This window comes from Ahaetulla prasina, chromosome 4 (genome assembly GCF_028640845.1).
Source record: "Ahaetulla prasina isolate Xishuangbanna chromosome 4, ASM2864084v1, whole genome shotgun sequence".
Classification (NCBI taxonomy): Eukaryota; Metazoa; Chordata; class Lepidosauria; order Squamata; family Colubridae; genus Ahaetulla; species Ahaetulla prasina.
In genome coordinates, this window is record NC_080542.1 from 9,407,346 (window position 1) to 9,479,434 (window position 72,089).

The following is a 72,089-nucleotide window of genomic DNA, read 5'->3' on the forward strand; positions in this document are numbered from 1 at the left end:
AGGAATCTTCTCCAGCACCAGAGTTCAAAGGCCTCAATTCTTTGGTGCTCAGCCTTTCTTATGGTCCAACCTTCACAGCCGTACATTGCAACTGGGAAAACCATAGCCTTGACCTCTTCCTCCTAGAATACCAAATTAATTGGTGGCAGAAGTAGCCACAAACATGATTTGTAAGGATTTGGCTCCCTCTAGGAATCAGAATGAGACAAAACACATTATAGCCAACTCTCTCTGAATAGTCTCAAAAAAGATTTGCCTTCTCAAAAAAAAAAAAAAAAAAAAAAAAAGGAAGGAAACAATCTGTTTACTTTATGTTTCAGAAAGTAAAGTACGGTGTGGTTCAGAATTGGCTGGGTGGAGAGGATTGCAATTTTTTTTGAGAAGTTAAATTCTCTTGGGGCCTTTGCCAATGAATTTTCAAAGGAACAACAAAGAAAATGATCACAATTTCAGAATATTAGAACTACAGAAACCAGTTTTTCCCTGTTTCCCACCACTCAGCCATTGGCATTCTGTGTGACAGTCCTGATTCTTGTGTGAAAGATGAGGATACACAAGTAGTCCTCAACAACCACTGTTTAGTGACGGTTCAAAGTTGCAAGTGATATACAACTGGTCCTCCTACTTACCACCATTGCACGACGCTTACCACCATGCTGCACACGGTGCATCAAAATTACTAACAAGAGGCAAAACTATAGTGACCAGACATCCCGCTTTTGGTGGGACAGTCCTGCTTTTTAATAATTTGTCCCGCGTCCCATGGCATTTCCAAAAAGTCCCGATTTTTCCCCCCACTCCCATTCTGAAAATGGGAGGCGGCAACGCAAGAGGAGGAGGAGGAGGCGGAGAAGGGGGAGTGGCAGAGAAGGGGGTGTGAGATCCCCCGCTGCCTAGGAAGAGTCGAGAGGAGAGCCGAGGAGAGCCGAGCCTGCCTGGAAGAGGCGAGAAGCAGCAGTTGCTCCTCCTCCTTCAGCCACGTGGCGAGACTCAACGCGCATGCGCAGCCCCACCCCATCAATGGTGTCCCGCTTTGCCATTGCTGAAATCTGGTCACTTTAGGCAAAACATCATTGTGGAATTAAGAATTTCTATGTCTTCAATACACATAGAAAATCAACAGTATCAACTTAGAACTAAGCAACTTAGAACTAAGGAGAAATTTCCTGACAGTTAGAACAATTAATAAGTGGAACGACTTGCCTGCAGAAGTTGTGAATGCTCCAACACTGGAAATTTTTAAGAAAATGTTGGATAACCATCTGTCTGAGATGGTGTAGTGTTTTCCTGCCTGGGCAGGTTTTGGACTAGAAGGTCTCCAAGGTCCCTTCCAACTCTGTTGTTATTATTATTATTATCTTACATACCAGCTCGGCAAACAATCTTAGTAGCTGCGAAACTGAAATCTCTTTTCGTTGCAATGTGAGGATACCAATGATGCTGCCGTCTCTCTATAAATACTGGTGGGAAGGTGTGGAGTGCTGGCTTTGTAGCTGTAAGCGGGTTGGTTGGCTGTGTTGTTATATCTTGATTGGTTGATGGAGTTGATGTTTGCTGATTGGTCAGCTGTTTCGTAGCGTCCTGTGTGGGTGTGGTCCTAGCTGTGTGCCCATTAGTCTTAATGACCTGGGTAATGGGCTGTGCTGAAACATCCTGAACTCTAGTGCTGTGACATCTGAGTACAGGATGTTGCAGCACAGCACAATTCCATCAACCAATCAAGATGTAACAACACAGCCAAGCAACCCACTTATAGCAACAAAGCCAGCACTCCACATCTCCCCACCAGTATTTATAGAGATATGGCAGTCTTGTGCTGTAAGACTCAGGAGATCACATTCCCAGAACTCAGGACACTTCCAGGAAGCCCATTACCACTACAGGAGGTCACATTCCCAGAACTCAGGATGTTTCCACACAGCCTATTAACCAGGTCGTTACAACACAAAAGACTAGGACCACACCCACACAGGATGCTACGAAACAGCCAACCAATCTGCAGACACCCACTCCATCTACCAATCAAGATGCAACCACACAGCCAATCAACCCGCTCACAGCAACACTCCCCACCTTTCCACCAGTATTTATAGAGAGATGGCAGCTCCGACCATGCTTCGCTCGCACAAGCACGAAGCCGAAAGCACCAGCCTGAAGATGGTGAGTGAGACCTCGTCGAAACATCGCCAAGATACTCTCAACCTTATTCAAACTTAATTCCACTATCCAGAAATTGAGTTAACCAAATAGATGTTGATACAGACCCATGATGGATTAAACTATGCTAAATAACACTGACTGGGATATTGAGATACAGTTTTTCTAGTGTCCCTAGGAGAGGAAATGAATGGGGTTTAGTTCTGCTCATCTGCACAAAGAGCTAACTTCCGTTGCTTTTAACGGAAGCTGAGTCAACTTGGATCGCAGCCATGAACAATGAGGGATTTTGACAGGCTTCACCACAACTTCTTCTTGCAGTGTGTGTTCCTTTAGCACAGTAATACACAGCGGTGTCCTCAGGTTTCAAGTGGTTCATTTGGAGATAGGCCAGGCTGGAGGCATCATGCCGGGAGACCATGAAACGGCCTTTCACAGAATTGGCATAGAATTGGGTGCTCCCATCTCCTGGATTATCTACCATTGCAAGCCATTCCAGCCCTTTCCCTGGTGCCTGCCTCATCCAGCTGATCTCTGAGCTGCTGAAGGTGAAGCCTGAAACTTGGCAGGAGAGGTGGAGGGACTCCCCAGGCCTTCCCCTCCAGATTCTACCAGCTGGACCTCCATTTGGACATCTGGAAAGAAAATATTGAGAGGTACACTTTAACCTTAGTTTGCTGCAGCCCCATAACCTCAAGCTCATTGGAGTCTTTTAGCTTCCATCTATGGACGGAAGAACAGTTATCTTGAAAGACTGCTAAAATGGAAAAGAGGTGGAGCAAAGATATCATTTTTCTTTCTCTATGGGGAAGTTTCAGGCAAAATGCCTTTGCTCTCCCGCCACAGCTTGAAAAGTCTGGGGGATGATGTCATATAAAGGGGAAGGTTCTCTCTGTATTTACATACACTTCAGGATAAAAGAGGACCCGAATTGGCTGACTATAGCAACAACACTTTTTGAAAAAATCTCAAAGAAGGCATAATGTCACATCCTGGACATAAACTGTTTCGACTCCTACCCTCAAAACGATGCTATAGAGTAATGCGATTGGTTGGAGAAGAGATACAGATAGGATAATATTATAATGAAGAAAGAGGAGAAAAAAGATAGATAAATGTATTAATAGAACAGCAAGTAGAAAAATGTATAAATGTATAAATAGAAAATCAAGAAATGTAGGAGAAATGGTATAATAAAAGAAATGATATTAAGAAATGATAAACAACAACAACAACAACAACAACAACAACAACAACAGCAACAACTTAGTTTGAAGGGACCTTGGAGATCTTCTAGTCCAACACCCTGCCCAGGCAGGAAACCCTACACCATTTCAGACAAATGGTTATCCAACATTTTCTTAAAAATTTCCAGTGTTGGAGCATTTACAATTTCTGCAGGCAAGTCGTTCCACTGATTAATTGTTCTAACTGTCAGAAAATTTCTCCTTAGTTCTAGGTTGCTTCTCTCCTTGATTAGTTTCCACCCATTGCTTCTTGTTCTACCCTCAGGTGCTTTGGAGAATAGTTTGACTCCCTCTTCTTTGTGGCAACCCCTGAGATATTGGAACACTGCTATCATGTCTCCCCTAGTCCTTCTTTTCATTAAACTAGGCATACCGAGTTCTTGCAACCGTTCTTCATATGTTTTAGCCTCCAGTCCCCTAATCATCATTGTGATATTTCACAAGAAGAGTCCTCCACTCCTCTACCCGCAATAAAATACCTTATACCACCAAATTTCAAATATTGGGCTTAGACAACTTAGAACTATGCTGACTTCAGTCTGACCTAAGCATAGTACATAAAATTATCTACCACAATGTCCTACCTGGTGGTGGGGAGGAGGAGGAAGAGGAAGAGGAAGAGGAAGAGGAAGAAGAAGAAGAAGAAGAAGAAGAAGAAGAAGAAGAAGAAGAAGAAGAAGAAGAAGAAGAAGAAGAAGAAGAGGAGGAGGAGGAGGAGGAGGAGGAGGAGGAGGAGGAGGAGGAGGAGGAGGAGGAGGAGGAGGAGGAGGAGGAGGAGGAGGAGGAGGAGGAATGGGAAGGGGAAGGGACAAAGAAGAAAAAGAAGGAGGAGGAAGAGGAGGAGGAAAGAGGAGGTGGTGGGGAGAAAGGAGGAGGAGGAGGTGGTGGAGGAGGAGGGATGGTGGTGGTGGAGGAGGGGACAAAGAAGAAAAAGAAGGAGGAGGAAGAGGAAGAGGAAGAGGAAGAGGAGGAAAGCGGAGGTGGTGGGGAGAAAGGAGGAGGAGGAGGAGGAGGAGAAGGAGAAGGAGAAGGAGGAGAAGAAGAAGAACTACTCAGGAAGATCTACTGTCACTGCAAAATATTCATCAATCTCTTCCTGGGTTCATCTGAGATATAAATATATTTTGCCAAGGACCATAATAAAGAAGGTGATGGACCCACTTTGCTCTTCTCTGATCTCCCCTGTCTTAGTGATCTCTCTCTGTCAACCTAGAAGTATTGTTCAAATCCCAAATCAACTTCTCTCATTGTGTGCTCTCTGGAACAAAAATAGATAGCCGAGTCTGCAACGGACACCAAATTCAGCTGGATGTAGAACTCATTCTTGGAGCTGTCGGACGAAATGGAGGCACGGTCCTTCACGGAGGGAGAATACCATTTGTACCCATCATAGGGATGTGTTCCCGCAATCCATTCTAGAGCTTTTCCGAGAGGCTGGCGGAACCAATGCCAAACATAGTGCTGAATCTGGATGGAGAACCCGGTCACTTTACAAACCAGCTGGAGATTATCTCTAGGCCTTAGCATTCCTGGGCCAGTTGAAACCAGGTGAATCTCTGAGGAGGCCCCTTGAGAAACAAGAGAAGATGGCCGTGAAAATACTCAGAGCTCTGTGGTGACGCCATCTCTAAACATCATCTAGAACTCATACTTACATTTTTGCACCAAAAGAAAGGAGAACAAACACAATGAGATCTTCATTGTAAATCAAAGAAACGTGAGCCTGGATCTAAGAGGAACACCAAAGCCCTTTTATTTGGGTACCGCCTTTTGAAGGCCCGCGATCAAACTCTTGAAGCAATTTGCATGACTTTCTCTTCCCACAAGGCCTTAGAAGATATAAAAGTTCAGCAAAGACAATTGTGACGGAGGTTGGTTACATGGATACACTGCTGTCGTATTCATAAAGGTAAAGGTAAAAGTTCCCCTCACACATACGTGCTAGTCATTCCCGACTCTAAGGGGCAGTGATCATTTTCTGTTTCAAAGCCGAAGAGCCAGTGCTGTCCGAAGACATCTTCGTCATGGCCGGCATGACTCCATGCCAAAGGCACACGGAACGCTGTTACCTTCCCACCAAAGTGGTCCCTATTTTACTGTTTACTGTTTACTATTTTACTGTTTGCATTTTTTATGTGCTTTCGAACTTCTAGGTTGGCAGAAGCTGGGACAAGTAACGGGAGCTCACCCTGTTACATGCCACTAGGGATTTGAACCGCTGAACTGCCAACCTTTCGATCGACAAGCTCAGCATCTTAGCCACTGAGTCACCATGTCCCCTACCTTTTATACTGTTGTATTCATGGTTGGGATCAATTCATAATGATAAAGACTCCATCAATCTTTTAGCCAGCTCAATAGCTTGGAAGAAAGAGGTCAAAATTACATTGTGGCCCTAGTTGGTAACCTTAGCTGGTTAGTAATCTTAGTTGGTTACCTGGTGGGATGCGAAAGGAGAATAAACTTAACTGCATTGTAAACTCAATTCAATTTTCACTACATTTAATTTTAATTTGATTAATTGGGGTTTTAAATTTTTAGTAATTTATAGGGTGTAACTATGTTTTAGTTTTGGCCAATTGAATGAGTTTTTTAAGGGTTGTTTTTAATATTGTCTGTTTTCCTGTATTTTAACTGGCTGTTCACCGCCCTGAGCCCTTCGGGAGAAGGGCGGTCTATAAATTAAATTATTATTATTATTATTATTATTATTATTATTATTATTATTATTATTATTATTATTATTATTATTATTATTATTATTATTATTATTATTATTATTATTATTTAGGAAAGGAATGTCGGATCTTTCTTTGGTTTGCAGAGAGAACTGCACAATTTTTCAATTAAGGAAACAATATTCGGTGGGACTTTGCTGACAAGAGCTGCCCCCTAGTGTAAAAAAAAAAGATGGAGGAGAGAGTCTGCTTTACTATTATTATGATTTTGTTGTTGTTGTTAGTTGCGAAGTCGTGTCCGACCCATCGCGACCCCATAGACAACATTCCTCCAGGCCTTCCTGTCCTCTACCATCCTCTGGAGTCCATTTAAACTCATTCCTACTGCTTCAGTGACTCCATCCAGCCACCTCGTTCTCTGTCGTCCCCTTCTTCTTATGCCCTCAATCGTTCCCAGCATTAGGCTCTTCTCCAGTGAGTCCTTCCTTCTCATTAGGTGGCCAAAGGATTTCAGTTTCATCTTCAGGACCTGGCCTTCTAAAGAGCAGTCAGGGTTGATCTCCTCTAGGACTGACTTGTTTGATCGCCTTGCAGTCCAAGGGACTCGCAGGAGTCTTCTCCAGCACCAGAGTTCAAAGGCCTCAATTCTTTGGCGCTCAGCCTTTCTTATGGTCCAACCTTCACAGCCATACATTAGTTTTCTCATTGTTCCTATCACCCATCTCCTCCCACTTATGACTGCATGACTGTAACTTTGTTGCTTGTATCCTTATGATTTATATTGATATTGATTATTTCCTAGTATGATTTGATTGCTTATTTATTTATTTATTTATTTTATTTATTTGATCATATTTATATACCGCCCTATCTCCCGAAGGACTCAGGGCGGTTTACAGGCACTTAAAAACACATAAATACAATATAAAAGCAATTAAAAAACTTATTCTAAAAGCCCAATAATTAAAAATATAGAAATAAAACCCAATTTAAAACCCATAAATTTAAAATCTAACTCAGTCCTGCGCAATTAAATAAGTATGTTTTAAGCCCGCGGAAGGTCCAAGGTCCGGAAGCTGGCGAAGTCCGGGGTAGTTCGTTCCAGAGGGTGGAGCCCCACAGAGAAGGCCCTTCCCCTGGGCGTCGCCAGACGACATTGCCTCGCTGACGGCACCCTGAGGAGTCCCTCTCTATGAGAGCGCACGGGTCGGTGAGAGGTATTCGGTAGCAGTAGGCGGTCCCGTAAATAATCCGGCCCTATGCCATGGAGCGCTTTAAAGGTGGTCACCAAAACCTTGAAGCGCATCCAGAAGGCCACAGGTAGCCAGTGCAGTCTGCGCAGGATGGGTGTTATGCGGGAGCCACGGGGGGCTCCATCTATCACCCGCGCAGCCGCATTCTGGACTAACTGTAGCCTCCGGATGCCCTTCAAGGGGAGCCCCATGTAGAGAGCATTGCAGTAATCCAGGCGAGATGTCACGAGTGTGTGAGTGACCGTGCATAGGGCATCCCGGTCCAGAAAGGGGCGCAACTGGCGTACCAGGCGAACCTGGTAGAACGCTCTCCTGGAGACGGCCGTCAAATGATCTTCTAGAGACAGCCATTCATCCAGGAGGACGCCTAAGTTGCGGACCCTCTCCATCGGGGCCAATGACTCGCCACCGATGGTCAGCCGCGGATTTAGCTGACTGTACCGGGATGCCGGCATCCACAGCCACTCTGTCTTGGAGGGATTGAGCTTGAGCCTGTTTCTCCCCATCCAGACCCGTACGGCCTCCAGATACCGGGACAGCACTTCGATAGCTTCGTTGGGGTGGTCCGGTGTGGAAAAGTACTGCTGGGTGTCATCCGCATACAGCTGGTACTTCACACCGAAACCACTGATGATCTCACCCAGCGGCTTCACGTAGATGTTAAACAGAAGGGGTGAGAGGATCGACCCCTGCGGCACCCCACAAGTGAGGCGCCTCGGGGCCGACCTCTGCCCCCCTGTCAACACCGACTGCGACCGGTCGGAGAGATAGGAGGAGAACCACCGATAAACGGTGCCTCCCACTCCCAATCCCTCCAACCGGCGCAGCAGGATACCATGGTCGATGGTATCAAAAGCCGATGAGAGATCCAACAGGACCAGGGCAGAGGAACAACCCCTATCCCTGGCCCTCCAGAGGTCATCCACCAACACGACCAAAGCCGTCTCCGTGCTGTAACCGGGCCGGAAACCGGACTGGAACGGGTCTAGATAGTACCTTATGACTATCATTAAGTGTTGTACCTTATGATTCTTAACAAATGTATCTTGTCTTTTTATGTACACTGAGAGCATATGCACCAAAGACAAATTCCTTTTGTGTCCAATCACATTTGACCAATAAAGAATCCTATCCTATCCTATCCTATCCTATCCTATCCTATCCTATCCTAAGCAGTAGAAGTATGTCTGGGAGAGCTGATTAAACTCCAGGGAAGTCTACAGAAGTCTCCTAAGAATAGAATAGAATAGAATAGAATAGAATAGAATAGAATAGAATAGAATAGAATAGAATAGAATAGAATGGAATGGAATGGAATGGAATGGAATGGAATGGAATGGAATGGAATAGAATTCTTTATTGGCCAAAAAAGGACTCGCAGGAGTCTTCTCCAGCACCATAGTTCAAAGGCCTTGATTCTTTGGTGCTCAGCACAGCCCGACATTGCAACTGGGAAAACCATTGCCTTGACTACACCCACTTTTTTTGGCAGGGTGATGTCTCTGCTTTTTACTCCGCTGTCTAGATTTGCCATAGCTTTCCTCCCCAGGGGGAAGCGTCTTTTAATTTCTTGGCTGCAGTCCCCATCTGCAGTGATCTTGGAGCCCAGGAGAACAAAATCTGTGACTGCCTCCATTTCTTCCCCATCTGATTTGCCAGGAATTGAGAGAGCCAGATGCCACGATCCTAGTTTTCTTAATGTTGAGTTTAAACCCAACTTTTGCATTCTCCTCCTTCACCCGCATCAAGAGGCTCTTTAGTTCCTCTTCGCCTTCTGCCATTAGAGTGCTATCATCAGCATATCTGAGGTTGTTGATATTTCTCCCGGCGACTTTAACTCCAACTTTTGACTCATCTGGCCCCGCCTTTCTCATGATGTGATCTGCACATAAGTTAAATAAGCAGTTAAATGAACAGTTATAGAAGTACAAAAAAGGTTTATTTTTTAAGAGGAGAGAGAGAGGGGCTTCTATTTCTGGGTTTTTGCTGGGCTCCAGATTCACTTCCTCTCGCTGTGTAACTCGCACAATAATAGATTCCTGTGTCCTCTTCTCTGAAGTTATTCATTTGCAGATACACCAGGTTGTTGCCATTGTCTCGGGAGGTGGCGAAGCGCCCCTTTACTTTGTCTGAGTACTTGATGCTAGATGAAGTTGGATTGATATGGGAAATCCATTCCAGGCCTTTCCCTGGAGCCTGTCTCACCCAGCCCATGGCATGGTCACTCAAACTGATGCCAAAGGATTTGCAGGTGAGACGGAGTGTCTCTCCAGGCCTTTTGACATCCCCTCCAGACTCCACCAACCGGATCTGAGATTGGGCTCCTGGAAAGAAGAATATATATATATCTTTCCTGAATTCCATTACATAGAAAAAGAGAGAAATGGAAGACTCTGGTATACGAATGGGGGGGGGGGAAGAATTACCTTTGAGAACTGCTACCAAACATGTCAAATATAGCCAAAGAATCATTTTTTGTTCACTTGGATTGTATGAAGAGCATTCGGACAAAAAGCCGCCCTCCTTGCAGTCTGGGGGAAAAAAGGGAGTTTTGGCTTATTTAAATAGGAATGCCCTATAAATGTCCTATAATTTACATATCCCTCAAAATAAAAGGGCATCTTCTCACTCATTTTTTCCATTCTTCTCCGTTCTCTGAACAATCGCTGAAGAGATATTTTGGTGAGGGTTAGCATGTGGTTAGAGTGTGTATTTATTTTTTTATCCTGCCTTTATTATCAGCTTGACTTTGGAAGTTGTGGGAGCTTCATCCCTGAAGGCTTTCAAGAAGAGATTGGGTTGCCATTTGTCAGAAACGGTGTAGGGTCCCCCGCTTAGGTGGGGGGTTCGACTAGATGACCTATAAGGTCCCTTCCAACTCTGTGAATCTGTAATTATATATATATATTATATAAATAACTCAAGGCAGCGAACACATCCAGCACTCCTTCTTCCTCCTGCTGTTGGATAACCATTTTTCTGAAGTGGGGTAGGGTTTCCTGCCTAAGAAGAGGGTTGGACTAGAAGACCTCCAAGGTCCCCTTTCAACTCTGTGAATCTGTAATTATATATATATATTTATATAAATAACTCAAGGCAGCGAACACATCCAGCACTCCTTCTTCCTCCTGGTGTTGGATAACCATTTGTCTGAAGTGGGGTAGGGTTTGCTGCCTAAGAAGAGGGTTGGACTAGAAGATCTCCTAGGACCCCTTCCAACTCTGTTATTCTAGTCTATTCCTTTTCTCCCCCACAACAAAAACCTTGTCCCCTTCAAACCAGGGGTGGGTTTCAATTTTTTTTTACTACCGGATCTGTGGGCGTGGCTTGGTGGGCATGGCAGGGGAAAGATACTGTAAAATCTCCATTCCCACCCCACTGCAGGGAAAGATGACTGCAAAATCCCCATTTCCACAGAGAATAGATGGGGGCGGGGCCAGTTCGAATTTTTACACCCGGTTCTTCAAACTACTCAAATTGCTGCTACCGGTTCTCCAGAACTGGTCAGAACCTCATGAAACCCATCCCTGGTCCAAACCTGAGTGTTATTGAGATTGCCATCAATTTCAATCAGAAATGAGCTGGAACGGATCTTAGAGGTCTTCTAGTCCAACCCCTTGCTCAAACAGGTGACCTTATACCATTTTTTGACAAATGGATCATTTGACAGCCGTCGCCAGGGGAGCATTTTATCAGGTCCACCTGATCCACCAGTTGCGCCCCTTCCTTGACCAGGACGCCTTACGCACGGTCACTCATGCGCTCGTCACTTCCCGCCTAGACTATTGCAATGCTCTCTACATGGGGCTCCCCTTGAAGAGCACCCGGAGGCGCCAGTTAATCCAGAATGCGGCCGTGCGGGTGATAGAGGGAGCACCGCGCTGCTCCCATATAACACCCATCCTGTGCGGCCTACACTGGCTACCGGTAGTCTTCTGGGTGCAATTCAAGGTTTTGGTTACCACCTTTAAAGCACTCCATGGCTTAGGACTGGGATACCTTCGAGACCGCCTTCTGCCGCCGATTGCCTCCCAACGACCTGTGCGCTCCCACAGAGTAGGCCTCCTCAGGGTGCCGTCGACCAAACAATGTAGGTTGGCGACCCCCAGGGGGAGGGCCTTCTCTGTGGCGGCACCAGCCCTGTGGAACGAGCTTCCTCCGGGATTACGACAACTCCCCAACCTCTGGACCTTCAGACGTGAACTGAAGACTCTATTATTTCAGCGCGCTGGACTAACCTAAGAATAAAATGTTTTAGCAAAATTTTAATGCGGTTTTTACTGGTTTTTACTGTTTTAGTGACAGGCCATGATAATATTTAGTCTTAACTGGGTTTTAATGCTTATTTATTATATTGTTTTAGTATGCCTGTGAACCGCCCTGAGTCCTACGGGAGATGGTGTGGTATATAAGTATGATTAATAAATAAATAAAATAAATAAGTTGCTATCCAGTCTCCTCTTAATTTTATTTATTTATTTATTTATTTATTAAACTTTTATACCGCCCTTCTCCCGAAGGACTCAGGGTGGTTTACAGCCAATAAAAACATACAGAGAACAAAAGTTAAAAACATAATTAAAAAACTGATTATAAATGGCCTAATAAAGTTAAAACTAATAAAAAACCACTATAAAACTCCCACTTAAAATTTTTCATCAGGCTAGCCCCGCATGGTGAAATAAAAAAGAAATAATAACCTCCAGTGATGAAGCACCTACAGCTTCTGAAGGCAAGCTGTTCCACTGGTCAATTGTCCGTTAGGAAGGTTCTCCTTAATTCCAGATTGCTTCTCTCCTTGATTAGTTTCCATTCGTTGCTTCTTATCCTGCCCTCAGGTGGTTTGGAAAATAAGTTGATCCCCCTCTTCTTTGTGGCAGTCCCTCAAATACTGAAATATCGTTATCATGTCATGCCCTAACTCCTTTTTTGTCTCTAGGCTGGCCATACCCATTCTTCACGTGTTTTAGTGTCCAGGACCTTAATCATCCTAGTTAGAATAGAATAGAATAGAATAGAATAGAATAGAATAGAATAGAATAGAATAACAGAGTTGGAAGGGACCTTGGAGGTCTTCTAGTCCAACCCCTGCTTAGGCAGGAAACCCTACACCACTTCAGACAAATGGTTTTCTAACATCTTCTTCCAGTGTTGGAGCCTTCACAACTTCTGCAGGCAAGTTGTTCCACTGATTAATTGTTCTAACTGTCAGGAAATTTCTCCTTAGTTCTACGTTGCATCTCTCCTTGATTAGTTTCCCTCCATTGCTTCTTCTCCTGCCTTCAAGTGCTTTGGAGAAAAGCCCGACTCCCTCTTCTTTGTGGCAGCCCCTGAGATATTGGAAGACTGCTATCATGTCTCCCCTCGTCCTTCTTTTCATTAAACTGAATGGGGAACATGCAGCCAAAGCTAATTTAGGCTTGTTTACAGGAAATTGTGTTGATGGGTAATTCTGTTATAATTTTTTTTAGGGAGAAGGAAAGGAGGAACATTTTGTTATCCCTCCTAAATTTTAGAGAATTATGGAGTGTATGATTTGAAAAGAACATTTTAAATCCTGAAACCAAACCTTCACAGGTTAGAGTACTTACATCGTGGAATTTTTGCATCTGAATTCTATATAGGAAAAATTAATGAAACGCCATAAAAAATATTAAATTTGACCTGAGGATTGTGGTTGTATCTGAATTACTTTACGATTAAACATATATTCTTGTGGGCTGTCTTCTTTACAACAATATTACCCAATAGCTTAATAGATGACAACATTTCCAGAGTAGGTTTTGTGTTTGATAAAAGGATAGTCCTTTAAGTCAAAATAAATATAGGCTGATCAAGAATAAAATGTGCCTTAGTAGACAAAAAGTCAGTCATGTACAGTACTGGCCAAAATTGTGGGAACCTTTTGGAAAAAGTGTATTTTCTAAAACTAGCTAATAACCATCAAATTTTTTTGGAGCAGTACCATAAAATGATATATCCATGGAAAAATAATTTAATGAAAAATGAAATGCAATAACTTTTATAAAGGATTTGCTATTAGAATAGCAGTCACAGTATAAAGAAGAAAAGTGAAAAAAGTAGAAAGTAGAAAAAACGAGATATACAAAAATGATCATTGGGAGGGGAGGGAGGGCTTCCTAATTCTGGGTTTTTGCTGGGCTCCAGATTCACTTCCTCTCGCTGTGTAACTCGCACAATAATAGACTCCTGTGTCCTCTTCTCTGAAGTTATTCATTTGCAGATACAGCAGGTTGTTGCCATTGTCTCGGGAGGTGGCGAAGCGCCCCTTTACTTTGTCTGAGTACGTGATGCTAGATGAAGTTGGATTGATATGGGAAATCCATTCCAGGCCTTTCCCTGGAGCCTGTCTCACCCAGCCCATGGCATGGTCACTCAAACTGATGCCAGAGGATTTGCAGATGAGACGGAGTGTCTCTCCAGGCCTTTTGACATCCCCTCCAGACTCCACCAACCGGATCTGAGATTGGGCCCCTGGAAAGAAGAATATATATATATATCTTTCCTGAATTCCATTACATAGAAAGAGAGAGAAATGGAAGACTCTGGTATACGAATGGGGGGGGGGGGAAGAATTACCTTTGAGAACTGCTACCAAACATGTCAAATATAGCCAAAGAATCATTTTTTGTTCACTTGGATTGTATGAAGAGCATTCGGACAAAAAGCCGCCCTCCTTGCAGTCTGGGGGAAAAAAGGGAGTTTTGGCTTATTTAAATAGGAATGCCCTATAAATGTCCTATAATTTACATATCCCTCAAAATAAAAGGGCATCTTCTCACTCATTTTTTCCATTCTTCTCCGTTCTCTGAACAATCGCTGAAGAGATATTTTGGTGAGGGTTAGCATGTGGTTAGAGTGTGTATTTATTTTTTTATCCTGCCTTTATTATCAGCTTGACTTTGGAAGTTGTGGGAGCTTCATCCCTGAAGGCTTTCAAGAAGAGATTGGGTTGCCATTTGTCAGAAACGGTGTAGGGTCCCCTGCTTAGGTGGGGGGTTCGACTAGATGACCTATAAGGTCCCTTCCAACTCTGTGAATCTGTAATTATATATATATATTATATAAATAACTCAAGGCAGCGAACACATCCAGCACTCCTTCTTCCTCCTGGTGTTGGATAACCATTTTTTTGAAGTGGGGTAGGGTTTGCTGCCTAAGAAGAGGGTTGGACTAGAAGACCTCCAAGGTCCCCTTCCAAATCCGTTATTCTAGTCTATTCCTTTTCTCCCCCACAACAAAAACTTTGTCCCCTTCAAACCAGGGGTGGGTTTCAAATTTATTTTACTACCGGATCTGTGGGCGTGGCTTGGTGGGCATGGCAGGGGAAGGATACTGTAAAATCTCCATTCCCACCCCACTGCAGGGAAAGATGACTGCAAAATCCCCATTTCCGCAGAGAATAGATGGGGGCGGGGCCAGTTCGAATTTTTACTCCCGGTTCTCCAAACTACTCAAATTGCTGCTACCGGTTCTCCAGAACTGGTCAGAACCTCATGAAACCCATCCCTGGTCCAAACCTGAGTGTTATTGAGATTTCCATCAATTTCAATCAGAAATGAGCTGGAACGGATCTTAGAGATCTTCTAGTCCAACCCCCTTCCCAAACAGGTGACCTTATACCATTTTTTGGACAAGTCGCTATCCAGTCTCCTCTTAATTTATTTTATTTTATTTATTTATTTATTAAACTTTTATACCGCCCTTCTCTCGAAAGACTCAGGGCGGTTTACAGCCAATAAAAACATACACAGGGGCAGGGGCAGGTGGAGCACAGGGGGGGGGTCTCACGCGCATGCACGTGGGGGGGTGGCAGGTTGCACACTCATTGCATTATAGGCGCAGGCGATTTTAGCACGCAACGACAAAAAGGTTACCCATCACTGCCTTATCTCATTCTGGCTGTCAAATCTCTTTTTAAAAACTTCCAGTGATGGTGTGCCCACAACTTCTGGAGGCAAGCTATTAGTTGTTCTCACTGTTAAGAAATTTCTCATTGGCTGGTTCTCTCCTTGATTAGTTTCCACCCATTGCTTCCTGTCCTGCCTTCAGGTGCTTTAGAGAATAATTTGACTCCCTCTTCTTTGTGGCAACCCCTGAGATATTGGAACACTGCTATCATGTCACCCCTAGTCCTTTTCACTAGGCTAGACATACCCAGTTCCTGCCAACATTCTTTATATGTTCATGTTGAATTCATACAGGTCATGGTTGTCCCAAAGGCAGGGTTTGTTTTGTTTTTTCCCCAAAAGGCAACTGGGCTTTCTTGAAGGAGAAGCAAAATATCCCCCCTCAAAAAAAAAAAAAAAACTCTCAAGAAGTTGCCTTTTGAAGAAAAAAAAACACATTTGAACATCATAGTAATAGCACTTAGACTTATATACCACTTTACACTGCTTTACAGCCCTCTCTAAGTGGCTTACAGAGTCAGCCTATGGCCCCCAGCAATCTGGGTCCTCATTTTACCCACCTCAGAAGGATGGAAGGCTGAGTCAACCTTGAGCCTGGTGTGACTTGAACTGCCAAATTGCCGGCAGTCAGCAGAAGGAGCCTGCAATACAGCACTCTAACCACTGCCCCACTGTGGCTCATATATTTTTTTTTAAGTTTAAAGGCTGCCTATCTCAACTGAGGGGCAGGATCCTCAAAGGCTTTTTTTTACTTTTAAAGGCCTGTTTCAGCTGAAGCAAAACCTTCTTTTAAAAGTAAAAAAAACCCCAACCTCTGCAGATGGTGCGGCTCAGCAGAGGCAGGGGGGCGGGGCCAGGGATTTTTGCTACCGGTCCTCCGAACCAGCAGCCGCCATCGCTACCGGATTGCGCGATCCCATCCGATCCGGGAGCATTTTACCCCTGCTTTATACATAACATAACACATGAAATAAATATACAATACCAACAGCAGATTTACCAATGTGATAGAGAGGAGAGATTGGTTTCAGTTTCAGTTCAGCAGACAGACTCAGAGCTCAGCACAGCTGAGCCACGCCCAGACTCCCTGCTTAAGTTTCTGTTTCCAAACAGCCCTTATTGGCTGATCCAGTTGCTATGCCTATTCGTTGGCTGACCTTGTTACCATCTCTCTGCCAGTCATGAATTCTCTGACAACGTGGGATGGTTTTTGATGGGCTTCCTCTCGTGGTGTTCCTTAGTGCAGTAATAGACTGCCGTGTCCTCTGGTTTGAGGCTGTTCAGTTGCAGATACAGCTGGCTTCTGGCATTGTCTCTGGAGGTGGTGAAGCGTCCCTTCACTTTGTCCAAGTAGTAAACGCTAGATGAACTTGGATTTATATATGAAACCCATTTCAGACCTGCTCCAGAAGCTTGTCTCACCCATCCCATGTAGGTGTTACTGAAGGCGAATCCGGAGGCTTGGCAGGAGAGACGGAGGGACTCCCCAGGTCTTCTCACATCCCCTCCAGACTCTACCAACTGGACCTCAGATTGGACACCTGGGAAAAAAGGCATTTAACTCACACCTATTGCATCTCTCTCTCTTACACACAACTATTATTAAAATGGAGAATACATCTGAATGGAAGGAAAAAGTACCTCTCAGGACTATTAGTAAGGTTACCAAAGTTTGCCACATTTCTGCTGACTGCAATGACGAGAGAGAAATGGAATGGAAAACATTCAGGGAGGAACCCAATCTTTGCCAATCTTGATTTTCGCCTCAGAAGATGGGTCATATTTAAAGAAAAAAAGCCCTCCCTGAATTTACATATCACTCAACATAAGTAAATCTCTCTCTCCATCGCCTTAAGAGTTTTTTTTTTTCAAGGGATGTTGTAAGCTTTAAGACAGGGGTCTCCAACCTTAGTCCGTTTAAGACTTGTGGACTTCAACTCCCAGAGTCCCTCAGCCAGCAAAGCTGTGGGCCAGTCTGATGATCATTCAAAGCAATTGTCATCGTTCTCCCCCTCCCCCTCCCCTCTCCCCTCTTCCTCCTCCTTTTCCTCCTGCAGGAAAAGAAGAGATCCGCATTAAAACAAACAAAATAATATATTGTGATGTCTACGGAGATTCTCGTTCCATAGTAGCTCGTTCCATAGGGCTGTGCCGCCACAGAGAAGGCGCTCCACCTGGGGGCCGCCACAGAGAAGGCCCTCCACCTGGGGGCCGCCAACCTACATTGTTTGGTCGATGGCACCCTGAGAAGGCTCGCTCTGTGGGAGCGCACAGGTCATTGGGAGGCAATCGGTGGCAGAAGGCGGTCTCGCAAATACCCCGGTCCTAAGCCATGGAGCGCTTTAAAGGTGGTAACCAGCACCTTGAATTGCACCCGGAAGGCTACCGGCAGCCAGTGCAGGCCACACAGGATGAGTGTTATGTGGGAGCAACGCAGTGCCCCCTCTATCACCCGCGCGGCTGCATTCTGGACTAACTGGAGCCTCCTGGTGCTCTTCAAGGGGAGCCCCATGTAGAGAGCATTGCAATAGTCCAGGCGGGAAGTGACGAGGGCATGAGTGACCATGTGTAAGGAGTCCCGGTCAAGGAAGGGGTGCAACTGGTGAATCAGGTGAACCTGATAAAATGCTCCCCTGGTGACGGCCATCAAGTGTTCTTCTAAAGACAGCCGATCATCCAGGAGAATGCCTAAGTTGCGCACTCCTCCCCTGGGGGTCAGTACTTCCCCCCCAACAGTCAGCGATGGCGTAAGCTGACTGTACCGGGACGCCGGAATCCACAGCCACTCAGTCTTGGAGGGGTTGAGCTGGAGCCTGTTTCTCCCCATCCAGACCCGCATGGCCTCAAGACACCAGCCCATCACCTCGACGGCTTCGTTGGGGTGGTTCGGGGTGGAAATGTACAGCTGCGTATCATCAGTGTACAAATGATAATCCACCCCAAAACCATGGATAACCTCACCCAGCGGCTTCATGTAGATGTTAAACAGGAGAGGCGAGAGAACAGACCCCTGAGGCACCCCGCAAGTGAGGCACTTCGGGGTCGATCTCTGCCCCCCTGCCAACACCGTCTGTGAATGGTCAGAGAGATAGGAGGAGAACCACCGATAAATGGTGCCTCTCACCCCCAGTCCCTCCAACCGCCAGCAGGATACCATGGTCGATGGTATCAAAAGCCGCCGAGAAATCTAACAGGACCAGGACAGAGGAACATCCCCTGTCCCGAGCCCTCCAGAGGTCATCCACCAACGCGACCAAAGCTGTCTCGGTGCTGTACCCAGGTCTGAAACCGGATTGGAATGGGTCCAGATAGACAGTTTCCTCCAGGTATTGAGGAAGCTGATATGCCACCACACTCTCAACAACCTTCGCCAAGAAGCCAAGGAGCGAAGGTTGGAGACTGGACAGTAGTTCACTAATACAGCTGGGTCCAGGGAGGGCTTCTTGAGGAGGGGCCTCACCTCCGCCTCTTTCAAGGCGGGGGGGAAAATGCCCCCCAACAAGGAAGCGTTGGTAACTCCCAGGAGCCAGCCTCGTGTAACCTCCCGTGTGGCCAGTACCATCCAGGAGGGACACGGGTCCAATAAACATGTGGTGGGATTCAGCCTACCCAACAACCTGTCCATGTCGTCGGGAGTCATAGGATCGAACTCAGCCCAGATAGTACTCTCAAGACTCATCCCCGCCAACCCACCCAGATCTATCCAATCAGTATCCAGTCCATCCTGAATCTGAGCGATTTTATCAGACATATATTGTACAAAATCCTCAGCACACCCCTGTAAGGGGTCCTCCCGAGCCTCCTGCAGAAGCAGGGAGCGGGTCACCCTAAACAGGGTGGCTGGGCGATTATCTGCCAATGCAATGAGAGCGGAGAAATAATTATGTTTCGCCACTCTGATCGCCACTAGGTAGGTCTGAATATGTGACCTCGCTAGTGTTCGGTCGGATTCGGAGCGACTGGACCTCCAAGCACTCTCTAGGTGTCTTTTCTGGCACTTCATCTCTCTCAGCTCCTCATTAATGCCTGGAATGCACTACCAGACTCTGTGGTTTCTTCCCAAAATCCCAAAAGCTTTAACCAAAAACTTTCTACTATTGACCTCACCCCATTCCTAAGAGGTCTGTAAGGGGCGTGCATAAGAGCACCAACATGCCTACCGTTCCTGTCCTAATGTTTCCTTTGATTGTATCCAATTTCATATAGTTATTACATACTTATGATTATATTTATGCTTATATATTGTATAGTTATTTCATGCATATGCTTATTTATACTGTTGTGACAAATAAATAAATAAATAAATAAATAAATAAATAAATAAAATGCTGAGCTTGTTGATTGAAAGGTTGACAGTTCAGCGGTTCGAATCCCTAGTACTGCGTAACAGCATGAGCTCCCATTACTTGTCCTAGCTTCATTTCACAGCCAAAATGACAGCACTGTCTGAAGACGTCTCCATGGTCACATGGCCGGCATGACTAAATGCCAAAGGAACATGGAACACTGTTACTTTCCCACCAAAGGTGGTCCCTATTTTTCTACTTGCATTTTTTACTTGCTTTCGAACTGCTAGGTTGGCAGAAGCTGGGACAAATAACGGGAGCTCAACCTGTGATGTGGCACTAGGGATTTGAACCGTTGGACTGCCGACCTATCGATCTACAAGCTCAGCATCTTAGCCACTGAGCCACCATGTCCCTTGATACCGAACTAGATGGCACTTAATCATTTGGTTAACTCAAGATCATACAATTCTTAACTTTGGTCTTCCAATTCCACATCATTTTAATGAGTTATATTGGAGAACTGCTCAGGGAAAGAGAAGGCTTTTTCTTGGATTCAGAATACCAGATTTGGAAGGGATGTTGGAGGTTTTCTAGTCCAACCCCCTGCTCAAGAAAAAAACCCTATACCATTTCAGATAATTTCTTCCTAAACATCTCCAGTGTTGGAGAATCCAAAACTTCTGGAGGCAATTCATTCCACTGATTGATTGTTCTAACTGTCAGTAAATTTCTCCTTAGTTCAAGGTTGTTTCTCTCCTTGGTTAGTTTCCACCCATTGCTTCTTGTTCTGCCTTCAGGTGCTTTGGAGAATAGGTTGACCTCCTCTTCCCTTAGATATTGGAAGACTGCTATCATGTCACCCCTAGTCCTTCTTTTCCTTAGCAATAGCAATAGCGCTTAGACTTATATACCACTTCATAATGCTTTTAAAGCCCTCTCTAAGAGGTTTACAGAGTCACCATATTGCCCCCAAAAATCCGGGTTCTCATTTTACCCACCTCGGAAGGATGCAAGGCTGAGTCAACCTTGAGCCAGTGAGATTTGAACTGCCAAACTGCGGCTAGCGATCAGCTGAAGTAGCCTGCAGTACTGAACTCTAACCACTGCACCACCTTGGCTCTAAATTAAATTAAAAAGGTAAAGGTTCCCTTTGCATATATGTGCTAGTTGTTCCCAACTCTAAGGGGCGGTGCTCATCTCCGTTTAAAAGCCGAAGAGCCAGCGCTGTCCGAAGACGTCTCCGTGGTCATGTGGCCGGCATGACTCAATACCAAAGGCGCACGGAATGCTGTTACCTTCCCACCAAAGGTGGTCCCTATTTTTCTACTTGCATTTTTTACCTGCTTTCGAACTGCTAGGTTGGCAGAAGCTGGGACAAGTAACGGGAGCTCAACCCATTACGCGGCAGCGCTAGGGATTCGAACTGCTGAACTGCCAACCTTTCGATCAACAAGCTCAGCATCTTAACCACCGAGCCCAATTCCCACAACCATTCTTCAGGTGTTTTAGCCTGGCGTCCCCTAATGTCGTGTCCCACTCCTCCGCTGATGGCCGGGTCAGGGAAATCCAAATCAGGCTTGCCTCTGCAGCTCTGCCCAAAGTCCTAGCAAAGTCCTCAGAGCAGGCAGGAGACCAGAAAGTGACTTCAGCAAGATAAGTTCGACTTTGCCTGACTCAGAGACTGCCAGAAAGCAGATCCTTTATATAGGCCATGGGGTGTGGCTCCATGACTCAGCACTCATTAAGGCCTGCCCCTCCCTTCCTTCTGTTGCCTCCGCCTATCCAGTCTTCTGATGCGAGGGTCACTCCAATCAGCAGCTGTTGGAAATAAACTTTCCTCAGGCTCACATGCTGTGGAGGAGGGGGAGGGGTCTAGCTGCTCCGTTTGCCTGGGCATGGAGCCAGGGCTGGGGCCGTGGGGTGCTCCCTCCTCTGCAGCCTGCTTGGACATGGAGCCAGGGCTGGGACCGGGAGGCATACATTCCTCCGTGTTCGGGAGCAGATAAGAAGCCTCGGCTGCTGTGAGAGTGGGCAAGACACAACACCTAAGAAGCACTTTCAGAAGCCCTTCCTCTCACTGTGCCTCTTGCACAGTAATAGACAGCTGTGTCTTCAGGCTTCAGGCTGTTCATTTGCAGATGCAGCTGGTCTCTGGCGTTGTCCTTGGTTATGGTGAAGCGACCCTTGACTTCATCAGAATAGTGAAAAGTTGTAGAATCATAGCGTATATGTGCCACCCATACCGGCCCTTTCCCATATGCCTGCCTCATCCAGTGCATGCTGTAATCACTGAAGGTGAAGCCAGATGCTTGACAGACGAGATGAAGGGACTCTCCAGGTCTCCTCACATCCCCACCAGACTCATTCAACTGAACTTCAGACTGGGCCCCTGAAAAGGAAAATACTTCAGTAAGAACTGTTGAATATTACTGAGTAGAATAGTATAGAATAACAGAGTTGGAAGGGACCTTGGAGGTCTTCTAGTCCAACCTCCTGCTTAGGCAAGAAACCCAACAAATCCAGCATCTTCTTAAAAACTTCCAGTGTTGGAGCATTCACAACTTCTGGAGGCAAGTTGTTCCACTGATGAATTGTTCTCACTGTCAGGAAATTTCTCCTTAGTTCTAAGTTGCTTCTCTCCTTGATTAGTTTCCACCCATTGCTTCTTGTTCTACCCTCAGGTGCTTTGGAGAAAAGCTTGATTCCCTCTTCTTTGTGGCAGCCCCTGAGATATCGGAACACTGCTGTCATGTCTCCCTTTGTTGTAGTCCTTCTTTTCATCAAACTAGACATACCCAGTTCCTGCAGATAAATAAGAATAATCAAAAGACTGCTATGGTGGATGAATTACCTGCAAGAACGCTGACAAAGAGCAGGGATGTTGGCCAAAATAACATATTTTTTTTTGCTGTCCAAAAAGATAGGAATGGAAGAGTCTGGGGAAGCACCCACCAGTTTATGTTGATGGGTTCTGCCTGAGAAAAATTATATGGCTCATTTAAAGAAGAGACCGCCCACAGATTTACATATCCCTCCAGATAAAGGGGGCCATATGTTCCACAATCTAGATGTCTTTCAAAATAGCCTGTATAAAGAAACAAAAATGCCATAGTATCTATGGAGATTCTCAGTCATCCAGGTCATAGTTGTCCCAATGGTATTTTTTTAAAGAGGCAACTGGTACTTCTTGGTTTTTCTTTGAAGACGATTGCTTCAAAGATATTGTGTCTCGTCCGATCTCACCACAGCCGGGGCCTTCTTATCTGCTTCCGAACACGGAGGAATGTCCTAGTATGCCTCCCGGTCCCAGCCCTGGCTCCATGCCCAGACAGGCTGAAGAGGAGGAAGTATCTCCAGCCCCCAGCTCTGGCAAACGGAGCAACTAGACCCCTCCCCCTCCTCCACAGCATGTGAGCCTGAGGGAAGCCCGGCCCAAGGTTGACTCAGCCTTCCATCCTTTATAAGGTAGGTAAAATGAGGACCCAGATTGTTGGGGGGGCAATAAGTTGACTTTGTAAAAATATACAAATAGAATGAGACTATTGCCTTATACACTGTAAGCCGCCCTGAGTCTTCGGAGAAGGGCGGGGTATAAATGTAAACAAAAAAAAAATTGCCAACAGCTGCAGACTGGAGTGACCCTCACGTCAGAAGACTTGATAGACGGAGGCAACAGAAGGAAGGGAGGGGCAGGCCTGGATAAGTGCTGAGTCATGGAGCCACACCCCATGGCCTATATAAAGGACCTGCTTTCTGGCATTCTCTGAGTCAAGCAAAGTCTAAACATATCTTGCTGAAGTCACTTGCTGGTCTCCTGCCTGCCCTGAGGACTTTGCTAGGACTTTGGCAGAGCTGCAGAGGCACGCCTGATTCGGATTTCCCTGACCCGGCCGTCAGCGGAGGAGTGGGACACGACAAAAGAAGTATAAATCTTTCCATTCCTCACCATCCAGCCAGAGCTGAAGAAGCTTTTTAGATGAGAAGAGAAATGTCTTCAAAGAAACAAAACAAAAAACCAGACAGTCCAGTTGCCTCTTGAAAAAGCACCTTTGGGATAAAAAAAGCCATAGATGCAGTAGAACCTGGCACTGAATTGTGTGAAGGAAGAGTGAAGAGTTTTCAATGTGTAAAAAGAGACTAAGATGTCTTCACAGTATTTAACTGAAATACAGTAGTGGCTAAAATTGTAGAAACCTTTTGGGAAAAGTGTATTTTTTGAGGTTTGATGGCTAATAACACCACTTTTTTTTTTTTTTTTGAGTTTCAAGATAATCCTATTCCACTGCTGGAATGGCCTAGGAATAGCCCAGACCTTAACTCAACTGAAAATCTATGGAGTTGACTAAAGAAACTTGTTAGTCAGAAGCGACCCAGCAATAAAACCCAGTTAATAGAAGCCATCATTCAATCTTGGTTTCACATGATAACAGCTGCAGAACTAAAAGACTCGGTTCGTTCCATGGGAACATATTGTAAGGCCGTCATTCATGCTAAAAAGGGCCTCTGTGGCTCAGACTGGTAAGACAGTCTGTTATTAACAGCAGCTGCCTGCAATTACTGCAGGTTCAAGCCCCACCAGGCCCAAGGTTGACTCAGCCTTCCATCCTTTATAAGGTAGGTAATATGAGGACCCAGATTGTTGGGGGCAATAAGTTGACTTTGTATATAATATACAAATGGATGAAGACTATTGCTTGACATAGTGTAAGCCGCCCTGAGTCTTCGGAGAAGGGCGGGATATAAATGCAAAATAAAATAAAAAAAATTAAAAATAAAAGTCACCCAACTAAATATTAACTGACGTGATAATTTTTGTTCATCTCAATTTTTCTATGGTGATAATTTTTGTATATCTCATTTTTTCTATGTGTTTCACTTTTCCTCTTTATATTGTAACTGCTATTCTAATAGCAAATCCTTCATAAAAGTTACTGCATTACATTCTTGATTATTGATTGTTTCCTGATTGCTTATTTGTACCCTATGACTTTCATTAAGTGTTGTTCCTTATGATTCTGGATGAAGGTATCTTTTCTTTTATGTACACTGAGAGCATATGCACCAAGACAAATTCCTTGTGTGTCCAATCACACTTGGCCAATAAAAAAATTATATTCTATTCTTCATTAAAGTTACTGCATTACATTCTTGATTAAATTATCTTTCCATTGATATATCATTTTATGGTACTACTCCCCAAAAAAAGGTGGTATTGTTAGCTAGTTTTAGAAAATACACTTTTTCCAAAAGGTTTCCACAATTGTGGCCACTACTGTACATAGAGTACTTTAGTCTGGCAAGATTCCTGTCTATAGGTAAACCAGCAATAAAGAAACTACTTTATACAATTCAACATACACTTAAGGGAGGGTTTGGTCTGAAAAGGTTGGTCTGGACAATGAAGCTTAGATTTATTTGGTTCTTATAAATTCTAAGTTACAAAGTTTACTCCATGAACTTGGAGAGTTCCTCATCAGGGACTTCAACCAATTTCCCCCCCCCCTTGGCTTTTGTATTGAATTCTGTCTCTTCCATAGTAATATCCTAGTCAGTCCTCATATTTCAAACAAGGGCCGTAGTGGCTCAGGCTGTAAGATAGCCTGTTATTAAAACACAGCAGCCTGCAATTACTGCAGGCTCGAGTCCCACCAGGCCCAATGTTGACTCAGCCTTCCATCCTTTATAAGGTAGGTAAAATGAGGACCCAGATTGTTGGGGGGGCAATAAGTTGACTTTGTAAATATACAAATAGAATGAGACTATTGCCTTACACACTGTAAGCCGCCCTGATTCTTCGGAGAAGGGTGGGATATAAATGTAAATAAAATAAAAAAAACCCTGTTCATCTGTGGATAGATCTGGCTCTTAGGATTTATTTATTTATTTATTTATTTTGTCACAACAATATATGTAAGTATCATACAAAAAGATTATATAGCATATAAACACATATATGAGTAAATATTAGGAGGTATAAGCATATATATATATATAGGAAGAAGAAAAGAAAAACAATAGGACAGGAACGGAAGGCACGTTTGTGCGCTTATGCACGCCCCTTATGGTCCTCTTAGGAATGGGGTGAAGTCAATAGTAGAAAGTTTTTGGTTAAAGCTTTTAGGATTATGGGAAGAGACCACAGAGTCAGGTAAAGTATTCCAAGCACTGATGATTCTGTTACAGAAGTCATATTTTCTGCAATCTAGATTAAAGCAGTTAACATTAAGTTTAAATCTATTGGTTGCTCTTGTATTATTGCAATTAAAGCTGAAGTAGTTTTTAACAGGAAGGACATTACAATTCACCCTGGAGGTTGTGAAGGATTCTTGTATCTAAGCAAGAAATGCAGTTTATGTGCAAGAATGCTTTACCATCTCCAGGGTGAATACTAAGAGCCAGATCTATCCACCGATGAACAGGTTGAAATATGAGGACTGACTAGGATACCAATAGTAGTAGCACTTAGACTTACATACTGCTTAACAGCGCTCTCTAAGCGGTTTACAGAGTCAGCATATTGCCCCCAACAATTTGGGTCCTCATTTTACCCAAGTTGGAAGGATGACATAGAACAGAACAGAACAGAACAGAACAGAACAGAACAGCTCAGAAACTCAGAACATTCACATTGGGCGGGCTTTTTAAGGTATTGTGATTATGTAGAGTATAAATTACAGAGATTTGCCTGTTGTTCTTCAAGGGATTCTGCTCTCCTTTTCTACATGGAGAGATAACTTCCCCTTTTTAACTAAGGCCACAAAAGCTTGCTCAACTTGGAGTTATAATAATAATATCAGAGTTAGAAGGGACCTTGGAGGTCTTCTAGTCCAACCCCCTGCCCAGGCAGGAAACCCTACACCATTTCAGACAAATGGCTATCCAACATTTTCTTAAAAATTTCCAGTGTTGGAGCATTTACAACTTCTGCAGGAAAGTTGTTCCACTGATTAATTGTTCTAACTGTCTGGAAATTTCTCCTTAGTTCTAGGTTGCTTCTCTCCTTGATTAGTTTCCACCCATTGATTCTTGTTCTACCCTCAGGTGCTTTGGAGAACAACCCGACTCCCTCTTCTTTGTGGCAATCCCTGAGATATTGGAACACTGCTATCATGTCTCCCCTAGTCCTTTTTTTCATCAAACTAGACATACCCAGTTCCTGCAACCGTTCTTCATATGTTTTAGCTTCCAGTCCCCTAATCATGTTTGTTGCTCTTCTCTGCACTCTTTCTAGAGTCTCAACATCTTTTTTACATCGTGGCAACCAAAAGTGAATGCAATATTGTGTGGCCTTACCAAGGCATTATAAAGTGGTATTAACACTTCACGTGATCTTGATTCTACCCCTCTGTTTATGCAGCCCAGAACTGTATTGGCTTTTTTGGCAGCTGCTGCACATTGCTGGCTCATATCTAAATGGTTGTGCACTCCTGTGTGGTTTACTCCCAGGAGTGGTTGTCCACTCCTGTGAGTAAACAGTCCTTCATATGTGCTACCAAACAAAAACGGGGTCAGGAATGATCACTATCCCTCAACTATTTGTGGCTTCTTCAGAACCAGTGGAGAAAATGAAAAGGATTCTGTTCTACTTTTCTGCATGGAGATAAAACTTCCCCTGTTTAATTGAGGCCATGAGAACTGACTCAACTTGGACGGCAGCCATGAACAATGAGGGATTTTGACAGGCTTCCCCATTGCTTCCTCTCACTGTGATATTCCAGCACAGTAATACACAGCCGTGTCCTCTCGCTTCAAGCTGTTCATTTGGAGATAAAGCATGCTGGAGGCATCTCTCCGAGAGATGGTGAAATGGCCTTTCACTGAATCGGCATAGTATTGGGTGCTCCCATCTCCAGCATTGTCTATCCATGCAAGCCACTCCAGTCCTTTCCCTGGAGCCTGCCTCACCCAGTTCATATCAAAGTTGCTGAAGGTGAAGCCTGAACCTTGGCAGGAGAGGCGGAGGGACTCCCCAGGCCTTCTCACATCCCCTCCTGATTCCACCAGCTGGACATCCATTTGGGCATCTGGAAAGGAAATATTGAAATGCACATTTTAACTGTCCGTCAGGCTGCAGTCCATTCACCTCAAGCATATTGGAGCCTGTCAGCTTCCATCTCTGGATGGAAGAACCGTTACCTTTGAGGATTGCTAAAATGGAGACGAGTTGGAGCAGAAATATCATTTTTCTTTCTCAGTGGAGAAGTTCCAGGCAGACTGGCTTTTGCTCTTCAGCCACCGGGTTGAGGAGGGTGGGAGATAATGTCATATAAAGAGGAAGGTTAGGCCTGCATTTACATAAACTCCAGGATAAAAGAGAATCAGTTTCGGCAAGAGTCTTTTGAAAAATCTGAAAGGGTATGTAAAAGAATATGTTTGCCATATATAGCAACTTAATTTTAAGACAGGTTCTCCCCCCGCCCTCTTTTTAAAGACCAGTTTGTCCCATTTCTGTAAATGGTTCGATGAAGATTTTGAAGGAATTATCCATTTGATGTAATTTCATGTTTATTGTTGCAGGAAACCACTGCTTTTAATAATAAACAGACCATCTTAATAGAGCTGGAAGGGACCTTGGAGGTCTTCTAGTCCATCCCCCTGCTTAGGCAGAGGACCCTGTACCATTTCAGATAGATGGCTGTCCACTCTTCTGTTAAAAACAACTCAGAAGTTGTAAAACACCCACAACGTCTGAAGGCAAGGCAACGCCTGTTTTTTTAATGTTCAGATATTAGAATATATTTCACACACTATTATGAATACATGTTTTTATATTAATTTCTTTTATTGACTTTTATTGGAGCATTATAAAAATTGGGCATTGAGTATTGAAAAGGAGCCCCTGGTGTTACTGGTTATGTTATGCCCCACAGTCAACATAGCATCATTCAAGTGGGTATAATATAAAAAATGATAATGAGCAGAATTCAACAACTTCCATGAATGTAATAAGCTAAAAATGCTATACAATATTAAATGTATTACAAAATTAATACTGGGAAAAACCATCTTCACATCCTATTTATACCTAAAGATTTGTTCTGATGTTTGAGACTGAATGTGATGTTAATGCAAATATCTCTACTACTGTAGGTTGAAAATTGTGTTCTGTTCCAATTTAAGATTTAAATGCCCAGGGAGACATTAAAAAGGGGAAGGATGGGAAAGACATCTAAACAAATGAGGGATATTTACTGCGAATGGAAAATATTAATCAATCTCAATAAAAGAGGTTGGAGGCAGGACAAGAAGCAATGAATAGAAACTAAGCATCATCAAAAAAGCTCAGCAAAGAATGTTCTTTCTGCACCAACTCAGGAAGCTCAAACTGCCCAAGGAGCTGCTGATCCAGTTCTACAGAGGAATGATTGAGTCTGTCATTTGCACCTCTATAACTGTCTGGTTTGGTTCCGCAATCCAACAAGACAGACACAGACTTCAGAGGATAATTAGAACTGCAGAAAAAAAACAATGGCTACCAACCTGCCTTCCATTGAGGACCTGTATACTGGACGAGTCAAGAAGAGGGCCGTGAAAATATTTACAGACCCCTCGCATCCTGGACATAAACTGTTTCAACTCCTACCCTCAAAACAATGCTGTAGAGTACTGCACATCAGAATAACTAGACACAAGAACAGTTTTTCCCCAATTGCCATCACTCTGCTAAACGAATAATTCCCTCAACACTGTCAAACTATTTACTAAATCTGCACTACTATTAATCTTCTCATTGTTCCCATCACCAATCTCTTTCCAGTTATGACTGTATGACTGTAACTTTGTTGCTGGCAATCCTTATGATTTATATTGATATATTGACCATCATTAAGTTTTGCAAGTGTTGTACCTTGATGAACGTATCTTTTCTTTTATGTACACTGAGAGCATATGCACCAAGACAAATTCCTTGTGTGTCCAATCACACTTGGCCAATAAAAAATTCTATTCTATTCTATTCTAAAAATTCAACTTTCTGGGATTGAACCCACTTGGAGATCTGCTCTGAGACAGAGAGAGAGAAGGTTCTTGCCTGGCTTCAGATTCACTTCCTCTCACTGTGTCTCCGGCACAGTAATAGACAGCCGTGTCTTCAGCTTTGAGGCTGCTCATTTGCAGATACAGCTGGCTTTTGGCATTGTCCATGGAGATGGTAAAGCGGTCCTTGACTTTGTCTGAGTATTAAGTACTGGAACCAGTGGTTATGTAGGCCACCCATTCAAGTCCTTTCCCAGGAGCCTGTCTCATCCAGCCCATGTAATAGTCGCTGAAGCTGAATCCAGAGGCTTGGCAGGAGAGACGGAGGGACTCCCCAGGTCTTCTCACATCCCCTCCAGATTCCACCAACTGGACCTCAGATTGGACACCTGAAAGGAAAGTTGTTTCAGCAAAGTTTCTGGTATACAAGAATTAAAATGGAACAAGCTGACTACAGAGGATAGAATTACCTCTAAGGACAGCTAGTAAAAACACCAAGTTTATCCACAGGATCATTTTTGCTCCCTCTAATGAATGGAGGGGAACTCCATTCATTATACATTAATTATCTCATTATACATTATACATTATACATATAAACCATTTGCTAGACCAATTCTTGAATACAGCTCGCCTGTCTGGAACCCATACCTCATTTCGGACATTAATACAATTGAGTGTGTCCAGAAATATTTCACAAGAAGAGTTCTTCACTCCTCTGATTACAACAAAATACCTTCTGCCACCAGACTTAAAATCCTGGGTTTAGAAAATTTAGAACTATGCCGCCTTCGACATGACCTGAGTTTAACTCATAGAATCATCTGCTACAATGTCCTTCCTGTTGAAGACTACTTCAGCTTCAATCACAACAATACATGAGCACACAATAGGTTTAAGCTTAATGTGAATCGCTCCAATCTTGATTGCAGAAAATATGACTTCAGTAACAGAGTTGTTAATGCCTGGAATGCACTACCAGACTCTGTATATAAATAAATAAAACTAAATAAAAAAATAAGCGAACTGATAGTAGAGAATATTGGAAAGTTGAGTATGGAAGATAGAATTACCTTTGAGGACGGCTAAGAAGGACACCAAGTTTATCCACGGGATCATTTTTGCTCCCTCTAATGAACAGAGGGGAACTGATGGTAGAGATATTGGGACAGCGCAGAAACTCTGTATTGGTGGGTGTAGCCTGAGAAGGGAAACTACACAGCTCCTTTAAAGGGGGAATCATGTCCTGATTTACATATTGTTTGGGATAAAAGATTGCCTGCCCAGGTGGCGCTGTGGCTAAGACACTGATCTTGTCGATTAGAAAGGTCGGCAGTTCGGTGCTTGGAGTCCCTAGTATAGATCTCTTGAGTGAGCAGCGGGTTGGACTAGATGATCTCCTAGTTCCCTTCCAACTCTGTTGCTGCTATTATTATAAAAGAGCCCCTGAATGCATTCACTTAGAGGTGGTTTTTTTTGGACAGACCTAACATGTGTGACTTTCAAATAATGTTTTTTTTTAGGTGCTGAAGGTGAAGCCCGAAGCTTGGCAGGAGAGGTGGAGGGACTCCCCAGGCCTTCTCATATCCCCTCCAGACTCCACCAGCTGGATCTCCATGTGGAGATCTGGAAAGGAAATATTGATATGTACATTTTAACTATCCAGCATGCTGCAGTCCATTCACCTCAAGCATATTGGAGCCTGTTAGCTTCCATCTCTGGATGGAAGAACCTTTACCTTTGATGATTGCTAAAATGGAGACTAGTTGGAGCAAAAATATCATTTTTCTTTCTCAGTGGAGAAGTTCCAGGCAGACTGGATTTTGCTCTTCGGCCACAAGGTTGAGGAGGGTGGGAGATGATGTCATATAAAGAGGAAGGTTAGGCCTGCATTTACATAAACTTCAGGATAAAAGAGAACCAAATTTGGCTGATAATACCACCAAAAGATTTTGGAAAACCTGAATGGGTGTCTAAATGTTATTTATTTATTTATTTATTTGTTCATATTTTTATACCGCCATGTTCACCATTACTGTATGTATTGATTTAATTTTAGGAAAAACTCCCCTTTTTAGGACCGGTTTGTCCTATTTCTGTATATGGTTCAATGGATTTTTGAAAGGAATTTTCCATTTAATATAATGTAATGTCCTTTCTTGCAGAGAATATATATTTTATTCATGTTTTTAATCTTCATGTATTAGAATGTGTTTCATGCGCTGTGATGAACACATGCCTTTTTTTATAATAATCTCTTTTATTGTCTTTTGTTGAAAGACAATTGGGCATTGATAAGAGCTGGTTTTACAAGTTAGGTTATGGCCCACAATCAATACAGAATCGTTCAAGTGAGCACAGTATAAAAAAACGGTAAACAACCAACAACTTCCAAACAATAACAACAACTTCCAAAAAGGAAATAAGCTAAAAATAAAATAAATTATTAAATAAAGCAATAATAGATATGAAATATACCACCACAACCTATTTATATCTATGAGATTTGTTTCAGATGATGTGGAATTAATGGAAATAACTTTATTAGGTTGAAACTTGTTTTCTGCTCCGACTTTAGAGTTACATTCCAGGAGGACATTTAAAAAGGGGGAACAGGGGAGCATTCTTTAAAAAAATAAGAGATAACTACTGTGGATGCAAAAAGATTAATTAATCTCTGTAAAAGAATTTGAAGGCAAGAAAACTACACTACTAAACTACACTACTAACCAGAGCATATAAAACATTTGCTAGACCAATTCTAGAATACAGTTCACCTGTTTGGAACCCTCACCGCATCTCTGACATCAATACAATTGAACGTGTCCAGAAATATTTTACAAGAAGAGTTCTCCATTCCTCTGTAAACAACAAAATACCTTATCCCACCAGACTTGAAATCTTGGGCTTGGAAAACTTGGAACTCCGTCGCCTTCGACAAGACCTAAGTTTAACTCATAGAATCATCTATTGTAATGTCCTTCCTGTCAAAGACTACTTCAGCTTTAATTGCAATAATACAAGAGCAACCAATAGATTTAAACTTAATGTTAACTGCTTTAATCTAGATTGCAGAAAATATGACTTCTGTAACAGAATCATCAGTGCTTGGAATACTTTACCTGACTCTGTGGTCTCTTCTCATAATCCTAAAAGCTTTAACCAAAAACTTTCTACTATTGACCTCACCCCATTCCTAAGAGGACCATAAGGGGCGTGCATAAGCGCACAAACATGCCTACCGTTCCTGTCCTATTGTTTTTCTTTTCTTCTATACCTGTTCTGTTTCCCTTCCCCCAATACTCCCAGCAAAGAGTCCGTCAGAGGCCTTCCTTTTTTCCTTTTATTTACATAGATACATGTCCTGGCCATGTCTACCCACGGGCCTGCCAAGTTTCTGGAGATAACGAGGAAATTATAGATAAGGCCAGAATTACTCACGAATATATTCTTCCCTCCATTGAAACAGTTAGCTCGCGCCAATTCATTAGCTCGTGCCAACTCATTACTTTGTCCAAGACAAAAAACCAGGAAGTCCCGCCTCCTATTTATAGTCTCTGCAGATGTCACTGCATGACAATTATGACTTGGCTTTGTCCCAACTCTTCCGCTGCTGCGCACGGCGATCACGTCTACGTAATCTTGCATCGCTCCAAAACTGTTCTTGGGCGTTGCCAAATCAGAAGAGGCTCCATGGAATCAGGCTGTGCCGGCCCTCCTCCTCCCTTTGAGTGGGTGCCAGGGAGGAAAGGGCTCAAGAGAAGCAGGGCTGGCCAGGTCTTCTCCCTCACTTTCTGAATCATCCGAGTCCAGGAGTCCGGGTCCAGGGACCTGGGTCACAACACTATCCCTCACCGCAGGGCCCTTCCCCCCGGGCTGGCGATCGGGATGCGGTCGGGCTGGGTTCTGCTCATGGAAGGCCTGCACCAGGTCAGGGCATGAACGCCGGAGGCATCTACCCAGGAGAAATCAGTCCCGTATCCCTTCCACGCGATCAAATATTGGAAACGACCCTTCAGCCAGCGGGAGTCTCAGACGCTGTGGACTTCAGATTCCTCCGCTCGGTCCTGGGCGGCAGTGACGGGTGTTGTTGGGCACCGAAGGGGACTCGGTGTGGCCTCAGGAACTAGAAGGGACCGGTGAAAAATGGGGTGGATCCGCATGGATCGTGGCAGGGTCAGTCGGTAGGCTACCGGGTTGATGACTGCCTCGACAGGGAACGGGCCGATGAATCGGTGGTCCAACTTCTTTACCGGGCGGTCGGACGGGGGGTGTTTGGTGGAGAGCCACACCGGTCTCCAACTGCCAGCGGGGCGTTGCCGTCGGGAGCGGTCGGCGGACGTTTGTAGTCCTCCTTTGCCCGATTCAGCTGCTGACGTACCAACTGTTGGACCGCATGCAATTCCGTCAGGAAGGTCTGCGTTCGGGAACAGGAGAGTCCGTGATGCCAGAGGGAAGAGCATGGATGGTACCCCACATTGGCAAAGAATGGGGTCATCTGAGTAGAGGTGTGCTGAGAGTTGTTAAAAGCAAACTCCGCCAGGGACAGGTAGTCGGCCCAGTTGTCCTGTTGCTGGTTGATGAAGCAACGGAGATACTGTTCCAGTATACCGATGACCTTCTCTGTACCCCCGTCGGTCTCCGGATGGTGCGATGACGACAGACACACCTGCACCTCCAACGCGGCCATCAGGCTCTTCCAGAAGCGGGCTGTGAACTGGACTCATGGTCCGAAACCACCCTGTCCGGTAGACCATGGAGGCGGAAGATGTGCTGCAGAAAGAGACGGGCCGTTTTTGCGGCTGTGGGCAGTCCGCGGCATGGGATGAAGTGTGCCATCTTGGTGAGCATGTCCACCACCACCAGCACCGTGGTGAACCCAGAGGACGGCGGCAGGTCTGTCAGGAAGTCCATAGAGATCGCCCCCCAGGGTCTGTCGGGTGTCGGCAAGGGCTGGAGGAGCCCGGTAGGTGCCCCCGTGGCGGTCTTGGCTTGCCGGCACGGTACGCAGGATGTCACGTAGGCATGTATATCATACCGCACTCGGGGCCACCAAAAGGTCCGTGTCATCAGGTGGAGGGTCTTGAAGAACCCAAAATGTCCTGCTGCAGGGTTGTCGTGGCACTGGGTCATGACGAGGGCTCGGAGTGGTCCTGTGGGCACATATAATCGCCCCCGAAACTTGAGTAAGTCCTCCTCCAAGGTCCAAGGAGACGTGGGGCCCACCTCCACTCTCCTTTGCTGCGACCAGGCGTCCTGGCGCTGCGCCTCTCGCACCTGGGCCCGCAAGTCCACTGGCTCCTGTGCTGCGGCCAAGGCTTCTGCCGGCAGCACTGTCCGTGGAGGAAGGGGGTCCTTGATGCAGAGGTACTCTGGCTTGTGGGACAGGGCATCCGCCCTCCGGTTGTGACCGCTGGGAATGTAGGTCACGCGGAAGTTGAACCGGGCAAAAAACAATGACCACCGGATCTGCCGCTGGTTCAACTTCCGAGCTGTGGTGAGGTGCTCGAGATTCCGATGGTCCGTTCAGACCTCCACCTGATGTCGGGCCCCCTCCAGATGGTGTCGCCAAGCCTCGAATGCAGCCTTGATAGCCAGCAACTCTTTTTCCCAGATAGTGTAGTTGCGCTCGGAAGGATTGAGTTTCCGGGAGAAGTAAGCGCAGGGAAAAAGTGTGCCACCATTCGTCGGAGCCTGTAGCAGCACCGCTCCCAGAGCCACATTGGACGCGTCCGTTTCCACCACAAAAGGCCGGAGCGGGTCGGGATGCCTCAGGACGGGTTCCGTGACGAAGGCTTTCTTGAGGGCTGTGAATGCTTCTTGCTGCAGGGGACCCCACCGGAACGCAACCTTCTTCCTGAGGAGCTGGGTAAGTGGAGCCGTCAGTGTGGCGAAGCCCGGGATGAAGGTCCGTAGTAGTTGGCGGCCAGCAGGCGCTGAACATCCTTTACCCGACGAGGGGCTTCCCAGCTACACAAAGCTTCTACTTTACATGGGTCCATGGCTATGCCCTCGGGCGAGATGATATGCCCGAGGAATTCTATGGAAGTCCGGAAGAAGACGCATTTCTCCAGCCGCATTGAGTTGTTGCTCCATAGCGTTGCAGAACCAGACCGACGTGTCGAAGGTGGCTTTCCCTGGACCGGGAGTAAATCAGGATGTCGTTCAGGTAGATAACCACGAACCGATCCAACATGTCTCGGAACACGTCGTTTATGAAGTGCTGGAAAACGGCGGGAGCGTTGGTCAACCCAAATGGCATGACAGTGTATTCGTAGTGTCCGTATCAGGTGCCGAATGCCGTCTTCCATTCGTCTCCTTCTCGCATCCGCACCAGGTTGTAGGCCCCCCGGAGATCGAGCTTGGTGAAGATCGTGGCCTCCCGCAACCTCTCCAGTAGCTCCGGGATGAGCGGCAGGGGGTAGCGATTTCGTACCGTAATGGCATTTAGCCGGCGGTAATCACAGCACAGGCGCAAGTCCCCTGTCTTCTTCTTCACGAAGAGGACCGGGGCCGAGAGAGGGGACTTTGAAGGCCGGATGAACCCTCGGGCCAGGTTTTTGTCCAGGAAGTCCCTGAGGGCGGCCAACTCAGGCTCCGACATGGAATACAGGCGTCCCACAGGCAATTGTGCGTTGGGCAGAAGGTCCACGGGGCAATCGTAGGGCTGATGCGGGGGTAGTCGGTCCGCCTCCTTCTCGCTGAACACGTCGGCGAAGTCCGTCAGCTCAGGAGGCAAGGTGATGGCAGTGGTGGGGACGTTCTGGCCGGCACAGGTGTGGCGGATGTGGTCGACGCACTGCAGACTCGGGAAAGAGATGGCGTTCCGCGACCAGGCCACCTGAGGATCGTGGGTCCGAAGCCAGGCCATCCCAAGGACCAAGGGAAAATGAAGGTCCGCCGTGACATAAAACTGGATCGCCTCCTCATGGTCCCCAATAGCCAGGCGCAAAGGCTGGGTGGCGAATTTAATGGGGCCGGACACCAGTTCTCGTCCATCAATAGTCTCTACCCGCATCGGAGGGTCCACCGGAACCACGGGGACCGCAAACTGGGTCACAAAGGCCTGGTCCATAAAGTTTGTTGTGGCCCCTGAGTCCACCAGCGCATGCGCCTGGAGCCCGTCCGACTGGTTCCCCAACCATATCCGTGTGTCCAGAATCAGATGCCGAGGGGGCCCAGAGTCTACTTCCGCAACGTCCAGTGGGGGCTTAGTACGTGCCCGACCTAGGGTTTCCCCGAGGCCGGGCCTGCTCCGTTTCCCGATTGGTCACGTTGTGATTCGGGGACCGGTGTGCGTGCCCCACTTCGCTTTCTGGGGCAAGAAGCGGCGAAGTGGCCGGGCTCTCCACAGTACAGGCACAATCCTCCTTGGCGCCTCCGGATCCGCTCCTGGGCTGTCAGGCGAGGTCTGGCCGCCCCAACTCCATGGGCTCTTCCGCAGCGGTTACAAAACGTGGGAGACCCGGGTGCTGGTGGTGCAGGAAGTGGGGTGCAGATGTCGACGGCGGGTCCCGGGGTGCGACGGATGGTCGCCGTTGCAGACGGGCATCGAGGCGGAGACAAGGGCACCAAGTTGTCGAGGTCCGCGGCACCTCCACGCGGGCCAGCTCGTCTTGCAATTCCTCTGAGAGTCCCTCCTGAACGCTGGCCCACCAGCGCTGCATCATTCCAGTCAGAGTCCTGGCACAAAAGACGAAATTCGGCGATGTACTCCTGCAGGGGCGTTTCCTTGACGGAGTTCCTTAAGGCGCCTGGTTGCCGTCAGCATTTGAACGGGGTCCTCGTACATGGTGCGCAGGTGCTGCCAAAAACGCTGTTGGTCCGCCAGCAGGGGGCTGTCCTGGAGCAAGAGTGGCATGGCCCATCGAGCAGCCGAGCCGGAAAGAAGGTTAATCACAAAGGCCACCTTAGCCCGGTCGTCTGGGAAATCCTCTGGCCTCATAGCCATGTAGAGCTGGCACTGTCCCAAGAAGGTCGGGAACATCTCAGGCTGCCCAGAAAACTTATCCGGCACGGTTATCGGGCACTTGCGACGAGGAGGAGGAGTGGGAGGATGGTGGGGGGCTGCAGGCACATTCCTGGCAGCAAGTTGGCCTGCCAAGTGAGCCACTTGCTGCTGGAGCTGTTGATTAGCCGCTTGTAGCTGCTCTAACTGCTGCTGTACCTGCTGCTGATCCATCTTTGGTGGAAGATGTTTTAGTCAGGTCTTGGACAAAATGTTCTGTTTCCCTTCCCCCAATACTCCCAGCAAAGAGTCCGTCAGAGGCCTTCCTTTTTTCCTTTTATTTACATAGATACATGTCCTGGCCACGTCTACCCACGGGCCTGCCAAGTTTCTGGAGATAACGAGGAAATTATAGATAAGGCCAGAATTACTCACGAATATATTCTTCCCTCCATTGAAACAGTTAGCTCGCGCCAATTCATTAGCTCGCGCCAACTCATTACTTTGTCCAAGACAAAAAACCAGGAAGTCCCGCCTCCTATTTATAGTCTCTGCAGATGTCACTGCATGACAATTATGACTTGGCTTTGTCCCAACTCTTCCGCTGCTGCGCACGGCGATCACGTCTACGTAATCTTGCATCGCTCCAAAACTGTTCTTGGGGTGTTGCCAAATCAGAAGGAGGCTCCATGGAATCAGGCTGTGCCGGCCCCTCCTCCTCCCTTTGAGTGGGTGCCAGGGAGGGAAAGGGCTCAAGAGAAGCAGGGCTGGCCAGGTCTTCTCCCTCACTTTCTGAATCATCCGAGTCCAGGAGTCTGGGTCCAGGAACCTGGGTCACAACACTACCTTTATATACTATATAACCTTTCTGTATATTTCTGTTACAATATATGTAACAATACATACCGTATATACTCGAGTATAAGCCGAGTTTTTCAGCACATTTTTTGTGCTGAAAAACGTCCCCTCGGCTTATACTCGGGTCTATACGGCTTATACTCGAGTTTTTTTTTTTTTTAAGCCCGTCGGCTTATACTCGAGTATATATGGCTTATACTCGCGTTTTTTTTTTCTTTTTTTCACATTTTACCGGACGGAAGCCCTGCCGGTGCAGTGAGAGGGCGGGGCGGGGGAGCCGCCAGCCTTCTTAGCTGAGGGAGGGAGGGTTTCCCCAACCGGTAGGTGCCTCATTTCCCACCCTCGGCTTATACTCGAGTCCCCAGTTTACCCCAGTTTTTGGGGTAAAATTGGGGACCTCGGCTTATACTCGGATCGGCTTATATTCGAGTATATACGGTATATTGTTGTGACAAAATAAATAAATAAATAAAATAAATAAATAAAAGTAGCCATGGATGGAAACGAATCGAGGAGAGAAGCAACCTGGAAATTTCCTGACAGTGAGAACAATTAATCAGTGGAACAACTTGCCTCTAGAAGTTGTGAGTGCCCCATCAGAGGTTTTCAAGAACAGCCTGGAAAATCATTGTTCTGAAATGGTATAGTGTTTCCTACCTGAGCATGGAGTTGGACTAGAAGACCTCCAAGGTCCCTTCCAACTCTGTTAATAAGATAAGACAAATACCAAGGAAGCACCTTCTGAAAGCTTAAGTTAAAGCTCTTGAAGGAATCTGCATGACTTTCTCTTCTAATGACTTTTTTATTTTATTTTTTTATTTTTTTGCATTTATATCCCGCCCTTCTCCGCAGACTCAGGGTGGCTTACACTGTGTCAAGCAATAGTCTTCATCCATTTGTATATTATATACAAAGTCAACTTTTTATTGCCCCCAACAATCTGGGTCCTCATTTTACCTACCTTATAAAGGATGGAAGGCTGAGTCAACCTTGGGCCTGGTGGGACTTGAACTTGCAGTAATTGCAAGCAGCTGTGTTAATAACAAACTGTCTTAGCAGTCTGAGCCACCAGAGGCCCCCTAATGATGCCTTTGAAGATATGAATGTTCAGAGAGCTTATTCTGACAAGAGCTTGGATACTCGCAATCCATCAATCTTTCGTTCAGCTCCATATCTTGGAAGAGACAAGTCACAAATCACATTGGGGCCAAGAGATATCCTGGCAGAATGAGAAACAGGAATAAAGCCCTAAAACCAATTCGGTTTGGACTACATTTAAGAAAGGAGAGATAGAGGGAACTCTTCTTTGGTTTGCAGACTAAACTTCCCCATTTTTTCCAAGGAAAACAATGAAGTAAATTAACGTTCAGTGGGATTTTACAGAAAAGGCTGCCCTCTAGTGACAAGCACATGAAGTACAGGTAGTAATTTTAATTTCATTTCCAGATATATGAGTCTGGGGGGCGGGGCTTGATTGAGCTCAATTGCAGTGGTAACTCAAGGACCACAGATCATATAATTCTGGATTTAGTACTATAACTGCCTAAAGTCAAAGATGCAACACCAATAACCTTTTATTTTGTTATGACTGCATGATTGTAACTTTTTGTTGCTATCATTAAAGGTTAAATTGTAACCTATGACTATCATTTGTGTTGTAAGTGTTGTACCTTTGATGAAGGTATTTTTTTTCTTATTTTTTTTAATGTACACTGAGAGCATATGCACCAAAACAAATTCCTTGTGTGTCCAATCACACTTGGCCAATAAATTCTATTCTATTCTATTCTATTCTATTCTATTCTATTCTATTCTATTCTATTCTATTCTATTCTATTCTATTCTATACATAAGTAAATGGGATATAAGGGATTTTTTGTTTGTTTGCTTGCTATACACATTGAAGGGGCGTGCGTAAGCAGCTTGCCTACCGTCCCTGTCCCAATGTTTGCTTTCATTCATACCCTTTACATGTGTTTATAATTATGTTTACACATGTATCTGTCATAAAATACATGTGTGACAAAAATAATAAATAAATAAATAAAAATAAATAAATAAATGAAGCTCGACATTGAAGAAGTTTTGAGAACTATTGGGAAATCGAATTCTCAAAGGACCATCATTCTATTTCCCTTCAAGATTAACTATTTTAATTTCCCACTAAGCAGCTAGAGAGACAGTCAAGTTCACAGCTTAAAAAAAACAGATTTTATTGCCGTCATGGTCAAAAATATTCTTTATTTTGTGCCTCTGGTGATATGTATTTTCAGATACATATCATTTCTGAAGATGGCAACGCTCCCTTTCATGGATTCTGCATAGACTTGTTTACTGGCATCATACAATCTGTTATATACCATATAAGGAGTGTGCTATAGTTTTCCCTCAGGTCCTCTAAAAAGGTGTGAAAATACTTGAATCTCATTGGCTAAGCTGTCTGGCAGCCCTCTATATAAAGAGGACACTGCCAGACTAGCACTCTGTAGGGTTGTACTGGTCTACTAATAAAGAGTTGTTGTTACTGAAAGAGCTGTATCCGCCTCTTCCATCGTCAGACCCAACGCAATCCATTTTACTCCCTTCCCTAGAGCCTGTCACACACAACTCACAACTCCGTATTTTTAGGTCTATGAATGACAACTGATTCCTTGTGACTGTAAACACTGAGGTTATCTTCACCTTCAATTCGAGAAGGGAATATCTCTTTGGGCTTCTATATTCCCTAATTTATATATTTTTTTAGAGTCTTAAAATACTCTCCTGATCCATGGAATATTCTGCTATGAAGTACATAGATCACCTACTCCTCAGTATAAAAACTCAAATTCAACTTTCTGGGACTGAATCCACTTGGAGATCTGCTCTGAGAGAGAGAGAAAGTTCTTGTATGGCTTCAGATTCACTTCCTCTCACTGTGTCTCCTGCGCAGTAATAGACAGCTGTGTCCTCTGCTTTGAGGTTCTTCATTTGCAGATACAGCTGGCTGTCGTTATTGTCCCTGGAGATGGTGAAGCGGCCCTTCACTTTATCTGAGTACCGAATAGTAATAGAAGTGGAGCTTATGAAGGCCACCCATTCCAGGCCTTTTCCAGGAGACTGTCTCACCCAGTTCATATCAAGGCTGATGAAGGTCAATCCAGAGTCTTGGCAGGAGAGACGGAGGGATACTCCTGGTCTCCTCACATCCCCTCCAGACTCCACCAACTGGACCTCAGATTGGATACCTAAAATGAAAGTTGTGTCAGCGAAGCTTCTGGTACAGAAGAATTAAAAAGGAAAAAAGTTGAGTATGGAGGATAGAATTACCTCTGAGGACAGCTAAGAAGGACACCAGGTTTAGCCACAGGATCATTTTTGCTCCTCGTAATGGACAGAACTGATAGTAGAAAATTTGGGAAAGTGCACCAACGTTGTGTCGATGGGTGTAGCTTGAAAAGGGAAACCACGCAGCTCCTTTAAAGGAGAAATGGTGCCCTGTTTTACATATTGTGTGGGATAAAGGAGCCCCTCAATGCATTCACTTAGAGATTTTTGGAGCACACCTAGCATGTGTGACTTTCAAATAATGCTCCATTTCTTTAAAAAAAAAAAAAGATAAGTGATACCAGGCATTCTTTGTTCTTCTTTTCCTGTGAAAACAAATTTGGTGGATAGGAAACAATGGGCTCGCTTAGTGACTGCTGCATTCAGTGCAATAAAGATCTTACCAGGCTCAGCTACAGTCGTAACCTGAGGATTACCTGCAAATGTCCTACGATTCTGGCTTTAATATTATAACTGCCTAAAGTCAAAGATGCAACAACAATAATCTTTCTGTTTTATTCATCAACCAGCATACATGATATAAATAAATGGGATACAAGGGTTTTAGAGGTGGTATTCAGCAGGTTCTGACAGGTTCTGGAGAACCGGTAGCAGAAATTTTGAGTAGTTCGGAGAACCGAGAAATACCACCTCTGACTCGCTCCATCCTCATCTATGCTCTGCCTCCCGAGTCCCAGCTGATCGGGAGGAAATGGGGATTTTGCAGTAAGCTTCCCCTGGAGTGGGAGGGAATGGAGATTTTACAGTATCCTTCCCCTGCTATGCCCACCAAGCCACGCCCACCAAGCCATGCCATGCCCACCAAGCCACGCCCATAGAATCTGTAGTAAAAAAAAAATCTAATACCACCACTGGAGGGTTTATTTGTGTGTGTGTGTGTATGTATATATATATATATATATATATATATATATATATATATATATATATATATATATATATATATATATATATATATATATATATATATATATATGTAGGTCTTTGGTTATTCGGGTTTTCTCCCGCGTAAAATTGGAAGTGTCTTGGCGACGTTTCGAAGTCTCATTCGTCATCTTCAGGCTTCAGCCGTGCTTCTGGGAGCAATGTGTGATCGCAGCTGTTTCTTCCTTTTTAACTGCTAGTGGGGGTTTGAACTGATTGGGTGGGAGCTTGGCTGTGCTCTGATTGGATGGGGGCTTTTTTGTACTCTGATTGGCTGGGGGTGTGTCCTGTTTGGGTGGGGGCTTGGTTGTGCTCATATTTGTCTGAGTTGCAGGGGGATTTGAGCTGGTGAGCTGCATTGCTGTTGTTTGGCTTCGTGTTTGTGGTCGTGCTACATTTTCATAGTGGGTGTCTGTCTGCTGTATGTATGGATTGGAGGGGTTTGAAATAGCTAATGTTGCAGCTGCGGTCTGGCTTCTGGTCCTTGGTCGTGCTTCATGATCAGTGTGGGTTTGGGTCTGCTTTCTGGGTGGATGTGTGGTGGTGACATCCTGTGTGGAACTCGTGAGTGTGGGTCTGGTGTCATTCCTCGTGTTAGGGACTCGTTTGTCAATAAGGGCGGGTTTCCAAATGGCTGGTAGGCGGGAGGTATCATCTCGTTTGTTCATGCTGTGTGGGCGTTTTTCTATCTCGATGGCTTCTCTGATTATTCTATTGTTAAAGTGTTCAGTTTTGGCGATAGTTCTGGTCTTTTTAAAGTCAATATCGTGTCCTGTGGCTTTAAGGTGTTGGACCAGGGAAGAAGTTGGTTCCTCTTTTTTGACTGAGTTCTTGTGTTCTTCAATGCGTGCACTTATTCTTCTGTTGGTTTGTCCGATGTATGTGGTGGGGCAGGCGGTGCATGGGATTTATATATATATATTTTCTGAGGTTTTCACGGGTGTTTGTATATAGGTCTTTGGTTGTTCGGGTTTTCTCCCGTGTAAAATTGGAAGTGTCTTGGCGACGTTTCGACGAAGTCTCATTCGTCATCTTCAGGCTTCAGCTTCGTGCTTCTGGGAGCAATGTGTGATCGCAGCTGTTTCTTCCTTTTAACTGCTAGTGGGGGTTTGAACTGATTGGGTGGGAGCTTGGCTGTGCTCTGATTGGATGGGGGTTTTTCTGTGCTCTGATTGGATGGGGGTGTGTCCTGTGTTGGAGAAGCCATTGAGATAGAAAATCAGAGAACATAGATAATCAGATAAGCCATTGAAATAGAAAAACGCCCACACAGCATGAACAAACGAGATGACACCTCCCGCCTACCAGCCATTTGGAAACCCGCCCTTATTGACAAACGAGTCCCTAACACGAGGAATGACACCAGACCCACACTCACAAGGTCCACACAGGATGTCACCACCGCACATCCACCCAGAAAGCAGACCCAAACCCACACTGATCATAAAGCACGACCAAGGACCAGAAGCCAGACCGCAGCTGCAACATTAGCCATTTCAAACCCCTCCAATCCATTCATGCAGCAGACTGACACCCACTATGAAGATGTAGCACGACCACAAAGCCAAACAACAGCTATGCAGGTCACCAGCTCAAATCCCCCTGCAGCACAGACTAGACTGAGCACAACCAAGCCCCAACACAGGACACACCCCCATCCAATCAGAGCACAGAAAAACCCCCATCCAATCAGAGCACAGCCAAGCTCCCACCCAATCAGTTCAAACCCCCACTAGCAGTTAAAAGGAAGAAACAGCTGCGATCACACATTGCTCCCAGAAGCACGTGCCTGAAGCCTGAAGCCTGAAGATGACGAATGAGACTTCGTCAAACGTCGCCAAGACACTTCCAATTTTACGGAGAAAACCCGAACAACCAAAGACATATATATATATATATATATATATATATATATATATATATATATATATATATATATATATATATATATATATATATATATATATATATATATATATATGTAGGTCTTTGGTTATTATACACATCACCACCGCACATCCATCCAGAAAGCAGACCCAAACCCACACTGATCACGAAGCACGACCAAGGACCAGAAGCCAGACCGCAGCTGCAACATTAGCCATTTCAAACCCCTCCAATCCATACATGCAGCAGACTGACACCCACTATGAAGATGTAGCACGAGCACAAAGCCAAACAACAGCTATGCAGCTCACCAGCTCAAATTCCCCTGCAACACAGACTAAACTGAGCACAATCAAGCCCCCACCCAAACAGGACACACCCCCAGCCAATCAGAGCACAAAAAAACCCCAGCCAATCAGAGCACAGCCAAGCTCCCACCCAATCAGTTCAAACCCCCACTAGAAGTTAAAAGGAAGAAACAGCTGCGATCACACAGAAGCACGAAGCTGAAGCCTGAAGATGATGAATGAGACTTCGTCGAAACGTCGCCAAGACACTTCCAATTTTACACGGGAGAAAACCCGAACAACCAAAGACCTACATACAAACACCCATAAAAACCTCAGAAAACAAATATATATATATATGACCAGGACCTATGAAAAACTAGAAGTCCAAAGAGCTTCCATTTTATGTGACCTTGCATTCCTACGAAACTGCCGAGATCAAAATTTAATCCCCACATGCTTCCAATTGAAATTCCACTCCAACTCTGCAGCCGCCAAACGCATCCTAAAAAGAACAGAATTGGCCCTAATCAGAAATGAACTTCACACAAAAAGATTCCTCCTAGATCAAATCAACAAAGATCTCCTCACACTTCATCTCAAACTCAGCAACAAGATCCACCCTGCACTTTGGGACAAATCCAAACAACTCGCCGTCTGGAGAGCCGAAACACAGACCATCCTCAAGACAGATACACACACCAACAAACTCCGAAGACTACAAGAACGCCAGAAACAAACCCCTCCCCCCTCACAGCCACACATGAAACAAACAGTGCATAACATCTCGGATAGGATCCTCACCAAAGCTGAAACCGATGTCCTTTCCAAAGGATTCAACTTTGCAGTCACTCCCAAATACATCCCCACTGAAACCATTATATGCGGAGTAGAAACCAGCCTGACCAAAATCAACCCCGATGACGCTAACAGAATCAGACTCGAAATCACCAACATCCTCTGCAGCAGCAAGCCACCCAAAAGCAACTTACCCAAAGAGGAACAGACAGCACTACTTAACCTGAAAAAAGACACCAGCATAATAATCCTACCAGCAGACAAGGGCAACGCCACGGTAGTTATGAACACATCTGACTACCAAACCAAATTAACCAACCTACTCCAAGACCCTGCATACAAGCCCCTAAAAACAGACCCCACCACCTACCTAGAAAAAACCACTAGATCCAAAATAAGAGCCTCCCCCATCAGTGAAGAAATCCAACAAAGAATCATTCCCAGGGAGAAATCATCCAGATGCCCTAAGCTCTACGGCCTCCCCAAGATACACAAAGAAGGAACCCCACTCAGACCCATAGTCAGCTCCATAGGCTCACCTCTACAAAACTTAGCCAAATTTCTCGCCAAACAACTACAGCCCTATGCAGAATCCATCGCCTCACACGTCCAAAACTCATTCCAGTTCATAGATATCATAAAGAAACAAAACTTACAGCCCAGTGACCTACTCGTGAGCTTTGATGTCATATCCCTCTTCACCCAAGTGCCAATCAAAGAAGCCTTGACAGCTATCCAAAACAAATATAACCCCCCCAAGCACATCCTAGATCGGACCAACCACTGCCTATCCAACACATACTTCATCTATAATGGACAAAAATACAAACAAATAGAAGGAGCACCCATGGGATCACCCCTCTCACCTGTCATTGCCAACCTCTACATGGAACACTTTGAAACCCAAGCTCTAGAAAAATCTGATCACAAACCCAAACTCTGGCTCAGATACGTAGATGACACCTTCATAATCTGGCCACACGGGAAAGAAAAACTTGACAACTTCCTCACACACCTCAATAGCCTACATCCCAAAATACAGTTCACCATGGAAACAGAAGTTAACAACCAACTTCCCTTCCTAGATGTTTTAGTCTACAGGAAACCCAATGGCTCCCTAGGACACACCATCTACCAGAAGAAAACACACACAAACCGCTATCTGCAGGCACTCTCACACCACCACCCAGCACAGATCAACTCCGTGGCCAAGACACTCATCTCCAGAACAAAACGCTTAGCTGACGAACAACACCTAAAAACCGAACTACACACTCTCACAAATGTACTAACATCCAATGGATTCCAGAGAAATAAGATTACCAAACTAATCCAAAAAGAACCCCCCACTAAAATCCAAGACAGAGAACAAGAAAACGGCACAGCCCTCCTCCCATATATAAAAGGCACCACAGACAGAATCAGCAAGATCCTCCACAAACACAACATCAAGACAACATTCTGCACAAACCAAAAAATATCCACCATCTTAAGAAACCCCAAAGACAAAATTGAGTTAGAAAATCAAGGAGTATATGAAATCCCATGCACCGCCTGCCCCACCACATACATCGGACAAACCAACAGAAGAATAAGTGCACGCATTGAAGAACACAAGAACTCAGTCAAAAAAGAGGAACCAACTTCTTCCCTGGTCCAACACCTTAAAGCCACAGGACACGATATTGACTTTAAAAAGACCAGAACTATCGCCAAAACTGAACACTTTAACAACAGAATAATCAGAGAAGCCATCGAGATAGAAAAACGCCCACACAGCATGAACAAAAGAGATGATACCTCCTGCCTACCAGCCATTTGGAAACCTGCCCTTATTGACAAACATGTCCCTAACACGAGGAATGACACCAGACCCACACTCACGAGGTCCACACAGGATGTCACCACCACACATCCACCCAGAAAGCAGACCCAAACCCACATTGATCATGAAGCACGATTAAGAACCAGAAGCCAGACCGCAGCTGCAACATTGGCCATTTCAAACCCCTCCAATCCATACATGCAGCAGACTGACACCCACTGTGAAGATGTGGCACAATCCGTGAACACGAAGCCGGACAACAGCTGTGCAGCTCACCAGCTCAAATCCCCCTGCAGCTCAGACTAATCTGAGCACAACCAAGCCCCCACCCAAAGAGGACACATCCTCATCCAATCAGAGCATCAAAAAATCCCCATCCAATCAGAGCACAGCCAAGCTCCCACCCAATCAGTTCAAACCCCCACTAGCAGTTAAAAAGGAAGAAACAGCTGCAGTCACACATTGCTCCCAGAAGCATGAAGCTGAAGCCTGAAGATGACAAATGAGACTTCATTGAAACATCGCCAAGACACTTCCAATTTTACGCGGGAGAAAACCCGAATAACCAAAGATCTACATATATATGCTGTCTGTAGATATCTCAGACACACCAACAACAGCCAAGCCTCCTACAACTCAGATAGTTGGTGTGTCTGAGATATCTACTAACAGTAGAAACCTTCAAATTTCTGGGTTCTATCATATCGCAAGATCTCAAATGGACAGCTAACATCAAAAACATCATTAAAAAAGGACAACAAAGAATGTTCTTTCTGCTCCAACTCAGTAAGCTCAAACTGCCCAAGGAGCTGCTGATCCAATTCTACAGAGGAATTATTGAGTCTGTCATTTGCACCTCTATAACTGTCTGGTTCGGTTCTGCAACCCAATAAGAAAAACACAGACTTCAGAGGATAATTAGAACTGCAGAAAAAATAATTGCTACCAACCTGCCTTCCACTGAGGACCTGTATACTGCACGAATCAAGAAGAGGGCCGTTAAAATATTTACAGACCCCTTGCATCCTGGACATAAACTGTTTCAACTCCTATCCTCAAAACGACACTATAGAGCACTGCACCCCAGAACAACTAGACACAAGAACAGTTTTTTCCCGAAGGCCATCACTCTGCTAAACAAATAATTCCCTCAACACTGTCAAACTATTTACTAAATCTGCACTACTATTAATCTTCTCATTGTTCCCATCACCAATCTCCTTCCACTTATGACTGTATGATAGTAACTTTGTTGCTGGCAATCCTTATGATTTATATTGATATACTGACCATCAATTGTGTTGTAAATGTTGTACCTTGATGAACGTATCTTTTCTTTTATGTACACTGAGAGCATATGCACCAAGACAAATTCCTTGTGTGTCCAATCACACTTGGCCAATAAAATTCTATTCTATTTTATTCTATTCTATTCATATTTGAAGTTCCAAAATGGAGCCTCTATTACCCTTATTTTATATGGTCTCGCTTTTTAAATATATCAGTATAATATTCTTAAAATATTCTACTGATAAGAATATCAGTAGAATATTCTAGAAATATTCTACTGATCCATGGAATATTCTACTGCTATGATGTAGATCGATCACCTACTCCTCAGTTCAAAAATTCAAATGCAACTTTCTGTGACTGAATCCACTTGGAGATCTGCTCTGAGGAAGAGAAGGTTCTTGTTTGGCTTCAGATTTCACTTCTTCCCACTGTGTGTCTAGTGTAGTGATAGATTGCCATGTAATCTGGTGTCAGGCCAGGGGTGAAATCCAGCAGGTTCTGACAGGTTCTGGAGAACCGGTAGCGGAAATTTTGAATAGTTCAGAGAACCGGCAAATACCATCTCTGGCTGAAATGGGGATTTTGCAGTAACCTTCCCCTGGAGTGGGGTCTGAATGGAGATTTTGCAATAAACTTCCCCCAGGAGTGGGGTGGGAATGGAGATTTTTATAGTATCCTTCCCCTGCCATGCCCACAAAGCCACATCCACAAAGCCACACCACACCCACCAAGACAGGCCCATAGAACCGGTAGTAAAAAAAAAATGGATTTTACCACTGTGTCAGGCTATTCATTTGCAGATACAGCTGGCTGTTTGCGTTGTCCCTAGAGATGGGGAAACATCGCTTCACTTTGTCTGAGTAGTGAATTTTACTATAACTGGAGGTCATAAATACCACCCATTCCAGTCCTTTCCCAGGAGCCTGTCTCACATAGCTCCTCTTGTTTTTTTCCAGAACCTTGGCACAAAAGATGCAGGGACTGACCAGGTCTTCTCGTATCCCCTCAAGACTCCACCAACAGGACCTCAGATTGGATACCTAAAATGAAAGCTGTTTCAGCGACACCAAGTTCATCCACAGGATGACATTTGTTTGTGTATACTGTTGTGACAAAAAAAAAAAAAGGATCATTTCTGCTCTTCTAAGGAACAGAGGGGAACTGATAGTAGAGAATTTGGGAAAGTGCACAAACTTTGTGTTGGTGGGGGTAGCCTGAATAGAGAAACCATGCAGTTCCTTTATAGAAGGAATTGTGTTCTGATTTACATATTGATTCGAACAGCTTGATATAATGGTCAGATATGGGAGATTCCATTCTATACCATTCAATGGATGTATCTACATTTTTGGAGCTGTAGAGGTAGAAGACTTGGCTCACATACCATTGGCTGTTTGTATAAGAGGGTGAGAAATCCCCAAAGCTTTAACCAAAAACTGTCTACTATTGACCTCACCCCATTCCTAAGAGGTCTGTAAGGGGCGTGCATAAGAGCACAAGCGTGCCTACCGTTCCTGTCCTATAGTTTCCTTTTATTATATCCAATTAATATAGTTATTACATATTCATACTTATATATATGCTTATATATTATATAGTTATTTAATGCTTATGCTTATATATACTGTGTGACAAAGTAAATAAATAAATAAATAAATAAATAAATAAATAAATAAATAAATAAATAAATAAATAAATAAATAAAATACAGGGACCCTGTTCATATAATAAACAAATGATCCGTCTTAAAACAACATAACTTATGTGCGGCCAGAATTTGAAAACTACATTTAATATGGCACAATTATTTGAAAATTGTGTGAAAAATGGTTTGGTTGAGTTTGGCATGTGTGGGAATGATTGGGGTAGATTGTAGGGGTGATTCTGAAATATAGTTTATCTTATTTTATTTATCTACATATTAAATGATTGTATTTCATTCTAATTTCCTTTTAAATTGTATTTCATGCCAATTTCGTTTTAAATTGTTTTTATAGTGTTGGAAGAGATATCCATCTGGGTTCAGTTCCAAGTGGGGACAAAGACACTGGAAACATGGAGGCTGCTTGGAAAGATGGTTTAATGGTGGTCAGGATCACATGGCTTGAGATCCTGAACAGAAAAGGGATGAGATCCTGTGTGCTCCCTGGCTTTATGCTTTTTCTGAGCTTTGAATTTCCTGGGGCACAGGAAGAGTATCCTGATTGGTTGTCAAACTCCCAGGTGGTCTAGGGGTCTTAGCTAATGTTGTAGGTTGTCTCTCAAGCTTGCTTGAACCTTGCCATGTGGTGAGTTTCTGTTCTATTGTGTTGCAAATGATGGATGACAAAGGTGGGGGGAAATGAGTGAGCTTGGTTGAGGCTTTAATGGCCCATTGACAAAGGTGGGGGGGAGTCAGGAAGCTGCTTTGTCTTTAAAACATGTTTCTCCATTTCTCACCCAGGGAAATATATTCTGCCTTTTTAAATATTTTTAAATATTTTCTTTCTTTTAAATATTTCTTTCTTTTAAATATTTTCTAAAATATTTCATTCTTCTAGGAGGTGGGTGCTAAATTCCTACAATAGGATTTTAGTAATAATGTGTGTTTGGAACTCCGTATTTTAACATGGCCTACGGCCTACAGCCTACTCAGTAAACTAAACTAAAGCAACTCACATTTTTCTACCTGTAAATAAATGTTAACTTTTTAAAATCTACACACTTTTATTCCACAGGCTGGAGATTTCCTGCCCCCCCCCTATCAAATTGCTAACATTCCATACTGTTTCTTCCAAGGTCAGATTTGAGGTTCCTCAACCTGTTAGAGAGATTTATCTTCAAATACACCAATTCAACTTTCTGAATCGATTTGGAGAGCTGCTGAGAGGAAGAGAAAGTTTTTGCCTGGCATCTGATTCACTTCCTCTCACTGTGCCTCTTGCACAGTAATAGACCGCTGTGTCCTCTGATTTCAGATTGTTCATTTGCAGATAGAGCTGGCTTTTGGCATCGTCCCTGGAGATGGTGAAGCGTCCCTTGACTTTGTCTGAGTAGTAAGTGGAGGATGTACCCATGCTTGCAACCCATTCCAGGCCTTTCCCTGGGACCTGTCTCACCCAGCTCATGCCATAGCTGCTGAAGGTGAATCCAGAGGCTTGGCATGAGAGACGGAGGGACTCCCCAGGTCTTCTTACATCCCCTCCAGACTCCACCAACTGGACTTGAGAATGGACTCCTAAAAACAAAAGTGTTTCAATGAAATCTTTTACATACACACATCCAAAAAAAAAAAAGTTTATGAAAGGAAATTCTTTAAAGAGGGATAAATTACCTTGAAGGAGCACTAAGAAAAGCACCAAATTCAGCCACGGGATCATTTTTGCTCCCTGTAATGAATGGACGGAATGGATAGGAAAAGATTCAGGAAAGTACACAAACTTTGTGTGGGTGGGTGTAGCCTGAAAAGAGAAATCGAGTGGATCCTTTAAAGGGGAAATTGTACCTTGATTTACATATGGCTTCAGATAAAAGACCCATCGGTGCATAATTCTCACAGTTTTCCTTGTAGTCTCCTTACATGGGGGACTTTCACATAACATGACAATCTTAATAAAAGTGAAGGAAAAAGGAAAAAAGGCATTCCTTTTTTAAAAAAAACTGTAAATTCCCAGCAGAGATTTGCAAAATTTCACAGTTTCTCAAAAGCAGTGGTGAAATCCAAATTTTTTTTTGCTACCGGTTCTGTGGGCGTGGCTTGGTGGGCGTGGTGTCTTCCTAATTATCTCTTCATCTCGTGGTGTTTCTTCATTTTTCCAATATTGTGCAAAAATAATCCTCCCTGCTGTTAAGACATGCAATACTTGGTTCCAATACAGGCAATTACGTGCTAGATGGAAGGAAGATCAGAAAATTGGTATAGTGCAGAATGAGGAAAATTTGGTAAAGCAAATTAGAAATCAATCTCAGGAGCATATAAAGAGATTGTATAATGTGTTACTTGAAATAGACTCTGAAAGGGATTTGGTAAAGGACTGTATGATAAAGTGGGCACAAAATTTTCAGAAGCCAATATTATTGGAAACTTGGGGAATAAATTGGGTTAGAAATGTTAAATTTACACAAATTTTACAATTTACAATTTACAAATTTAAAATTTACAAATTTTAAGGGAAAATTTTTATAAAATGTTTTACAGACAGCATTTAGATCCTAAGAAACTATCGTGTATGTATCCAGATATGCAAGCAAAATGTTGGAGATGTAATTGTGATGACGCTACATATTTTCATATTTGGTGGACTTGCAAAAATACTAAGGCTTTTTGGATAAGAATTTGGTGGATTCTACAAAATGTTTTGAAAAAGAAGATAAAGTTCCTGCCGCAATTTTTTTTTGCTGGGAATTATCACGGACTGTACAGTAATTGAGACTAAGTTGATTTTAAATTTAATAACAGCGGCAAGATTACTGATAAGACAGTATTGGAAGAAAAAAGAAGTACCTACAATAGGAGAATGGATATGAAAGTTGCCAATTTGGCTGAGATGGCAAAAATCTTAGCCTTTTTGAAAGATGCAAGAAAGATACTTAAATGAATGGAAATAATGGATTGACTATATTCAAAACAGATATCAGACTAAGAGTTATCAGACTGTCTTTGAATGATTAGGATGTATTATTTTTGATTGTTTTGGGGAAGGTTAGGAATTGATGAGAATTGTAGGATTATAATTTAATTAGGAAGGAAATTTTTTTAGTATATGTTTGTTTTATTTTTATTATATCTTGTGTTTGTTCCGGGAAGTCGGGGGGGGGGGTTTGTGAAGGGAGGGGGGAGGGGGGAAAGGGGGGGAAATTTTGTAAAACTTTTTAAATTAAAAAAAAGACATGCAATATTAAATATATACTTTGCTCATCAAGTTTTTTTTGACCTAATAAAAACAGTTCAGGTTTAAAATCTACATGTTTTCCAATCATCTTTTCTAACTACTTGTGTATTTTTGCCCAATTTCTTTCTTTTTTCCTTTTTTTGCTTTAACACAAGTCCACCACATACGATATTATGGGCCCCTTTTTTGGTTACATTTCCAACATTTGCTAGACATATTTTTAAACATTTTAGCTAACCTAGCAGGTTTCTGCTAGAAAATTAGGTTGTTATACATCTAAGAAATATCCTGTGTGTTCCTGAAAATACGATGTATCCCCAAAACAAGCCTTAAACTGATTTTCACACCTGAGCCTAAAATAAGCCCTACCCGCAAAATAAGCCCTAGTTAAGCCCCATGTCAGGGTTCAAAGGAACACTCCCAACGAAATAAAGCTCTGAGGCTTGAGGTTCCTCAAAGTTCCAATTTATTAGAGATGTCATGTTGGCACAGTTGGGAAAACCCGAAAATGAAAGCTTCCAGGTTTTCCACACCCAGTTGACAGTTCACAGTCCTGTCCCACACCCACAAGTTCATCACATTGTCCAATCAACTCTTCACATTCAACTGGATACAATCTTCAGGCAGTCTCCATCAGATGCAGGATGTCCTTTAATATGGAATGACTATTGTTATGACTAACTTTCTACCGCTCCAATAAAAAACCCCTCCTAACTTCAACAGCTAAAATATGTGGCAGTTAAGAAGCAAAAAGAAAATTGCCTTCCAATACTGACACTCCACCCACCATCTGGTTGTACGAGATGGGGTGAGGTGCTAACTTAAAAATCAAGCTAATTGAGTGGGGGAGGAGCTGCCCGATGTGTCCCACACGCACTTACATTAGGACCGCCATAACTGGGCCACTGTCCAATTTCCTCTACGGCCACTTGCAGCCAATCACAGACATGAGTAGCCACTTCTTCCTGCTTTAGTTTTGCCCTCAGTCCAGAACAGGGTTGTTCATGGCAAAATGGTAGGTGAATTTACTTGCGAGGTATTCCTAAGACCTCAGCAGGAGGGGAGGAGTGGATGAGTACTAGCATGAGTGGGTTCTACTTACCTCTACTCCCGGTTCGCAATGGAAGCACTCCTCTGTGCATGGGCAGTTCCTCTATGATGATATGATGGGTCAGTGGGTGGAGCCTACTGGCGGTTTTACTTCTGGCTCGCAAGAACCAGACTGAACCGGAAGCAACCCGCCACTGGGTACAAGACGGATTTTATTTCAGGAAATCAGTTTTGGCTTCCCGATTGTGGGAAAATTGCCCCATAGCAAACAATGGGCTTGCATAATGACTGCCATGTACCTTGCAGGAGAGGTAGTAAATTTCAGTCCTGTTTTATGACCACCAAGACTTATCAAGCGAAATTACAGTCGTAACTTGAGGAATAACTATATACGTCTATGATTCTGATTTTTATACTATAACTGCCTAAAGTCCAAGAAGCATTTATTTTGTTCATCGACCAGCATACATGACATAAGTATATGAGATTTAAGGAATTTTATTGCGATATATACTGAAGCTTGATAGTTAAGACATTTTGAGAACTCTTGGGGACTGAAATTCTCAAAGGACCGTTAATTTTTTTCCCCTTCAAGAAACTATTTTAATTCTCCAGTAAGCAGCTGGAGAAGCAGTCAAGTTCACTCCTGAAACCTCAAATTTTATTTCAGTCACAGTCAAAAATATTGTGTATTTTCTGCCTCCTTGTGACGAATGCTTAGATATACAGAAGGCAGCTGGATTTGTCTCTGGAGATGGCAAAGATTCTGCAGAGACTTGTTTACTGGCATCATACAATCCATTCTAGTCCCTTCCCTGGAGCCTGTCAGACACACCTCAAATCTTGGATTGTGAGCTCTATGAACGATTATACTGATTTATACTTACGATTTATACTGATATTGATTGTTTCCTGATTGCTTAATTGTAGCCTATGACTATCATTAAGTGTTTATATCATTAAGTGTTAAATTTGTACCCTATGATCATCATTAAGTGTTGTAAGTGTTGTACCTTGATAAAGGTATCTTTTCTTTTATGTACATTGAGAGCATATGCACCAAGACAAATTCCTTCTGTGTCCAATCACCCTTGGCCAATAAAAAATTCTATTCTATTCTATTCTATTACTGATTCCTTGTAAGAGTAAATCCAGAGGTTCCCTTCACCTTCAATTATCTTTGGGCTTCTATTTTCCCTAATTTATATGGGTCTCCCTTTTTAAAAGTCTTAAAGTATTCCATGAAACATTCCACTTGTAGATGTAGATCGATCACCTGCTCCTCAATGCAAAGACTTAAATTCAACTTTTTGTGACTGAATCCTGCTCTGAGGGAGAGAGAAGGTTCTTGTCTGGCTTCAGAGCCACTTCCTCTCGCTGTGTCTCTCGTACAGTAATAGACTCCCGTGTCTTCAGGTTTGAGGCTGCTCATTTGCAGATACAGCTGGCTTTTGGCATTGTCCCTGGAGATGGTGAAGCGGCCCTTGACTTTGCCTGAGTAGTAAGTAGCACCGGCATCATGACTTATGTAGGCTACCCATTCCAATCCTATTCCAGGAGCCTCTCTCACCCAGTACATGCTGTAGCCACCAAAGCTGTATCCAGAACCTTGGCAGGAGAGACGGAGGGACTCCCCAGGTCTCACCACATCCCCTCCAGACTCCACTAACTGGACCTCAGATAGGACACCTAAAATGAAAGTTGGGTCAGCGAACATTTCTGTATACAAGAATTAAAATCGAAAAAGCCAAGCACAGAGGACAGAATTACCTCTGAGGACAGCTAGTAACGACAGCAGGTTTAGCCACAGGATCATTTTTTGGTCCTTGTAATGAACAGATGGGACTGAGATAAAGAATTGGGGAAAGAAAGAAAGAAAGAAACTTTGTATTGGTGGGTGTAGCCTAAAAAGGGAAACCATGCAGTTCCTTTAAAGGGTAACTCATGTCCTGATTTACATATCGATTGGGATAAAAAGAGCCCCTCAGTGCACACACTTAAAAATTTTTTGGGGGGTGCAGACCTAACTTGTGTGACTTTCAAATAATTCTCCATTCCTAAGAAAAGTGACGCCAGCCATCTTTTGTTCTTCTTTTCCTGTGAGTGCACACTTTGTTTTAGCAAACAAAAACTGGATCAGAAATGACCAGTATCGCTCAACTACGTCAATATTTAAATGGCTTCTCCAGATCACCAGTGGAGAAAATGAAAGGGATTCTGCTCTAATTTCTGCATGGAGATGTAACGTCCCCTGTTTAACTGAGGCCATGAAAGCTGATGCAACTTGAAAATTTGCCTCTGAGAACTGCTACTAAAAATGTCAAACAGAGCCAAGATGTTATTTTTATAGAATTGGACAGGATTACTGTATGAAAAGCATTCGGACATGTAGCCACCCTTTAGAATTTGTCTTGCAACCTGGGGACAAAATTGGTCTGGCCTACATAAAGAGTACTTTGTTGCAATCAGAGGAGTGGAGGACTCTTCTTGTAAAATATTTCTGGACATACTCAATTGTATTAATGTCCGAAATGAAGTGTGGGTTCCAGACAGGCGAGCTGTAGTCGAGAATTGGTCTAGCAAATGTTTTGCATGCTCTGGTTAATAGTGTAATATTTCCGGAGAAGAAGCTATGCAAGATTAGGTTTACAACTCTTAATGCCTTTTTGGCGATGTAGTTGAAGTGGGCTTTGGCAATTAGATCATTTGATATGAGAACTCCAAGGTCTTTGATGGGGTGAGGGTCATCTACAAGGTCATGTCCATCAAGCTTGTATTTAGTGTTCTGATTTTGGGGTGAGTTATCAACTGTACGCGGATGACACCCAGCTGTACATTTCCACCCCTGACCACCCCAATGAAGCTGTCGAAGTGTTGTCTCGGTGTTTGGAGGCCGTACGGGTCTGGATGGGGAGAAACAGGCTCAAGCTCAACCCCTCCAAGACTGAGTGGCTGTGGATGCCGGCATCCCGGTACAGCCAGCTGCAACCGCGGCTGACTGTTGGCCCCAATGGAGGGGGTGCGCAATCTGGGTGTTCTCCTGGATGGACAGTTGTCCTTTGAAGATCATTTGGCGACCGTCTCCAGGAGAGCTTTTTACCAGGTTCGCCTGGTCCGCCAGTTTTGCCCCTTTCTAGACCGGGATGCCTTCTGCACGGTCACTCATGCCCTTGTCACTTCTCGCCTGGACTGCTGCAATGCTCTCTACATGGGGCTCCCCTTGAGGAGCACCCGGAGGCTCCAGTTGGTCCAGAATGCAGCTGCGCGAGTGATAGAGGGAGCCACTCATGGCTCCCATATAACACCAATCCTGCGCAGGCTGCATTGGCTTCCTGTGGTCTTCCGGGTGCACTTCAAGGTGCTGGTTATCACCTTTAAAGCGCTCCATGGCATAGGACCGGGATATCTTCGGCCTTCTATTACCGCATGCCTCCCACCGACCGGTACACTCCCATAGAGAGGGCCTCCTCAGGGTGCCATCAGCCAAACAGTGCCGCTGGGGACCCCCAGGGGGAGAGCCTTCTCGGTGGGGGCACCTACCCTCTGGAATGAGCTTCCCCCAGGACTTCGACAACTTCCTGACCTCCGGACCTTTCGCTGCGAGCTGAAGACGTATCTATTCTTCCGAGCAGGACTGGCTTAATAGGGATTTTTAATTGGATTTTAAATGGTTTTTATTTTATATTATGTATTTTATATTTAATTTAGGCCATATTGAATAAGTTTTTTAAATAGTGATTTTATTGTAATATATTGTATTGTTTTTATCTGGCTGTTCACCACCCTGAGTCCTTTGGGAGAAGAGCGGTATAAAAATTAAAATATTATTATTATTATTATTATTATTATTATTATTATTATTATTATTATTATTATTATTATTATTATTATTATTATTATTATTATTATTATTATTATTATTATTATTATTATTATTGATTCTTTTTTCCAATGTGTAAATTCAGTCCCTGGAGCCTGTCACACCTGACTCACAACTCAGTATTGTGAGCTGCATGAACCATTAATGATTCCTTCTAAATGTAAATGACTATGTTCCTTCACCTTCAATTCAAGAGGAGAATATCTCTTTGGGTTTCTATTTTTCCTAATTGATATGGGTCCCCGAAGTCTTTTCCTTTTCCTTTTTGTTTTTAAGTCTTAAAATATTCTACTGATCCATGGAATATTCTACTGCTATGATGTAGATCGATCACCTGCTCCTCAAGTCAAAGACTCTGATTCAAATTTCAGAGACTGAATCCACTTGGAGATCTGCTCTGAGGGAGAGAGAAGGTTCTTGTCTGGCTTCAGATTCACTTCCTCTCGCTGTGTCTCTCGCACAATAATAGATTGCTGTGTCTTCAGCTTTGAGGCTGTTCATTTGCAGATACAGCTGGCTTTTGGCATTGTCCCTGGAGATGGTGAAGCGTCCCTTGACTTTGTCTGAGTAGTAGGTACTACCAGAATTGTAGCTTATGTATGCCACCCATTCCAGTCCTTTTCCAGGAGCCTGTCTCACCCAACCCATGTTGTAGCCACCAAAGCTGTATCCAGAACCTTGGCAGGAGAGACGGAGGGACTCCCCAGGTCTCACCACATCCCCTCCAGACTCCACCAACTGGACCTCAGATAGGACACCTAAAATGAAAGTTTGGTCAGCGAACGTTTCTGTATACAAGAATTAAAATCGAAAAAGCCAAGCACAGAGGATAGAATTACCTCTGAGGACAGCTAGTAACGACACCAGGTTTAGCCACAGGATCATTTTTTGTTCCTTGTAATGAACAGATGGGACTGAGATAAAGAATTGGGGAAAGAAAGAAAGAAAGAAACTTTGTGTTGGTGGGTGTAGCCTAAAAAGGGAAACCATGCAGTTCCTTTAAAGGGCATTTCATGTCCTGATTTACATACTGATTAGGATAAAAAGAGCCCCTCAGTGCACACACTTAATTTTTTTTTGGGGGGGGGGAGCAGACCTAACTTGTGTGACTTTCAAATAATTCTCCATTCCTAAGAAAAGTGACGCCAGCCATCTTTTGTTCTTCTTTTCCTGTGAGTGCACACTTTGTTTTAGCAAACAAAAACTGGATCAGAAATGACCAGTATCGCTCAACTACGTCAATATTTGTGGCTTCTCCAGAACACCAGTGGAGCAGATGAAAGGGATTCTGCTCTAATTTCTGCGTTGAGTTGTAACTTCCCCTGTTTAATTGAGGCCATGAAAGCTGATGCAACTTGAAAATTTACCTCTGAGAACTGCTACAAAAAATGTCAAACAGAGCCAAGATGTTATTTTTATAGAATTGGACAGGACTACTGTATGAAAAGCATTCGGACATGTAGCCACCCTTTACAATTTGTCTTGCAACCTGGGGAACAAAATTGGTCTGGCCTACGTAAAGAGTTATATGTAAAAAGGTGGAATGCGGTGGCTCAGTGGCTAAATGCTGAGCTTGTTGATCGAAAGGTGGGCAGTTCGGTGGTTCAAATCCCTAGTGCTGCGTAATGGGATGAGCTCCTGTTACTTGTTGTAGCTTCTGCCAACCTAGCAGTTTGAAAGCACGTAAAAAATGCAAGTAGAAAAATAGGGACCACCTTTGGTGGGAAGGTGACAGCGTTCCATGCGCCTTTAGCATTTAGTCATGCCGGCCACATGACCACGGAGATGTCTTCAGACAACGCTGGCTCTTTGGCTTTGAAATGGAGATGAGCATCGCCCCCTAGAGTCAGATCCCCCCAAATAAAAGGCCTTCTTACTCCTTTCTTCTTCTCAATTTCTTAGATGTCTATTGAAGAAATATTTTGGTAATGGTTAGCAAGTGGTTCAAGTATGAAAGAATCAGACACATGAATGTTTATGCAGAGTAAAAGGGAGATCTGGTCAACTTACTAAAACAATGCAAAGAAAACTCCTCCTCCTCCCACCACCCAAAACAACCCCCTACTTTTCAAAGCCAAGTGGAAAATTTGGTAATTTGGCACATTTTACTTGGGGTGAGAAATTTGACTTAAACAAGTGGGTTTCCAAGTTTTATTTAGAATCAAATAATGTTATGAGAGGGACGCGGTGGCTCAGGGACTAGGACGTTGAGCTTGTTGAGCGAAATCCTTAGTGCTGCCATGTAACAGGGTGAGCTCCCATTACTTGTCCCAGGTTCTGTCAACCTAGCAGTTTCGAAAGCACGTAAAAATGCAAGTAGAAAAAATAGGGACCAGCTTTGGTGGGAAGGTAACAGCATTCCGTGCGCCTTTGGCATTGAGCCATGCCGGCCACATGACCACGGAGATGTCTTCGGACAGCGCCGGCTCTTCAGCTTTGAAACGGAGATGAGCACCACCCCCTAGAGTCAGCAACGAAGAGCACGTATGTGCGAGGGGAACCTTTACCTTTACCTAATGTTATGTCCCAAGATGTTCTCTACATTGAATGAGAAAGTTCAAACGATCCCCTTTTATTCTCCAAGAAAATCAGGTTTTTAAACATCTAAGAAATATACATGTGTGATTTTTCACACCTGTGCCTAAAATAAGCCCTACCCCCCAAAATAAGCTCTAGTTAAGTCCCACCCACCATCTGGTTGTTGAAGATAGGGTGAGGAGCAGGATTAAAAAACAAGTTTAGGAGCTGCTCCACATGTCCTGCACCCACTTACCTTAGGACCACTGCAGCTAGGCCACCCTCACCCAGACTAGTCATACTACTGCCCAACTTCTGCAGATGCTCGCAGCCCCTTCCAGCCACTTACAGATGTGAGTGGCTGCTTCTTCCTGCTTTAGCTTTGCCCTCAGTCAGGAGCGGGGTGGTTTATGTCTAAATGATGGGTGATGTTCTTTCTCCTTCCCCATTTCAGACCCACGAGCTGGCCTTCAGCCAGCGGATTCACAGTTCTTAACAGTCCTGGCAGAGAAATTGCAGCTGCCTGCCAAAGTTCAAACAAATGACTCACGTAGCAAGACTTTCAGCTCTTTTTGAAATGGTTCAGCTAAACTTTTGCTTCCCGTGGAGTGAGAGCAGTCCCAAAGCTCCTTATATATCCTGTGGGGTGGGGCTCCTGCCCCACCCTTCCTTTTGATGATGCCGCCTCTCTAATCTTCTGAAGTGCGGGTTAAGCCAAGCTTGATTATTATTATCAGCTGGGTCTGAAGGCGGAGCCTGGGGAAGGGAGGAATCAGGGGATGACAGCCTCATTACGTCCTCCGACTGGTCTGGTTCTAGCTCCTGGAGCCGAGCCACAGGAATCGGTACTCCCGAGGTAAGCCTTACTGGCCCTTCCCCCTCACTTTCTGAGTCACTTTAGGGCATGGGGCCAGGTTCAGGGGCGGGAGTCACAACAGGTGAATTCACTTGCAAAGCCTCAGCAGGAGGGGAGCGGAGCATGGGTAGCAGGCTGATTTTGTTTCTGAAAATCAGCTTTGGCTTCCAGATGGTGGGAAAATTGCCCCATAGCAAACAATTAGCTTGCTTAATGACTGCTGGGCCCATTGCAATAAAGGTACTAAATTTGGGTCTGATCATGTGATGTCCTGCTTCATGACCATCGTGACTTATCAAGCGAAATTAAAGTCGTACCTTGAGGAATAGCTATATATGTGTATGATTCTGATTTTAATACTATAACTGCCTAAAGTCCGAAAGCAAAAACAATAAATTTTAATTTTGTTCATTCATCAGCATATATGATGTAAGTAAATGAGATGTGAGGAATTGCTTTGCGATGCATGCTGAAGCTTGCATTCAATGAGTTTTCAGAATTTTTTGGGAATGAAATTCTCAGAGGACCATTATTATTTTTTTTCTATTTTAATTCTCCAGTAAGCAGCTGGAGAAACAGTCAAGTTCACAGCTGAAACCACAAATTTTATTTCAGTCACAGTCAAAAATATCATGTGTTTTGCGCCTCCTTCTGACGTCCCTTTGTAGATACAGAAGGCAGTTGGATTTGTCTCTGGAGACGGCAAAGAACCATTTCATGGATTCTGCATAGATTTGTTTACAGGTATCATACAATCCATTCTAGTTTTTTTTATTTTTTTATTTATTTTTATTTTTTTGTTTATTTTGTCAAACACAACAATATATATAAGAATAAGCATGAAATAACCACATAAATTGAATACAACCAAAGGGAACATTAGGACAGGAATGGTAGGCACGCTGGTGCTCTTATGCACGCCCCTTACAGACCTCTTAGGAATGGGGTGAGGTCAATAGTAGATAGTCTTTGGTTAAAGTTTTGGGGATTTTGGGATGAGACCACAGAGTCAGGTAGTGTATTCCAGGCATTAACAACTCTGTTACTGAAGTCATATTTTCTACAATCAAGATTGGAGCGGTTCACTTTAAGTTTAAATCTATTGTGTGCTCGTTTATTGTTGTGGTTGAAGCTGAAGTAGTCTTCAACAGGAAGGACATTGAAGCAGACGATTTTAAGAGTTATGCTCAGGTCATGCCAAAGGCGGTGTAGTTCTTAATTTTCTAAATCCAGGATTTCAAGTCTAGTGGCATAAGGTATTTTGTTGTAATCAGAGGAGTGGAGGACTCTTCTTGTAAAATATTTCTGGACACGGTCAATTGTATTAATTGAAGGACACCACGTTTAGCCACAGGATCATTTTTGCTGCCTCTAATGAATGGAGGGGAACTGATAGTAGAGAATATTGGAAAGTGTACAAACTCTTTATTGGTGGGTGTAACCTGAAAAAGGAAAGTACACAGCTCCTTTAAAGGTCAAATCATGTCCTGATTTACATATTGATTGGGATAAAAAGAGCCACTCAGTGCAGTCACTTAAAGTTGTTTTTTTTTGGGGGGCAAACCTAACATGGGACTTTCAAATAATGTGTCAGCCTCCGCTTCATATTGATTGCTTGCTTTGCTTGCTACATCTGTCATTGCAACGGGAGGGGGGGGAGAGGGGGAAGCTTTCTTGGTTATGGAGGAAGGGGAGGGAAGCAAGCTGGTGGAGATGTCTTGTACAGGGGGAAGATTGGAGGAACTTTCCCTCAGCTTTTTCTCCGAGGCTGGTGTGCTGATAACCAGTCAAGGCCAACCATCCTGGCATAGCACCCCACACGATCCCACATGATCCCCTGGAGGATTGTAGATCGGATAATCCTGATTGGACCTTTGTGGGGAGGGTTTTGGGGATGTTTCCTATATGTGATTTTTTTAAAAAAATTGCATTTATATCCCGCCCTTCTCCGAAAACTCAGGGCGACTTACACTATGTCAAGCAATAGTCTTCATCCATTTGTATATTATATACAAAGTCAACTTATTGCCCCCAACAATCTGGGTCCTCATTTTACCTACCTTATAAAGGATGGAAGGCTGAGTCAACCTTGGGCCTGGTGGGGCTTGAACCTGCAGTAATTGCAGGCATCTGCTGTTAATAACAGACTGCATTAGTCTGTTGAGTCACCAGAGGCCCTTATTTTTGCGCCTATTGTCTCAGACCTTGCTTCTCTTTGATTGCATTCAGTTCATACTCAGTAAAAGTAAAATTTGGCAACTCCAAATCTCAACCAGCAAATGCTCAGTCTTACATATAGGAAAAAAGAACCCAAACACTAAGTACATACTAGATGGACATTACCTTACAGATGACCCCCATCCCGTTAAAGACCTTGGAGTTTTCATGTCAAATGATCTAAGTGCCAAAGCCCACTGCAAATACATAGCAAAAAGGGCTCTAAGAGTTGTAAACCTAATCTTGCGTAGCTTCTTTTCCAAAAACACCACACTACTAACCAGAGCATATAAAACATTTGCTAGACCAATTCTAGAATACAGCTCGCCTGTTTGGAACCCTCTCCACATCTCTGACATCAATACAATTGAACGTGTCCAGAAATATTTTACAAGAAGAGTTCTCCATTCCTCTGAAAACAACAAAATACCTTATCCCACCAGACTTGAAATCCTAGGCTTAGAAAACTTGGAATTCTGCCGCCTTCGACAAGACCTAAATTTAACTCATAGAATCATCTATTGTAATGTCCTTCCTGTCAAAGACTACTTCAGCTTTAATTGCAATAATACAAGAGCAACCAATAGATTTAAACTTAATGTCAACCGCTTTAATCTAGATTGCAGAAAATATGACTTCTGTAACAGAATCATCAGTGCTTGGAATACTTTACCTGACTCTGTGGTCTCTTCTCATAATCCTAAAAGGTTTAACCAAAAACTTTCTACTATTGACCTCACCCCATTCCTAAGAGGACCATAAGGGGCGTGCATAAGCGCACAAACGTGCCTACCGTTCCTGTCCTATTGTTTTTCTTTTCTTCTTCATATATATATGCTTCATATATATATCCCAGAAGCACGAAGCTGAAGCCTGAAGATGACGAATGAGACTTCGTCGAAACGTCGCCAAGACACTTCCAATTTTACACGGGAGAAAACCTGAACAACCAAAGACCTACATATATATATATATATATGCTTATACCTTTATATACTATATAACCTTTCTGTATGATAGTTACATATATTGTTGTGACAAAATAAATAAATAAAATAAATAAATAAAAGTACCTTTCTCTACGGAAATGGAGTTGGGGTTTTCCTTTCTTGAGTTCTGAAAGGAGGCATATCTGACGAAATGCTCCCTTCCTAAGAAAAGTGATGCCAGCCTTCCTTTGTTCTTGTTTTACTGTGAATATACACTTCTTCATATGTTTTAGCAAACAAAAACTGGGTCAGAAATGATCAGTATCACTTAACTACGTCAATATTTGTGGCTTCTCCAGATCACCAGTGGAGAAAATGAAAATGAAACTCTGTTCTAATTTCTCCGTGGAGATGTAACTTCCCCTATTTAATTGAGGCCATGAAAGCTGACTCAACTTGGACGGCAGCCATTGAGCAAGAAGGGTTTTTTGTCAGGCTCCACCATAACTTCCTCTCACTGTGCGTCTCTAGCACAGTAATACACAGCGGTGTCCTCTGGTTTCAAGCTGCTCATTTGGAGATAAAGGATGCTGGAGGCATCTTGCCGAAAGATGGTGAAACGGCCTTTCACTGAATCGGCATAGTATTGGGTGCTCTCATCTCCATCATCCTCTATCCATGCAACCCACTCCAGTCCTTTCCCTGGAGCCTGCCTCACCCAGCTCATCTCGTAGCTGCTGAAGGTGAAGCCTGAAGCTTGGCAAGAGAGGTGGAGGGACTCCCCAGGCCTTTTCACATCCCCTCCAGATTCCACCAGCTGAACCTCCATTTGGACATCTGGAAAGGAAATATTGATATGTACATTTTAACTATCCACCATGATGCAGTCCATTCACCTCAAGCATATTGGAGCCTGTTAGCTTCCATCTCTGGATGGAAGAACCGTTACCTTTAATGATTGCTAAAATGGAGACGAGTTGGAGCAAAAATATCATTTTTCTTTCTCAGTGGAGAAATTCCAGGCAGACTGGCTTTTGCTCTTCAGCCACAGGGTTGAGGAGGGGTGGGAGATGATGTCATATAAAGAGGAAGGTTAGGCTGCATTTACATAAACTTCAGGATAAAAGAGAACCGGGTTTGGCTGATAATACTTTATTTTTATTTATGTATTTATTTGTCACAATAGTATATGTAAGTGTAAGCATGAAATAACTATATGATATATAAGCATATATATAAGCATATATATAAAAAAGAAAAATTATATGAATTGGATACAATCAAAGGGAACATTAGGACAGGAACAGTAGGCATGCTTGTGCTCTTATGCACGCCCCTTACAGACCTCTTAGGAATGGGGAGAGGTCAATAGTAGATAGTTTTTGGTTAAAGTTTTGGGGATTTTGGGAAAAGACCACAGAGTCAGGTAGTGAACTCCAGGCATTAACAACTCTATTACTGAAGTCATATTTTCTCTAGTCAAGACTGGAGCGGTTCACATTAAGTTTAAATCTATTGTATACCATCAAGAGTTTTTGAGAAATCCTGAGAGGTGTGTAAAGTTATGCTCACCATACTGTATGTATAAACTTAATTTTCCTTTTTTTAAAGACCAGTTTGTCCCATTTCTATATATGGTTCAATGGACTTTTGAAAGGAATTGTCCATTTAATGTAGGGGTGAAATCCAGCAGGTTCTGACAGGTTCTGGAGAACCGGTAGCGGAAATTTTGACTAGCTCAGAGAACCGGCAAATACCATTTCTGGCTGGCCCCAGAGTGGGGTGGGAATGGAGATTTTGCAGTATCCTTCCCCTGGAGTGGGGATTTGACGGTATCCTTCCCTTGCCATGCCCACCAAGCCACGCCCACAGAACTGGTAGTAAAAAAAATTCGATTTCACCACTGATTTATTGTAATGTAATGATCATTGCTGCAGAGAACAATATTTTTATTCATGTTTTTAATCTTCATGTGTTAGAATGTATTTCATGCACTATAATAAACACATGCCCTCAATATTGGAAGAAAGAAGAATTACCTACAATTGAAGAATGGACACTCAAAGTATCAAATTTGGCAGAAATGGCAAAAATTTCTGCTTACTTGAAAGACTATACACAAGAAAAATATATTTTAGAATGGAAAATGTGGATTGATTATGTTCAAAATAAGTATCAGATAAAAAAATATCGAATAGCATATGAGTAAATTTAGGAAATATTTTGTATTAGATTTATTTCTGAAGGAGAGGGGAAGTGTGATTATGTGTGGAGTGACTAGAGATTATAATTTAGGAATTATTTTGGATTATGATTGTTAGTTTTGATACCCTGCATTTTTTTCTGGGAAGTCGGGGTGGGGGGTAAGGGGGAGGGGAATTGGGGGGTTGAGGGTAGAGGATGGAGTGATGGTTATTGTACAGGGATTATTGAAGATGTATAAATATAATTAATGTAGGGTCGGGTCTGCCCAGTTACCATTTTAGAACGGTGGGGAGGGAGAAAAGAGGAGAAAGTAGGAGGTAGGAAAGAGGAGAAGAGGAAGGAAGAGGGGTAGAAGAGGGAGAAGGAAGGTGGAGGGTGGAGGGAAGAGAGGATGTAGATAAGAGAAGGGGAGGAAGGTCTGGAAAGTAGAAGAAGGTAGAAGAGGGAAGAGTGTTTAAAAGGGGGGTGGTGACTGGGGAAGCCCGACTAATTGTATATAACTGTACATTGGATGAGCTGTTTGATATGATTGTAAAAATAAAACTTTTTTATGAAATAAATAAATAAATAAATGAACACATGCCCTTTTAATACATTAATCTCCTTTATTGACTTTTGTTGAAGGATTGCAAACATTGGATGTTGATAAGGGCACCTGGTTTTACAAGTTAGGTTATGCTCCATGATCAACATGGAATCATTCAGCTGTGAGCACAGTATAATAAACGGTAAAGAAAGGAATTCAACAACTTCCAAAAGATAAATAAGCTAAAAATACAATAAATTATTAAATAAAAGAATAATAGCATGAAATATACCACCACGTCCTATTTATATCTATAGATTTGTTTCAGACGATGTGGAATTAACGGAAATAACTTTATTAGGTTGAAACTTGTTTTCTGCTCCGACTTTAGACTTACATTCCCAGGAGGACATTTAAAAAGGGGGAAGAGGGGAAAATCATTTAAACAAATAAGAGATTACTACTGTGGATGCAAAAAGTTTGATTAATTTCTGTAAAAGAGTTTGAAGGCAGGAAAAGTATCCATGGATGGAAACGAATCAAGGAGAGAAGCAACCTGGGAATTTCCTGACAGTGAGAACAATTAATCAATGGAACAACTTGCCTCTAGAAGTTGTGGGTGCTCCATCAATAGAGGTTTTATTTATTTTATTTTTTATTTATTTTATTTATTTTGTCACAACAATATATATAAGTGTCATACAAAAAAATTATATAGTATATAAACATATATATGAATAAATATTAGGAGGTATAAGCATATTTATATATAGGAAGAAGAAAAGAAAAACAATAGGACAGGAACAGTAGGCACGTTTGTGCTCTTATGCACGCTCCTTATGGTCCTCTTAGGAATGGGGTGAGCTCAATAGTAGAAAGTTTTTGGTTAAAGTTTTTAGGATTATGGGAAGAGACCAGAGAGTCAGGTAAAGTATTCCAAGCACTTATGATTCTGTTACAGAAGTCATATTTTCTGCAATCTAGATTAAAGCGGTTAACATTAAGTTTAAATCTATTGGTTGCTCTTGTATTGTTGCAATTAAAGCTGAAGTAGTCTTTAACAGGAAGGACATTATAGTAGATGATTCTATGAGTTAAACTTAGGTCTTGTCGAAGGCGACGGAGTTCCAAGTTTTCTAAGCCCAGTATTTCAAGTCTAGTGGGATAAGGTATTTTGTTGTTTTCAAAGGAATGGAGAACTCTTCTTGTAAAATATTTCTGGACATGTTCAATTGTATTGATGTCAGAGATGTGGTGAGGGTTCCAAACAGGTGAGCTGTATTCTAGAATTGGTCTAGCAAATGTTTTCAAGAACAGCCTGGAAAATCATTGTTCTGAAATGGTATAGTGTTTCCCACCTGAGCAAGGGGTTGGACTAGAAGACCTTCAAGGTCCCTTCCAACTCTGTTACTCTGTCAAGACAAATATCAAGGAAGCACTTTCTGAAGGCCCAAGTTAAAGCTCGTGAAACACTCTGCGTGACTTTCTCTTCTAATGATGCCTTAGAAGATATGAACATTCAGAGAGGCAATTCTGACAGAGCTACCTTGGATACTACCGATGCATCAATTTCTCAATCAGCTCAATATCTCGGAAGAGACAAGTCAAAAATCATATGGTGACCAAGAGGTATCCTGGTAGAATGAGAAACAGGAATAAAGCCCTGAAACCAATTCAGTTTGGACTAGATTTAAGAAAGGAGAGATGGCGGGAACTCTTCTTTGGTTTGCAGAGAGAGAGAAAAAAACCTGAGGAAAACCTAACATCAAGTACAAACTTAATGGACATTACTTAACTGACAACCCCCACCCTGTCAAAGATCTTGGAGTTTTCATATCAAATGACCTTAATGCCAAAGCCCACTGCAACTACATAGCAAAAAAGGCCCTAAGAGTTGTAAACCTAATTTTACGCAGCTTCTTTTCTAAAAACTCTACGCTACTAACTAGAGCATAAAAAACATTTGCCAGACCTGTTCTTGAATACAGCTCATCCATCTGGAACCCATACCACATCTCTGACATAAATACAATAGAACAAGTCCAGAAATATTTCACTAGAAGAGTTCTTCACTCCTCCGAAAACAACAAAATACCTTATACCAACAGACTTGAAATCCTGGGATTAGAAAACTTACAACTCCGTCGACTTCGACATGACCTTTTGTTTAACACACAAAATCATCTATTGCAATATCCTTCTTATAAAAGATTATTTCAGCTTCAATCGCAATATTACAAGAGCAAAAAATAGATTCAAGCTAAATGCCAACGGCTTCAAACTTGATTGCAGAAAATATGACTTCTGTAACAGAGTTGTTAACGCTTGGAAATCATTACCTGACTCCATAGTCTCTACTCAAAATCCCAAAATCTTCAACCAAAAACTGTCTACTATTGACCTCACCCCATTCCTAAGAGGACTATAAGGGGCGTGCATAAGAGCACAATAGTGCCTACCGTTCCTGTCCTATTGTTCCCTTCATTATATCAAATTAATATAGTTGATGCATATTTTTTTTACTTATATATATATATATTTTCTTCAAGATATGTTCTTTTATCTATGACAATTGTTTGTGTATACTGTTGTGACAAAAAGAAATTTAAAAAAAAAACATTTGGTGGGATTTTGCAGAGAAGACTGCCATCTAGTGATAAATAGATGGAGTACAGATAGCAACTTTAATTTCGCTTCCAGAGATATGACTCTGGGGAGCTTGACTGAGCTCAATTGCAGTGGTAACTCAAGGGCCAATTGTACATATCATATAATTCTGGCTTTAGTACCATAATTGCCTAAAGCAGTGCTTCTCAATTATTTTCTGTCATGCCCCCCTAGGAAGAAGAAACATTTTTCGCGCCCCCCGCGCGACTGTAAACACGGGGCTTAGCTTGTTATGACAGTGTTTGCCGAGGTCAAACGCGCCCCCCTTTACGGAGCCTCGCGCCCCCCCTGGGGGCCCGCCCCATTATTTGAGAAGCACTGGCCTAAAGTCAAAGATGCAACGCCAATAACCTTTTGCACTGGGTTAAAAAGGCCTCTCAGTGCATTCATCTCACAGTTTTCCTTGTAGTCTCCATTTCACAAAAGATTCCAGTCTTAATAAAAAGTGAAGGCAGACTCTTTCTTTTATATATACTGTAAATTCATAGCAGAAATGTCAGGTTTTTCCTCCTTTCCCCCATTACATGGGTGTTGTGTCCTCCTCGCCTCCGTCCAAACAATGGCTTAATTAGCTGGCTCTTATCAGCTCTGGCAGCAAAAGAATCAGCGTCTGCCAAGAGCCCTCGATAGCTGCCAAGACGCTGGTGAGTCACAACCTTCAGCTCTAGTCAATCCGTGGATTTGCCTGATACAAAGAGACACACCAGCTCTTGCTGCCTTTTATATCCTGTGGGGTGTGGCTCCATGACTCAGCACTTCCTAGGCCTGCCCCTCCCCTGTTTCTGTCATTCCCTTCTCTCCTGCCTATGAAACCTGGGATTGAGCCAAGCCTGATTTTTGTCAGCTTGGTCTGCAGGCGTGGCCTGGGGGGGGGGGAAAGAGTCAGGAGAAGGAGGCCTCGTTATCTCTTTCACTTGGCCAGCTTCTGGCTCCTTGAGCTGATCCAGGGAGGCCGGTGCTTCCAAGGTAAGTCCTGACGGCCCTTCTCCCTCACTGTCCAAATCACTTTCTGGCAGCAGGCCCAGCTCCAAGGCACTTTCGGGTATGGGGCCAGGTTCAGGGGTGGGAGCCACAACAATGGGTGATTTTCACATTCCATTCCATTGTTAATAAAAATGAAAGCAGACACTTTCTTTCTTTTTTTTCCTTTTAGCCTAAATTCTTAACAGAAATGGTAGGTTTGTATGAGACAATTAATTTTTAAAACGTCTGTACAGATGCTCAGTCAGGTTATGGTTGTCCCAGAGGTGTTCTTTTTTTTTTTCAGAAGGCAACTGGACTTTCATGTTTTTTCTTTGAAGACTTTTTGTGTCTTTTGTGTCTCTTTTTGTGTTTTTGTTGTCTCTATGATGCTTGCTTGCTTTCAGCTGCCTGTTGTGTCTTGTCCTCCCTCCTCTCCTCAGACGGGCCCCTCCCGTCTACACCCGGGCCTGTTATCAGACTCCGAGTCTGATAATGAAGATGAACGGCCTGTCGTGCCTCCAGCCCCCGGCCCTGGCCCCATGCCTGGAGAGGATTCCAGGAATGAACAAACAAACCTGATAAACCTCACCCCTACAGCATGTGAGCAGGAAGCCAGCTACGTGCTGGAATTACTGACAGCAGATCCAGCTGAAGAGAATTCAAAGTGGGAGGATCCTCGCTTCCGGAGATCTGAGAGGCGACGCCAGCAAAAGGAAGGGAGGGGCAGGCCT

General features: G+C 43.6%; 1 pseudogene and 6 gene segments (V, D, J or C); all 7 read right to left on the reverse strand.

Annotated features, from left to right (window-relative positions):
- Positions 1-2,380: 2,380 nt before the first annotated feature.
- Positions 2,381-27,781, reverse strand: LOC131197830 (immunoglobulin heavy variable 3-23-like; annotated as a pseudogene).
- LOC131197831 (immunoglobulin heavy variable 3-11-like) lies at positions 27,747-30,046 on the reverse strand. The segment is given in 3 exon segments: positions 27,747-27,840; positions 29,586-29,919; positions 30,001-30,046. Coding segments are annotated over 3 exon segments (474 nt in total).
- An 11,119-nt stretch (positions 30,047-41,165) lies between these two features.
- LOC131197832 (immunoglobulin heavy variable 3-48-like) lies at positions 41,166-41,691 on the reverse strand. The segment is given in 2 exon segments: positions 41,166-41,563; positions 41,646-41,691. Coding segments are annotated over 2 exon segments (444 nt in total).
- Positions 41,692-51,496: 9,805 nt separating this feature from the next.
- Positions 51,497-52,095, reverse strand: LOC131197834 (Ig heavy chain V region 914-like). The segment is given in 2 exon segments: positions 51,497-51,894; positions 51,991-52,095. Coding segments are annotated over 2 exon segments (444 nt in total).
- Positions 52,096-55,772: 3,677 nt separating this feature from the next.
- LOC131197835 (Ig heavy chain V region 3-like) lies at positions 55,773-56,479 on the reverse strand. The segment is given in 2 exon segments: positions 55,773-56,287; positions 56,369-56,479. Coding segments are annotated over 2 exon segments (561 nt in total).
- A 2,359-nt stretch (positions 56,480-58,838) lies between these two features.
- Positions 58,839-59,425, reverse strand: LOC131197836 (immunoglobulin heavy variable 3-21-like). The segment is given in 2 exon segments: positions 58,839-59,236; positions 59,318-59,425. Coding segments are annotated over 2 exon segments (444 nt in total).
- Positions 59,426-65,511: 6,086 nt separating this feature from the next.
- On the reverse strand, positions 65,512-66,035 carry LOC131197837 (Ig heavy chain V region 914-like). The segment is given in 2 exon segments: positions 65,512-65,834; positions 65,947-66,035. Coding segments are annotated over 2 exon segments (369 nt in total).
- Between the last annotated feature and the right edge of the window lie 6,054 nt (positions 66,036-72,089).